The sequence below is a fragment of the Aptenodytes patagonicus genome, chromosome 3, assembly GCF_965638725.1.
Source record: "Aptenodytes patagonicus chromosome 3, bAptPat1.pri.cur, whole genome shotgun sequence".
NCBI classification, from domain to species: domain Eukaryota; kingdom Metazoa; phylum Chordata; class Aves; order Sphenisciformes; family Spheniscidae; genus Aptenodytes; species Aptenodytes patagonicus.
In genome coordinates this window covers 15,330,506-15,402,594 of record NC_134951.1, presented here as the reverse complement: position 1 = coordinate 15,402,594, position 72,089 = coordinate 15,330,506, and the positions used below count along the sequence as shown (strand labels likewise).

The 72,089-nt window shown below is 38.9% G+C and overlaps 1 protein-coding gene across 2 annotated transcripts; it reads left to right on the top strand.

Moving 5' to 3' along the window:
• The first annotated feature begins 55,046 nt into the window (after nt 1–55,046).
• Nucleotides 55,047–63,845, top strand: LRATD1 (LRAT domain containing 1). 2 transcript variants are annotated; one of them, XM_076332761.1, is made up of 3 exons: nt 55,047–55,166; nt 55,844–56,627; nt 63,471–63,845. In XM_076332761.1, the coding sequence occupies exons 2-3, from the start codon at nt 55,881–55,883 to the stop codon at nt 63,633–63,635; spliced, it is 912 nt and encodes a 303-aa protein (XP_076188876.1). In that variant the 5' UTR covers nt 55,047–55,166; nt 55,844–55,880; the 3' UTR covers nt 63,636–63,845. The 2 variants fall into 2 exon arrangements, with proteins under 2 accessions (XP_076188876.1, XP_076188877.1); XM_076332762.1 differs by lacking the exon at nt 63,471–63,845 and having other exon boundaries at nt 55,844–57,063.
• Nucleotides 63,846–72,089: the final 8,244 nt, after the last annotated feature.

Here is a 72,089-nt window from a genome sequence, read left to right as displayed (position 1 = left end):
TCAGGCTGGAAAATCATTTTATTTCTCCACCAGATTGAAAAAACTATCTGTTAGGAACAGCCCAAGCTATCTTTAAATTGGTGACTTACCAGTAAAACTGTAGTGAAAGGACATTGTGCAAATGGAAGAGCAGAAAATTTCAGCTACTGACTTTGAAAATGAAGAATTCTGTGTGGAAAAGGTGCAAATTCATGGATCGCTGATAACCTGAAACAAGGAATATCTGGCTTCTATAAGGCTGGCTGTTTACTTTCCAGGTGCCCTCAAAATGCACTTCACGTTGTTGAAATCAGCTACAAGTGGGTTCCACAGGGTAGAATAAGGACAGACATTACCGAAAATACACATTAACCTACACTGTTTGATCCCATCTGTTTAAGAGAAAATGTGCTGCTGGTTTTGCAACCTTCACAAGAAAATATTGGCTTTGATTCCCCATCTTCTCCTGTAAAAATAGTATGTTCATGTAATAGTTATAAATGTAACTTTTTATAATGATGACATGAATTAGGTAGAGAAATGTCAATGGCTCTTGCTTGTAACAAAAAAGAGTAAAATTGTGTATCAACTCACTGTGACAAGCAATATCAGAAAATGGCACCTCTGGAAAAAAGATGTACCGAAGTAACTTTTTAGGGCTGTGCATGGTAGATTAGACATGCAGTTCCCCTTAATGTTAACACAAATTACATGCTTAAACTACCACAAATGCTGCGGAGATTCCTTTCTATGTTGTAAAGCAAAAGCTGTTGATTTCCACCAGAAAATAAAGCTTCATTGTCAAAGGGGTAGATGCAGAATGTATTCGTGTGTTGTCAACAGTCACAGATTGTGAAGACCAAAACAGTCACAGCTTAATAGAAAGGAAAAACTAGCATTTTCAAGCATGGCTATAACAACTTTTTCTTACACTTTACTATCATTTACAATTTAGTTAATGATGTAACTAAATTTCCAGCCGTCAAATAACATCCGAGTCCTCATCACGCTTTTTCAGTTCTTTACCTATAGATATGGGACTAAATAGCAGAAACTGATAGTATAGCAGTGTATTGTGATTTAACTGGGCAGGCAGCTAAAAACCACACAGCCGTTCGCTCACTCCCCTCCCCAGTGGGATGGGGGAGAGAATCGGAAAAAAAAGGTAAAACTCGTGGGTTGAGATAAAGACAATTTAACAGGACAGAAAATAAAGGGAAAATAATAATAATGATAAAAGAATATACAAAAAGAGTGATGCACAGTGCAATGGCTCACCACGCGCTGACCGATGCCCAGCCAGTCCCCGAGCAGCAGACCCCCGGCCAGATTTTCCCCTAGTTTATACAATGAGCATGATGTCATATGGTATGGAATATCCCTTTGTCCAGTTTGGGTCAGCTGTCCCGGCTGTGTCCCCTCCCAAATTCTTGTGCACCCCCAGCCTACTCACTGGTGGGGTGGGGTGAGAAGCAGGAAAAGGCCTTGACTCTGTGCAAGCACTGCTTAGCAGTAACTAAACCATCCCTGTATTATCAACAGTATTCTCCAAAACACAGCACTATACCAGCTACTAGAAAGAAAATTAACTGTATCCTAGATGAAACCAGGACACAGTGCTAAATTATGAAGCCTTCTTTATTAATCACCAGCCTCTCAAATGAAGCTTTGTGCTTGAAAACAACCTGAAAAGTGCAGTACAATTAGAAATCACTTATCAAGGCAGTAGTGCATATGATGTATATCTTACATTTCTCTTTTCAAATGGATTTTGTAATGGATTTCATCATGCAGATGTCTGAGGATGTAACAAAATTCTGAAGTATACCTATCTGGTCATAGCTATCTTAAGTCTGCAGTGACTTGGGGGGGCACTTTTTGAGATGGACACAGGTGGGTTTTGTTTGGTTTATTTTTCTTTTCGTACTGGAGAGAAAACTCCATTAAAGACTTCATCTGTGACATTCCCCATCACTGTAATATCTATGCACTTAATAATCTGCTAAAATCTCCTGTCTTCAGCAACACTATTATCCCCATTTTTTATTGAAGGGAATCTGAACAAAAACTGATTTCTCTGGGCAACATAGGAAGTCTGGCAGAGATACCCATGAGCGTGGATCAAGGTGTCCCACTTTAGCCTGGTGGCATTTAGACTCACAGTCATTTTCCTTTCTCCCATGGCAGTTTCCCAGATTTGTGGACAGTTTGGTGATGCAGCTTTGGCTCCTGCAAATGAACTATGCTGTTGTGACTGACAGCTTCATTGATAACCTCGTAATCTAAAGGTAGAGAATGATAGGTGCTGCACACTGGCATGATATGCTCTGAGAAGCCTGTATTGATCCTTCCGCTTAAAAAGTATACAACTATATTTTCAGGTGCTCTTGCTATGTGGTGTCATTGTTTAGTTGTTAGCTGTTCTTTGGTCCTATAAACTAACTATATAAAGTACAGTATAGAAGGTGCAATCCAGCAACTCCCACCCCAGGTGAATAAGCACTGTGCACATTCAAGAAAAGAACAATTAGGAGACAAAAATTGCACGGCCACACAAAACACTGTTTCTTCTATACTTCAGCTGTGACTTTTCTTTATTCGATAATTAGTTTATACCAACTGTATGGTTACAACTCTGACACAACTGGAGTCAGAAACATTCTAGACTTGAGGATCTGTAGTTGCTTCTTATCACTATGTGTTTGCTTTTAAACTTAATCAGGTTCATACCATTAATAAAGGTGTTGTGAATTGTTCTGTTTCATTAGCTTCTGGATTTATAAGCAAAACAAGAGAAGAGTTAAGATTGTTCAGTGTATGCCTCTGAAATGAGCAAACCAAAGTTACAATCTCTCTGAATATGATCTTCCCATTGCATAGCATGACAACAACAACAAAAAAAAATCTGAAAAGGCAGATAATGTTATTTAACAGTAATTAATTAAAGATAATTTTTTCATTCCATACTTTTTGTGTTTTTCCAGTAATTCAGGTAGTAGTCTCTCCTCAGTCGGAAATGTATCTGCACAAAATACAGTCTGAAGGCACAGTAAGTATAATAAATTTACCACAAATGATAGATATCTCCTGGTTCAGTGATGATATATATTAACAACAACCACTTCTTAATTCAACACCTTCCATTCAGATGTGATATCACCCAGTCTTGCTGTTATAAGTTAATACCGTCACAACGTGACAGAGTAAACCTGAACAACAGAAATAAACCTGTCTTCCTAACTGTTCTTGCATCATTATGCAGCCCTGTCCCCTTTGTTCTGTGCAGATGTGGCAGGAGAGAAATCCATGGGCTGCTTAGGAAATGAGACGTTACATTTTATCTCCATTCCTGGTAAAGTTCCCATTACAAGTCTAAGCTGTTTGTTGGTTATGCCTTGTCTAGCTCGGTTCAATTAAATCATAATTTTGCACATTTTTCAAATCTGGGTTAAAGATCCTGTTACTCCAACATGATAAATTGCCATTGTTTAGACAGCACAACCTCAGCAACTCAGTTCCAGTCACACCATGTCTAACAACAAAGCCCTGGACTCCCCATGTAACCCAAAAAATTGCCAATTTCACACTTGATTTTCCACCTGCTCTACTCTGTAGATTTCATGCTTCTTGTCCATCTTTATACTTTTTGCAGTATTATTTTGGATCAAGCCATTAATAATCACTCTATTAAAAAATCCCTTCATGTAAACAGTATAATCCTTAAGTCAGATTCTAATGCTTTTGAGTTTGTCTTTCTCTAGATCGGTGGTTTCCAGCTTTTTCCATGTTATAGCTTAAAAAAGTTTGAAACCCTTCTTGTTTAGCTGTTGTCCTGGTTTCGGCAGGGATAGAGTTAATTTCCTTTCTAGGAAGGAAGGAACTTTGGTTCTGTACCCAGTAGGGGACATGCAACATGCCTGAAAATACATGATCTAGACTCTCTTTTTATGTTGAAAAGTTTAGAGACCTGTGCCAGGCATCCTTGTGCTTTCCCCTCTGCTTTCCTCTGCCAGTAATCCTGGCAGAGAAAATCTCAGATAACAAAGTGATAAGGAGTTCAGTTTTTAAGCTAAAAGTACATTTACACTGTCAAAGAATTTAGTTCCCTCTTCTCAGAAACCCATTCACTTAATTGCCTATTCAGTCTCAGACTCTCTTCTGGAGTGAACCAACCAGTCCTTCCTGAGATGAAACTCAGGTGCGCTTCAGAGGATAATTCACCCCAGGGCCATTCCAAATTGGCAATCTGATTACCTCTCTTACTATTTCAGTGACTTTTGCACCTTCAAATGATCATGTATGCCTTTGTGCCTCCCCAGAGCATGCATCAGTTGATCTTAGTTTCAAACTATAAAAACAGCCTTCACAGGATTTCAGACATTTTGAAATGAAGAAAATATATAAGCTAATAATTGTTCCGCACACACCAAGAGATACAACATATGGTCCAAAGGAGACCTTGGCCTTCTGTGTTAAGATGATTGCCTCCATCAATGAGGGAAGTCCAGTAGATGTTGTTTACTTTGACTTTAGCAGTGCTTTTGACACAGTCATAGCATCCATGAGCATACTTTTGACCATAGTATCCTTGTAGCCAAACTGAAGAGAGCTGGACTGGATGGGTGACCTACAAGGTGGGCTGAAAACTGGCTGATCACAGGGCTTAAAGGGTTGTGATCATCAGGAAAAAGTCTAACTTGCATCTGATTACCAGTGGGATTCCTTAAGGGCAATGCTAGGGCCAATACTGTTTAATAACTTCATGAATGACCCAGTTTGCAGAGGACACAAAACTGATGTGGAAAGTGGTCAACACACTGGTGGGCGGACTGCCATTCAGAGACCTTGACAGACTGCAAAAATGGACTGTCATAACCTCATGAAGCTCAGCATGGGCAAATGCAGAGTCCTGCATCTGTGATGAAATAAACCCATGGAACAGTAGGGGCTGCTGGTCAACAGGCCAAAAAGCTGGTTCAGCTTTGCAGAAAAGGACCTGGGAGTCTTGCTGAAGAAGATGAACTACAATCAACAGTGTTCCCTTGCAGAAAAGAAGGCAAACTGCATACAGGACCGTGTTAGCAGACATGCAACTGGCAGGTTGAGGTTGACTGTTCCCTTCTATTCACACTTGTGGGATGGCATTTGGATACTGTGTCCAGTTATATCCCAATACAATAAAGAAAAACATAGAAGCGGGCCCAGGGGAGGGCCACCAAGATTGTCAGGGGACTTGAGCACATAATGTTCAAGGAGAAGATAAGAGAGGTAGGTTTGCTCAGCCTTAAGAAGAGATAGCTGAGAGGAGATATTATAGGTGTTGGAAGCTACCTAATAGAAAGATATAGAGAAGGTGGAGCCAGAATCTTCTTGGAGGAGGACAGAGAAAGAATGACTGGCATCTGTCAAAAGTGTAACAAGAGAAATTCCAATCATGCATTAGGATTTATTTTTTACCACAAGGGTAGACAAACACTGCAACAGGTTGCCCAGGGAGGCTGTGAACTCTCCACCCTTGGGTACCATTGAAAGCTGAGTGGGCAAGGCCCTGTGTAATCTAATCTAGGTTGGCACTACTTTGAGGAGGGATAAGACCAAACGATCTCCAGAGGTGACTTCCAGTCTAAACTGTTCTATGAATCTAAATGCTACACAGTGATCGATACACAGCGATCCACTGTACCAGGCAATCAACTTTAGCAGTATACACGTAAACTACTCTGGAACAGATCTGGCACGCATGAATTAATCCTGAGGGTGAAAGCATCTTCCAGTAACAAAGTAGTCTAAAACCCTGTGTGGGATTACCAGGGAGACAAGACAGTCTGCAGGATTGGTGAGGGAAAAAGATCACACAACCAGAACTGAGTTGACAAGTGAAAAATGTGGGAACTGCTGAGCCTTTGCAGTCATCAGTGAAGGTGACATGAGGAGGAAACTAGAGGTTTTTAAAATCAGTATATTAGCTTGTATTTTCTTCCAGAGTAAATATGATAAACCGCTTTGCAAAATATCCCTATTAAAGTCATGATGCAAACTCAGACTATAAAGGCTTGTAGAGGAGAGAAAATAATGTTTGAGATAGAATTATGATAGTATTTATGTATGGGAATTAAGCTGTGTTTCTAATTCTTTGTGTTCTTATAGAGATGTTTGGAAGATTTAAATATTTATTTCAGAGAATAGAAACAAGACACAAATAGGCCCTTTAGGTGCTTCCAATATAGATTTCATGATGTCTAAAATTAGCCTCATGGGTGGTTCAATGAATACAGTCAGACATCTAGGCTCTCTAAAAGGTGCATGATGAAAGAGACGTTCTGCAAACAGCACAAAACAGTCCACTGGCACGCAGACTACATGAGTTAGGTGTTTATGCTAGATACACACAGGAGGTCCATAGCTAGAGTTCCCTTCTGATAGAAGATATCTCACATGGCATGACTCATTCATTGAAACATAGTAAAGGGAAGAACTTCTAAGGGTGATGTTGGCCACTTCTTATGACTTAAGTGTTGCAGAGGAATATAGTACTCTCTCAGGAAGAAGATGTCTTGGATTATTATATAGTTTTTATGTAATATTACCCCTAATGGGTTTTGCAGCTGCTCAAGCAGGAGTCTTCAGGACTGCTTTTTTTCAAAAGAAATGCCAGAATTCCATTAAAATTAAGTTAAATAAAATTAGAAATAAATTTTTTATTATGCCTTATTTTTAGTACCTTTCTTTAAGAAAAGTTTTAACTGGCAATAGAAGAAGAAATTGTTGTGATTGTTGTACCCTTCTTTATAATACAAGGCATAGAATTTCAGCTACTAAGTCTTATATCAATAATTTCTGGCTGAACTATGCAATTTCTTTAAAAAAGAAAAAGCAACACCTAAAATTTCTCACCACATCTCTAGTATTATGAAATGCTCCTATTGTAACATACAGATTTGATTTGCACAACTTGTGTTTTCAGATGTTAGACATTCTTGACCTTCAGTAGGGTTTGTTGGCTGGGAAAGTGGGTCTAAGATTATTCTTCATTACTAAAAATATTATTAATGCGCTTCATCTTTTAACACATATATTTGAAGTCACAGAGCTGTATTGGTAATGGTTATACTTTTGCATCCTTTCCCATCCTGTAGCCTTGGGTTTATGCTAGTGAACTCCAGGTCACTGTAACTTAGTTGTCTACTGTTAAAATGTTAGCATGTTCCCTGATAAGTTTTTGGCCTGGGCCATCTAGCACTCTCCCAAACAAGTCCTTCAAATAATTTGAAATTCATCTTGGTCAGGGACATTTTCCAATTGGTTTGACTACCAGCAAACACCCAGATTGAATGCAACCATCCTGTATTTTTGATATTAAGAGAGTTTAGTAGCATTGATTTAACAAGTATTGGTCTTTCAGCCAGAAAATGAATACCTACAAATTTAGCCCTGTGTGTAGTCAGTTGGTTGGGAAAAAACCCCAACAACAAACCAAAACTACACCACAAAAACAAACAAACAAACAAACAAACAACACCCCCAAGGTATTTATAGATAGACTACAGTATTTCTCTTCCTTGTCTAAATAATGATGATGGATAATTGTAGTTAAATATATGAGCTAAATTGCAGACCTACCCTCCCATAAATGCATGCTGGAAAGGTTTAACAGAGGTAGAATAGGATGAAGTCAGAATTACACCATCTGCACTGTCACAATTAGAAGGACTGACTATTTTGTCCCCATGAAAACCCTGGACTTACAGTAGTCCCTCATACATCAGTTTTATTATATTTTAAGCTGCTGAATTGCCATCCTTGCAAATAGGACATATTTCAAATAAATTCTCCCCATGGCCTTTCAGCACTGCATCCAGGAGTCCAAGGGGCCTTCAGACTCCTTTTAGGCTTCACCTAAATAGCACCAAGATCAGCCATCCCATGGCTGCACAGCACAATCTAGCTGTTGTGAATTTTGTGTATGAGTCATTCAATAAATACGTTGGATCTGCAATTAATCTGTGACTAGCTTCAGTCCATGAAGCAAAGCCTCCTGTAATATTCAAGGTCTTTGTATTACTATGACTTGGAATTGAAAGTTTGAGAAAGCAGAGAAATGCTTTTAATCAGTAAGCTTTCAGAAGGTTTTTGAATACATGAGAACAATGTCAGACCCCCAAATATACCGAAAGGGGTAGAGTTTGATAAATGTTAATGCTTTTTCTATATTCAAATACTTAATTCACAAATGAGCAATATTGATTGAGAGTGTTTCTTTAATGACAATGCCAGGCAGTGGGGTAGAGGTGACATGAAATTGTCTTTTCTTCACTTGATCTGAAAATGGATTTTGCTTTTATGAGGCATTGTTTCTATTCAGTAGGCAGTTCACAGCTGAATGCATTAAGAACTGACTTATCACAGAATAATGGTGACATCAACATGTTTCACCTTTGTAAGATTGTACATTTAAGCTTTTTTCTGAATAAATGATATTGATTTAACATATTTCACAAACGTTCTAAGTTTGAAAAATTTATATAATCAGTACTTTTAAGATGTAGATTAACTGAAAGCTTTTTGCTGTTAAAATTACAGAAATGACCTTTGCTTTCATAGACCTCAACTTTTGAGTACTTAGTATAAGTTATGACAGGTATCTAATAGGTAGAATTTAATTTGGCTATTTTACCCTTAAAAGTTCTACCAATTGATTGGTATTTTGCCCATTTTTCTGTTTATTTTTGTCTCATTTCATTTTCTGGAAGTTTTTTTGTTTTGGTTTGTTTTTTTTAATCTAAGATTGAGGACCATACAATATAATTCCTAGTACAGAGTTAATTTTCATGTCAGAAACAAAACTATGGATCAATTCACTTGCAATCATAAGCTCTAAGTGCAAGCAAATGCTGCCTCTAATAGGTAGAACAATACTTATTAACACGTTTCTCTCTCTGCCTATTTTTGCAATATTTTCTTAGTGAAAGACTTAACTTTCTGTAAGTATTGGCAGTCTGTCGGCAAAATGCTTTGCACCCCTGTTTAAGATGTGCTAAAAATACTGAAGTATATGTACTGCATATGCCACGTGAAAACTTAGACACATTTTTCTCTGGTGACTTTCCAGGGCTCAAATTTTCATTTGTAATACCTGATCTAAATCTTAAAACTAAGGCCATTTTTTGCATAAGTTAAGTAAAATTCAAAACAAAATAAAGGAAAAGAATGTTGCCTTATCAAATGTTGCCCCTTTCTGAAGACCTAAGACGTTTCAATAAAGAGAATTTTGAATAATCTTTCAGCTTCCCATATTTTATCTTCTCCTATAGTTACAGGCTTAGGCCACTGATAATTATATTATACTAACCTTAATATGTGTCAGTTTTACCATGTGTAAATTGAGTACAAATTGTCATATCTTTGCAGGGGGCAAGGTAAGTTTCTGGGAAACTTATCACAGCATGAATTTAGAAAATGTAATCAGTTTCACAATCTGTTACAATCCAATTCTCCTAAGTGATGAGCTAGTCCATGCAATGTTGAACAGTAGCTGGTATTAGCTTCCCAAATTACTTACATTTAGCTCTATGCAATCACTAAGATTTTGAGGTCAAATGAAATAAGAAAGCAACTGGACTTTTCTCACTTTGTTTCATAATGAGTTAAAAGATGAAACCTTACTTATATATCATACTCATCTTGTATAATTTATATCCAAAAGAAAAGGAAGAGACCCAGGTACCTGATGCCTTCTTTGCCTTGGTCTTTACTCGCAAAGTCTGCTCTCAGCCTTGACAGGTTGAAGTGGTCAAACACTGAAATAGGCTGCCCAGAAAGGCAGAAGAACATCCATCCTTGGAGATATTTAAAACAAGGCCCTAAGCAAACTATTCTAACTTTAAAGTCAGTCCTGATTGGAGCAAGGGTTTGGATCAGTCTTCCTTACATCTCAGGCTTCCAGAAGCAATTCCATTCTGATTTCTTTGGAGAAACCCACATCAGCAGCGTTAAGGGCTAAGCTAATGACACAGGAAGGCAGGGACCAAAAGTTCCTTTGGAAACGAAGCCTGTAGATATGAACAGCCAAAAATTCCTGATGAACTGTCCTTATTTTCAAAATAATTGTCCTCAGTTAGAGTCATATCCATAACGTACACCAAACTGACAAGCACCAACCAGAGGACTGAGAGAGTCAGTTTACAAGAAATGAAAGAAGGGGAATGATCCAGAAGAAAGGGGACAATATGATAAGAAATGAAGATGCAAGTTGAAGAGGTTAAAAAAAAAAAGGGGGGGGACACAGACAGAAAGGTAAAGGAACATAAAACTGCAAATAGATGATAAATAATAGTGCCCAGCTAGAAAAGAAGAATATAAAGCATTGAATGGAAACTGCTTACTGTTATCACCTTTGCATTCTAATCTTTGTAGCTGCAGAACTCAGAATTACAGTACATTTCCCTACTGTCTCTATTATCATCACTCTTTTTTAATCCACTCTCTGCCTGCCTATCTTATTACCCTTTCATTCAAAAACTTGGCCTTTGACTGGCTGATCTGTCTTTGTCGCACTTAATGTGACCCTCTACCTTCTTTTTCATCTTTTCCCCTGGATCAGATATGTCAGTATATATTGCTGTACATAAGAAAGTATATATAGTTACTGGGTTTTACCATTTCCTGCCTGTTCTAAAATTAGTATGCATATTTCAGAGTCTGAAATATCTGAGACACCATTATCAGTACTGTCTGGATCCTTAATGGTATTCACAGAATATACATGAGATGAGATTTAGGATGTTACTGTTCAAATAGCTGAAATATTACAAATTCTAGCATGCACTATGCTTATTTTCTTTACCTTGATCTCTTTTTGTTTTGGTAGTTGAAATGTACCAAACACATTCCCTGGATATATCTCCACTTAACTGAGAGTTCATTGTATTAGAGTGAGATTTACTTTCCTGATTAGCGTTTACTGCTATTCTCAGATTATCACACGCATAGAAATAAAAGAAAGAGAAATTAAGACATGTACCTACCTGAGTAATATCTGCTACACAGGAAGCCATATATCAGTCTTACTGATGTAAGATGACATCCTGACCTCATAGAAATTTACTTAGTATGCCTAACCATAAACATTTACTCGCAAGAACAGAGCTCATTAAAAATATGTTTAAAGACTCAAATCCTACTTAAGAAGAGAAAGATAGTATGACTTCTACTAGAAGACAGAGATAAATACTAACATTTGTTTATAACTCCAGAGATTTAGTACTGTGCATTAGTTATTGCCATGTTTCTATTTGGCACCAGCTAACAAAGTCCCTTTCAAGAGCAGAATGGATGCCTTTCACTTACTGGAATACAATTCATATAAACCACATGCACAGTTGAAAACTAAATAAAGTTGGACTTGCTGTCTTGCCCTTAGGCCAGGTCACGTGCTGACTCCCACTTTGTGCCAAGGGACTGCTTGGCTAAATGCCAGGTGGCCCCAGCCCTACCCCTGCTAGGGACTGTTCGAATAATTTAGCAGTCTGGACGTGGGTATTCTATTGCCCATGCAGATCACCAGTTTAATTTACTAATAGCTCTAATATACAGATTATATTAGAGTGTCTGTAGCTATCAATTTAACAACAAATTGGGACATTATGACCAAATGTGCATTTTTCTGCCTGAATTAGTTGCCTAGATTCCCCGAGTTTCTCATAGTGAACCAGGAAATAAGCATTTCTGGGTGTTGTCTATCTCATCTGGGAATAGGCATCCTAACGTGCTAGATAGATTGGGTTCTAAAATTGCTTTCATTGACTACGAAGGGAGATGAAGTTGATTGTCAGAGATGTCAATGTATACACAGCAGATTTCTAAACGTCAATAAAATTAATCCCATTCTGGCTACTTATTGGTGATATTACACACATTTCAGCTTATTCAGAGTTGGAAATAAATTGCATGAGATCATGAACATTTGTCGCTAATTCTGGGAAGTTTGAGGCAAAAGCTTTGCTTCTTTACATTGTTTAATGCCTTGCTGAATTTAGATAAACTGTCTGTTGGGAATAAATCAATGTGAAAGGTATCATTTTATTCTATCACGTATGATGGAATGAAAGAAAATGGCAACAACTTAGGAAAAAGCATTGCTGTATTTTAAGAGGTGCTTGTCAGTGATTTGTAAGGTGCATCCTTTCTATTCCTGTTGACTGAGGTATGCCACATTTGCAGTGGCATGTCTCTGTCAAAAGGGTAGTTTATGGTCTCACCTCTCATTTCCATGAGAACGGTTCTGCAGGCTATAACTGTTGTAACTATACCAACAAAATGTTTCTATAGAGATTTGTTGATTATATTCCCGAATGTTATATCAACAGCGCTTAAATAAACTTCAGAGTGAAAAACAGAATTATATTTGGTATGCATAGGTATGTTCACTAAGATGTCCATACTGTACATTGACAGTCACAGCGTCTTTTTCTTCAAATTCTGTTTTACTCTCGGGAAAGAGATGGATAGAAAGCCTGCACTGGATTTCACAAGCAAAATTAGGATCACAGGAAATAAAATCCCTCTCTCATGTTAAATAGATTATGAAAAAATGGGCATAGGACTTGATGAATCAGAAACAGATTTTGTCCACATTTTGCTCATATCACTGTTCCAAGTTAAAGAAAGCAGTCCAGAGACCAGATAAACATTACATAAGTAATTTCAAATGTTATTTTCCAGCTGCTTATGGAGAAATAAAATTCAGCCAAAAAGTCATAGCAGTTATTGTAGCCCAAGATATTTAACATAGAAAAAGAAACAGAAAGAGGAAGAGCACAGAGTGAAGCACTCAGAAGTGAGGGAATGTCAATACTACAGTTTTCAAAGCAAATATAGTGAGACACCTTTCTTGTATTCAGAATTTGATGCAGTCTTTAATTACAGGTTCACATGGTATTCTTTTCTATACTATTGCTGTCAGTGCAGAGAATGGCAACTGTCCATGTAATGAGCAACTATTCAATAGCTGTTTTCTCGCTTATGCTCAATGAGTGGTTCAATGCATTACTTACTGCACATTATTTAAACCCTGCTCTGAAAACAGATTTATTCATTTCCCGTGGCTTTTCTTCTGGTACTCATCAGTGTAGTATCTGAGTGCTCTACTTAGACTAATGACTTTACTTCCACAACCATCTGATGAAATTATCATCCCCATTTTACAGACTGAGAACTGAGGCACACAGATACAAACACCCAAAGCGCCCACTAATTTTCTCATTCAATCAGAGATACACAGAACCTGATTGTGTGGAGTACTAAGAATTACTCAGCAGACTAATGTTCAAAGCAGTGTCCCACAGACAGCAGTGGCATCTGTGAGTGTACACAATTTCTGCAAATCAGACCCTAGAGCCTCAATGCAGGCAGTTAGAAAGTAAGGATCACAAAATTATGTGTATCTACATGGTACGTTGCAGATCTGTGGGAGATATCTGGGCCAGGAATGAACGATTTGTATACAAGAAGCAGCATAGCTGTGCTAATACGACATTCTGTCTTAACTATTCAGCGCTGAAAAGCAGGATATTTCAAACCTGCTGCATCATTTTGCTGCTTTCCTCTCAAGACCTTCTCAAACTGTCTCACGGCCTCCTGCCTCACTCTCTGTACACCTGATGTCTTCTGCAGCAAATGACTCTGGAGGGCCTATGACAATGATAAGGAGGGCTTTTTGTAACTGCACAGTCCCGATCTATTCCCTGAGGTGTGCCCTTCCTCTACCCTGAATGAAGCAATGCTCAGTGGAAAAAAATACTATGTAATTATGTAACTATATCAAAAAGCCTAGGCACTAGGAAGGCAAATTAAGATAGCACTGTCGTTTCTTTGAGAGCTTTATGGGCAGCTGTCCTGAGCAAACTACTCTGGTTTAAAAAAAAGGGGGGGGGGGGGGGGGGAGAGAGAAAAGAAAAATTCCCTTTCTTTTCCTAGTGAAACAAAACCAGGCTGCTACAAACACCTGTGGGTGATTTTAGCCCAAATGATTCAAGCTTGGCAAAATTATCAGCAACTGAAATGGAGTCCCACATTTAGTAATCTTGAAATTCAATTTAATTTAATTTTTAAGTGTTAGAACTGCATTTGGTATTTTGGCATATTAGATGTAGCCATTTGGTATGGAGTGATACTTATTGAGATAAATGGAGCAATCATCCTTACAAACTAAGGATATGAACAACAGTTCCTTTGCATCTAGTTAAAACAAACACATCTAATTGCTTGGTTAGTCATGATCTAAATGATAAGTGTAATTAAATATTGTACCTTCTTAAGTATATTTGGATGAAAGTATTCTAAACAGTGCATATTTGCATAATGAAAGAAATGTTTTGGCGTTTTTTTAACCTAGAATTTGGATTACAAAATTACAGAAATCAGTAGAAAAGACATTCTTCTTTGCTTTATTTTTCATTCTCATTTATCTTAGAGTCTTATGACATATGAACATGAAGTTTTCAATCTTGCTTCTTTTTTTCCCCCGATCTTAAATCAGGAAGCTGGCAAATGTGCAAAGCAAATTCATGAATTTTAAACATGAGATAGACCAGGAGCTTAGCTAAGGTGTTGGCCTTTTCATTGTTTGAAATTCATCAGGTATCTGTTCCAGAGCAGTTTCAGGCAGGAGGATCATAGGGATTATCTAACTTGAGAGAACATTAATGTAACAGAGGAATTTTCAGCACTTAACAGCACTGTTGCCTTCAGAGTTTGGGACCGTTAAGGAGAAATATTTAAAATATATGTTAAAATACTGTTGATTGTCACAGCAAATTAAAACAACAGCAAACACACACATTTTTAAGGATGAAAGAAGTAAAAGGAAATACCACAGGTAATAGAAACCTATTTATATTAAAATCTACTGCACTAAAATGTAGACATGACTTTGGGTAGAATTCAGCCCAGGTAATTCAGACGCCTGATCTGACATGCAGTCTTACCAAACTCTTAAGTGCCTGTCTTGAAGGTGAGTTGTGTTTGATGATCCAGTCTCCCTACCATATACTTAATGGATGGAGAAAGAGACTGCTGAAAATGTTGAGGAGGGAGATCTCCCATCCCATTTTGTGTTCTTTCCTCTCTATATCAGACATCTCTGTAGATATTTAAATATACATCTACTCTTTGTGGAGAGTAATGGGAACAAAAAGGAAATACTAGGTGAAAAGGATTTTTAAGCTAAGTAAAAGCCACCCAATTAATGAAGGCGCTTACAGGGTTTAGCATTGATGTGTGGCAGGTAGACTATATTACTGTCTGGACCTTAAGCGGGTTTCGCCACTCTAACAATTTGGTCAACATTCAGAAGACACCACATTTATTTACAATTAGAAACACTTATTAATAGCCAAAATGGAATTTGATAAATAATGAGCAAGATTATGAAATATAGTCAAAATAAAAAATGACTGAACCAAAAAAAGGTCCAAACAACGTACATGAAGAGGTATTTTGATGATTACAACTCCTTAGTGCTTCCTGTTAGCCTTCTTGGTAATTCTGGTTTGACTTTGCCCCAGCTCAGGGGGATGTAGTGTAAAATAGTTAGTATTAAATGTCTTATTTCTTGCACCTGAAACAGCCAGAAACTCAGCTGCGGTTACGAACGAGCCTCATCTGGCTGCCAGGGTCAGGAGGGGTAACGGAGAACAGTCATGGGAGAAGTTTTATTAGCTGGAAAGGAAATTGGGAAATTGGAGGTATTCTGTAAGAAAAGTTGGAAAGGAGGCATTAAAGCATATTAGAAGAGCAGTTATAATCTGAATTTTAGAAAGGCTGGTGTACCTGGAGGAGCAGGGTAGGTGTCAGAGAAGAGAAGGTGCACTCTTTCCCTCCTTACACCCCTGTGCGTGCACTGTTGCCACGTCCCCTGTGGCAACAAAAAACCTTAAAAAGGGAAACTGCTAACTGCAAATACAGCCCCTGGGAGTGATTGCTCCGTAGAGCGGAGTTTCTTTATGAATTAAACCCTCCTGGCTCCATGCTGTAGAAAATGACTCTCAGATGTCGAGAATCTTCTGGAAACCTGCCTTCCACCCACTGTTTATGACACTGTGAAAATGCTGAGGAAGTGCTCATTTAAAACTGATATGTCTGCGAGCTCATATTTGGCATGCTGCGGTGCTGAAACAAATTCATTCATAGATATTAAATATACTGAGATAAGGAATATATCAGGTGCATTGTATGCCATATTAATCAGATGGAAGAGACAGGATTAAAAGAAGAGAGATGCTTAAAGAGGTGGTAGGAGGCTGGCCCAACACTGTAAGATGGAAGAAAACGTAAATTAAGGTTTCAGAAAACACCACACTTAGCACCACTAATCCGGGCAAAATTGTAAGTTATGTACTCCCGAGTTGTTCATGCACTTTTGGAAATTCTACTCCAGTGTGTCTGTGCACATGTTTACATTCAAATAAATAGAATTTTTATCACAGTGAAGGAAAAAAAAAATCAATAATTAGAATTGAGCTCTTTCCTATTCCTGAAGGATTTTTTGTGTTTTGTAGATACCAGCCACACACTTTATGTAATACAAATCAGTGTAAGTAAACATTCATTCTAAGTTCCTTGGGACATTTCAACTCCTTTGTGTAGTTCATATGCTAATGAAAAAAGGCCCTAGTCATCTGCAACTGACAAAAACAAGACCGCGTTGTAAGTTAAAACACAAAACGGAATTATATTAGAATAAATGCATTTCTACTCTGAAATTATTTAGATGTCGGGTAGTGGAATTCCAGCAGGATGGTCATTACAGGTGTCAACAGTGTCAGGGGATGAAGTTATGCTCCACCTTTCCTTTATTTCTTTAATCTGTAGGAGTTTTCCCTCACACAATCTGTGTGGGAAAAAAAGCAGTATGTTCTCGCGTGTGATAGTTTGAGTAGACAGTTGTTTATTGAGCTGGGCAGCTTTTCTACAGAAAGAGTCCAGGGCATGAACAGAAATTTTTCAAAACTTAAAAATCTCTACAAAAATATTTCCTTTTTTTTTCCCCTCCCCCCCCCCACCTCTACCTTTCTTACAGGCGCTACCTTTCTTATAGAACAGCTACCTTTCTTACAGACCATCCATCCTCTGTGCTGAGTTCAGCACTAGGAGCTTAGGAATGAAACGCAACATGTATCAAATTTTTGGTGTGTGTTTGGCCAACTACATAGGCCAACAACTCTTCTAGTGTCAGGATGGACACAGAAAACCATCCCTCTCTGAAATGGAAGAGAGAAATGAATTTTTAAAAGAATCGTTCACTTGCTGGCTCTGCTAAAGAATGAGCTCAGAAGCCCTCCTGATAACTTCTAGGTTAGAAGTTATCATTTTTTTGTTTATATTTTTGCTTCATTCAGCTGCAGATATTACTAAGTCCATAGAATCATAGAATCATAGAATCATTAAGGTTGGAAAAGACCTCTAAGATCATTGAGTCCAACTGTCAACCCAACACCACCATGCCCACTAAACCATGTCCCTAAGCACCGCATCTACACGTCTTTTAAATACTTCCAGGGATGGGGACTCCACCACTTCCCTGGGCAGCCTGGTCCAATGTTTAACCACTCTTTCAGTAAAGACATTTTTCCTCATGTCCAATCTAAACCTCCCCTGCCGCAACTTGAGGCCATTTCCTCTCGTCCTATCGCTAGTTCCTTGGGAGAAGAGACCCACACCCACCTCGCTACAACCTCCTTTCAGGTAGTTGTAGAGAGCGATGAGGTCTCCCCTCAGCCTCCTCTTCTCCAGGCTAAACAACCCCAGTTCCCTCAGCCACTCCTCAGAAGACTTGTTCTACAGACCCTTCACCAGCCTCGTTGCCCTTCTCTGGACACGCTCTGGCACCTCAACGTCCTTCTTGTAGTGAGGGGCCCAAAACTGAACACGGTATTCGAGGTGCGGCCTCACCAGTGCCGAGGACAGGGGCACGATCACTTCCCTCCTCCTGCTGGCCACACTATTGCTGATACAGGCCAGGATGCCATTGGCCTTCTTGGCCGCCTGGGCACACTGCCGGCTCATGTTCAGTCGGCTGTCGACCAGCACCCCCAGGTCCTTTTCCGACAGGCAGCTTTCCAGCCACCCTTCCCCAAGCCGGTAGCACTGCATGGGGTTGTTGTGGCCAAAGTGCAGGACCCGGCACTTGGCCTTTTTGAACATCATACAGTTGGCCTGGGCCCACTGATCCAGCCTGTCCAGGTCCCTTTGCAGAGCCTTCCTACCCTCGAGCAGATCAACACTCCCACCCAACTTGGTGTCGTCTGCAAACTTACTGAGGGAGCACTCGATCCCCTCATCCAGATCATCGATAAAGATATTGAACAAGACCGGCCCCAGTACTGAGCCCTGGGGAACACCGCTCATGACCGGCCGCCAACTGGATTGAACTCCATTCACCACAACTGTCTGGGCCCGGCCGTCCAGCCAGTTTTTTACCCAGCGCAAAGCATTTGCCAATGACTCTACCTCATAGATATATGGAGCTCTTAAAGATACTAAATTTTCTTCTTCTGAGGTCTGCTAGGAGATCCTGGCATCTGCTTTGGTATTGATGCCATCATTTGCCATCCTTTAGACACTGGCCGGATTAGGACAAATACCTTTCATTAGAAATGAAAAACACTCAGGTTTTTTTTCAACTAGTTTTCCACACATTGTTCTCCAAGTGTTGTTGGAAAATCTTGCTGTAGGAGGCCTATCTACCTAGATTGAACTGCGTCAGACATTGAGTCATGAAGTCAGTGGAAGGTCTGTTGATAAACTAAAAGAAACCACTTGAAAGAAAGGCCTATATAGTTGATATTGAATAGCAATTTGTCAAGCACATTATGTACTGATTTTAATATGTCAGACTGTATTCTCTTAAATGTGAAATGCTTAGTTTTGTTGACATGGGGGTCATAAGATTAAAGAATGGATTTCAGTGAAAATCCTTTTTCTGATTGTATAGCTATTAGTATTGTGAACGATTTTATACTTGTTCCAGTTTTCTAGCTTTATAAAGCACTGCTTTTGTATGCACTCCCACACATATACCCACATGCATAGCCAAGGCTGACCCTTGTAGCTATGAATATTTGGCATGGAGATGTTTTATGACTGCATGACTCACTTTTTATAGAAAGTTCATTTTAGATAAACCTCTAATTTACAAATTTAATATATTTTTTTCTTATTCTCCAGAGAATTAAAATTAATAACTTTAAAATTTGTCTTTCTTTTTTCTCCCATGGAAAAAATGAAATATAAAATGAATGCAAAAAATAAAATTTACAAAACCAACCATTGCAAACAGGAAGAGCTGAGACCAGGTCAGACTTACATCCTACTTACTGGGCTTTAACCAGCTGTAAAATCCCCTCAACAGAAAACTTATTGCAAATTGAGGACATTATAACATTCTTAAGTCAAAGATGTTCTCATGAACACAAAAGGAGGGGGGATGGCAAGAACAAGCTAATATATTGAAGTAAATTGGCCTGATGATCCACTATATGATATGTATTTTGCACAACAGAACAACTCCTGATATTTATTAAAGTAACATCAAATTTGTGAAAAAAGGGGAAAAATGTAAGTGGATCTATGCTAGACACATAGATGAGCAGACAGTAATATAAAACTGCCTGTATATGCATGTATTTATACCTACAGATATACATAATTTTTCATGTGCTTATGTATACATATATATGAATGTATATCTGTATACATCAGCGTTATGTGTGTTTCTGAATATTTCACTTTGCTATGGCCATAAAGTTGCAGTTTAGGGCTCAGAAAGTGGCTGAAGTACAGAATTCTGGAAGGCAAGAGGGTATTACAGGAAAGCTTTGCTGTGTGCTCACTCTATTCTTATAACCTTTTACTAAGCATGTGCTTCTGGCTGTTTTCAAAGACAGGATATTGGTAGATACCAAGTCCGACCCTACACTGCTGTTCTTACGTTCTCATGTAAATCATTTTTATTTTTAATACCTCAAAGTAAGATCCTATCTTATAGTAATAAATATGTATTACTCAGTGCCTGGACTTTCCAAGGGCTGTCTCAACATGGAACGAATGTTTCATAATGGTGCCTTACATTTCAGTTCTTGAAAACCAGACCCTTGCTTATGTAGGTCTTCAAACAAGAATGATCTCTCTTTCTTCGTGGCTTTAATTACCATATGATATTGATTCAGCCATGTATCAGGTGTAGTCAAAAGTTATTTCATGCAACTATGGGACTTGCCCTTTCTTTCCCACTGATGTCCTCGTCACAGGAACATATTCCCACATGATCATGACATGTTATTATTCTTTCTTACAAAATGGGCTTTCAGCAAGACTTCCTTCATTTTCCCTGGCTTCAGATGAATATTGCTTTGACAGTTTGTCCATAAAAGGCTCGTAATTTGTTTGTTATTTTGGCTGCTTATGAGATTGCTTGTTGGTCTTAGATTGACATTGTTCATTATTTAAAATAGTTAATGCTGTATCTCTGAGACAATGTAGTGTAACTGAGTGCCATCTTTCCAGACTGCCTTCTACTTTTCTTTTTTTTTTTTTTAAACTTCCTCCATTAATTAAAACTACTGTGGTGTTTTCTGAGTTCAATTCCTGCTTGTGTTAAGAATTTGCAAAAATTCTCTTTACTCAATCGTAATTTAACTGTTAAACTGATTAGTGAATATAACCTTATAAAGACAGTACTCCTCCAGCTGAGCCATTCTGAACTGGAGGATCTTTTATACACATACACAGAGATCTTTTCTATTTCAGCAAGATGATTAGTTAGAACTAAACATTTTCCAGTTTTCTATTTAGATTATCCATCAGTAAAAAGTTTACATATATGTATATATACATATTTATATATATATACAAATAAATGTATAATTTTTGTGTGCATGAAACTGTTATGAAGTTATAGACTCTGCAACAGTATTTTTTCCAATGATTTGTAAACATTCTGATTAACTAAGATTAATAAGATTTAGGGTAGAACTTAAAAAATTGTATACACATGACTTTTCATCTTCTGTGACTAAATTCAAGCTCTGTGTTAGAAACTGTATATACTTATTAGTATGCAATATACTATGTTCCTTTCTTTTTAAGCCTGAGTCAACACAGCCATGCTGTCTTCATTCAGTGCTGCAAACATTTCTTATTTCATAAAAAGACCTTTTAAATTTTAAGTAACTTGCATATTCTTAAAGTCTAGCAAAATGAGTGGTAATTACCATGTAGATTTACAGACGTTAGTAGGAGACTTTGGTCTCCTACTTCTGCTGATACACACTAACCAGAAAAAAGGAGAAGTGATATTGTTTGTAATAATCTTGGACTCTGTGGATACAAGCAATAATAACATGACATCACTGGGTCTTCTATGTTCAGCTTGAATAGCATGTTGCACCGGTACAGGTAGCAATGCATAGGTTAAAAAAAGGAGGAGATACTTTTATAAGAACCTTGCTGGGTTGGTCTCTCTGTCTTCAATACTTCAGAATGAGTAGACCAATACTCAGCTCCATGCTAGCTAGACATTCTTGTGTCCAAGATAAAGATTAAATTTTCCCTTTTACTACAGAATCACAAAATAACAAAGAACAGCTGAGGTTGGAAGAGAGCTCCGGAGATCGTCTAGTCCAGCTCAAAGCTGGAGTTGTTAATTAGCCAGATTTTAACATTATGAAAACCATATTAATTTTGTGTTAGAGTTCAGTACCTGACCAATGTGAATACCTCACAAAATTTTAAGAACATTATTTAAATCCTGTTGCTTTTATTAATCATGCTTGTCATCTCATCTTTCATAAGCCCATGTTGGCCTATCTTTCTTTCATTGTATTACATGTTCATTTTATTTTGTTTGGGAGTGAGGTCAAGCAAACCAACTTATATTTACATGCATACTCCATTTTAATGTTTTAAATATTGTTGTAGAATTTTTTTTTCACTTCTTAGTGATATGAAAGTAGTGAAATTCAAATTACCTTTTGGGATTAAGTTTTTAACTTGGCTGACTTAAAAATGCTGGTTTTTTAAGTTGCCATTTACATATGCAGATGCACATTTAGTGCAGGCAAGGGCTGTGGTCTCCTCACCAGTACCACCCAGAGCAGTGTGCACGTTTTAAATCCTGTGACACACTTCTATAGCTCTGGCTTGCCATGGAAAGTTCAGGCAGCATCATCACTAGGGAAACGGAGGAACTAGAAAAATAATATAGAACCACAGTATCTTATTTTTACCTCATCTTGTTTTCATGTCAGACAGTCATCGTGTTCCCCCTTCCTTAACAGTAATAACCATAAAATACTTTAAGAAAGAAAAATATCAGACCTTGTATCCAGCTGCAAACTTCCCAAGAGAAATGTTCGCCATTAAAAAAAAAAAAAGAGAGAATGTGGAAGTTTACCTGTTTTGTAATTTCTGCTGCTTTTGAGTTATACATTGTTACTTTTTCTTGTATTTGCCAGAACATGAAGAAATTAATTCTTTAAGAAGGTGTTCCTGCTTAGTTTCTCATATCAGATCGATATAGAATAAATTAAAATAGACAATCTCACTGACATCTGAAAATACATAGAGATGCTACTGACAGAAAGTCTAATCTTTGTTAGGCTGAAGGAATACAAAATCTCTCAGCTGTCGTCGCTGGGTCACATCTAGCTTAGTTCCACAGTGACCTTAAGTCGTTATCACGCGGCAGGTGTCTTCTGACCTATGGGAAATCAGTTTGTTTTCAAACTCCATCTCCTACAAGATGCTAGATTTCCTATGTATCTATAGTCCGGATGCAAGACTAAGCAGACAGGTTGAGAATTGAGTGATCATGGACACTGAACAACACCTTTGCCCTGTTAGAAATGGCTTCTTCACAGCAGAGATGAAACATGGTGATGGAAGCTACATATAAAAAGCTTACTGAAAACTTGGACAGTCCTTTTCCTTTGGATAGGCAGGAGAGGCAGGTTTCTAGTGCTGTCATTAAAAATCACCCTAAAAATGTCACTGTATGAAGGAATGCAAATTCAAGGCTTGAGGGGAGAAGGGAGAACTAATGGCCTTTCTATTTGTTTTATACCCATTTTGAAAATGTGAGGGAACTGCTTCAGAATTAAATTGCCCCATCCTAAAAAAGCTAATAATCACCAACTGCTATTGAAGCACTTAATTCTAATTAATTCCTCATTAACACTCAATTAGGATGCCACTCCACATATACCCAATAGGAATAAATAAATGAGATGAACAATTGAAATTCTGGGCTACTGTATAAGCTTTTTTCCATGAAGCTGTGTTCAGCATCAAGAGTGTCTCATCTGGACGTGTCAGAAATCACCTCAATGTCCTCTCTGTGTTGATCAGGATAGATTTTTCTAATATTTTTTAAGGAAATGTTGTCTCAAATCAGCATATTCTCACTTTATTAAAGAATCAGATATTTTTAAATTCATTTTAAACTCTGAAAAAATGTTATGAATTTAGGATGATAATTAATTGTTCTTTAAATTGGAGGGATACTGCACCAATTTCTGTTCATTGTGTTTTGTGTATGGATGGAAAACAAAGTGCTTTTTGACAATAAGCACTGAAGCTACACTGTTAATTTAATGAACCTTCACTTCTGATACATTTTGGCATTGTCTGTACGTGTCTCTACAGTATTGCTAGCTCCAGTGATTTTACTGTGAATCTCACAATGTGTGGTGTCTTAAATCAAGCCACAGCCACTGGAATCAAATCAGCTTTTACTTGTAAAGTAAGTTTCTGTCCCTCATGTTGGCAAACAAGAGCAAACAAAAAACCAGTGAAACAAAAAAACAGGGATTACCAATATGGGTGGGGGGTGGGGAGGCAGGGGAGGTATTATTTTTTTCATAATTTTTAAATCAATCCCATGTGGTTCTTTTTAGAAAAGGGGACACTTGTCATGGTACATTTGGGTTGGTAGTATTTGTCCAACAGCTGCACTGAAGTGATATTTGTAGATATTTGTTGGTTTTGTTTTATTCAACGTTAACCATGGTTTTGGAAATCTTCATGAATGTCACTTGATTGCATTTTACATTGGTTCAAAGAGAAAGACTTGTATTCTGAATTCAACTTCTCAAAAATCATGAAGCTTGAAGCCTTCATACTGCTTGAAGTCTTGTGGCTCCATCACTGTCTCATAAGAAACAGATTATATGGTGCTACATGAATCATATCTATGGATACACGATTGCACATATCCTTACACATGATACAGATATATCACTGCCAAATTATAGATTATAGGTTATATATATGTGAATAAATATGTGAAGGTTTATACATGTATAACCTACATCTATCTACCCTGACAGCTATGGAGACATATGCTCACATCTTATCAATGTCACGTCTTATCAAATGCATGGTAACTATTAGAACATGGGTAAAAAAAATCAATTTCATGCTCAGGAATATCAGTATTATTAAAAATGTTTGTTTGCTTAGTTTCTGAAACAGTTATTTAACTCAATGATTACTGAATACATTGGTTCCGTGAGCCAGAGTTAAACTCAGAATTTCTCACAATCTATCATACAACAGTATTATCAAGTCTCTTAATTTAATTAAATTAATCACATGTTTCTAGCTGTGGACATTTTGCAGAGCATACCATCAGACTACTGGAATCATCGAAAAACCGTGTAGGAACGTCTGGCACAGCGACTTTTTAAAATGTGATAATTCTGACAGAGAATTCAAACTTATTTCATTCAAAACTTTTATTCTGTGATATATACTGTACATGGAGTCTCAGAGATGTGGTGCATGCAAATAAAGTTGAAAGATCTCATTTTCTTCATGGTTTTCTTGTCATTCTCCACCACAACTCTATATACCCCCCTGTTTTACTCTTCTAGCATTTAATAAAAACAGATCTTCTCACAACAATTCCCATAATAAGGACAAATTTTCTAACCAGATGGACCTTTCCAACAGGCTGGAAGCACATTTTACAAGGACTATTAATCAATCGAGTCTGTTGTGATTAGACAATTAATACAAGGAAAAGTACTTGACAAAAAGGGTGGATTTTAACTTTTTAATGATGTATCACGAATTAGCTAGCAGAATTTAATGAGGAGCTCAGCTTCCTACTGTCCATATTTCCTGATGAAAAAATTAACAGTCCAAAGGTTTTCAGTGGCTGTTAGGAACATCTAAATGTACAATTTCCTGGTCTTAATTTGAAGCTTAATAGAACATTTTCATGGGGTGTCAAACATGGAAATGCATTAGTTCTCTCAGCAGATATGGGCTTATATTTTTAAAAAAATAAATCTATCAGACAGTACATTTTTCACAGCTGCAGAAATCTTTCAGTGATATAGATTTCTCCTTTTCCTCATAACCAGTTGAAACTCATTTACCTATGAATCACTCCATCTGAATTCCAGTGGTTTGAGTTTGCTACACTGGTGCAGACCTGGAGGATGGTGTGAATTGGGCTTCTGTCAGCTTTTCCACTAAGCAACTCCTCTGACAGCAGCCTGAATTTGATGGAGTAATTGCCCAACCCTACAGCTGTGACTGAAATACCTGCCCAAAGTCAAGGACAAATGGAAAGGCCTCTGAGACCTCTTAATTCTCAAAGAACCATGAATTTTGCACTTTCATGTATTAAGGTGTATACTTACTATTTTTTGCTCTGTCTGAACTATTTACCTCTTTAGACATTCTAAGATTTTTTTTTCATATATGAATATAAATTTTTGAAGCTACAAAAAATTGATTATTTATCTACCATTATACCTTGTAAGGTATATGCTTATGACAAAAAATAGTGTAATTTATATTAGCCCACAGTCTGATGCTGTCACTATTTCAGAATGGACCAATTGAGGCAACTACTTTATAATCCTAGCATAATATCATTTGGGGTTTGGGGTTTTCTTTGGTTGGTTGGTTGTTTTTTTTAACCAGTAAAATTTATAATCCAAAGTCTTGTCTGTGTAGCAGAAAAAAACCATGACCTGGTACAGGCTGAAAGCTCATGGTAGATGGTGAAGTGAAGTGACTATATACTTTTTCTGAGGTCTTACATGATGTGCAGACTAGACTGTAGGGGCATTTCAGAGTGTCAGGTGTGCTCAGGAAGCACAGCATGCCCATTTTTTATGCATCCTTCCTAAACTACAATGTTGTCTCTATGCTTGTACAGGTTATTCCTGAATGTTACAGCTCAGCTTCCAGTCCAAGTTATTGACCTGTGTGAATTAATGAGTAAGCAGGCACAGAAGACATGCACACACGTGGATGAAAAGACTCTTTAGCTCATTTCAGGAACAAATTACCTTTCTGATTTTGTTCTCTGTGGTACAATGGAACTTGCAGAGTCTTAATTAAAAGTACACAACTTTATTGACATGATAGTATGGCAATAATATTGCATTTCTATATGTAAATTATGACACAAATTGACCATGTGATCAAACTCGTGTCAGACTGCCCTTCTGTTCCCAAACAGACAGTAAAAACATATTCAAATGCAATATGAGACTGTCACTGATGTCAGCATAAGATGATCAGATAGAGTCTGTGTTGCCAAACACAAAGAAAAACAGGGAAAAAAAGGCCTCTGGGAACTGCCATCTACTTAGAGCTGCTCAAGGAGAAGCATATGTATGACTTAGGGCATCTGTTCTCCCTTCTCCTCCAAACACTGTTTCTGACAGCATAAAGGTGCCCTTAAAGTTCATTTGCACAGGAGGAGTGATAGGAAATACCTGAGACCCAACAAAGTAAAAAAACAATTGAACCGGTTGTACTCGCCTCCCTCTCACCAGCAACCCTGTAGTGGGCTCCGGGCAGCTGCTTTCCAGTGGTCCATCAGTGGACAAAGTACTTTTGGGAACCAGCTTGTGGACTTCATGAACAAAAGTAGGTCCACTTCTAGTTATCACCTTTCTGAAGTCCCTCTTCTTTGCACATCATGCTCATTTTGTAGGCACTGCATAGCTGATCCGATCTTGCAGGGGAACAAAAAGGCCTCTTTCCCCACTAAACATAGGGAATGCCGCTTACACAGCTGGAAAGTCTGTGTATCACTGATCTTTATCACTCAGAGGTTTTATGCTTTAGACCCACTAATTACATGTGGTACAAGATCATAATTTACTCTTCCCTGAAACCCAGCTTGGAGAGTTTGGGGGGACCTGACAGATCCCTTCTGGGGCTTCCACAGCCAGTGGAGCTTCCAGGGATTCATGGTTCTTTGCCTGTGAACCATGTTTATCCGTTAAGGTGCATTGTCTCCACAGTGCTCCAAACTTTGCAGTGAACATGTTGCCTTTCCTCTGAGTCAGAAGCACATTCCTGTTGGGGCTTGCACTACAGAAACGTTGTCTGTGCCAATGTATTTACTCAAATGTTTGGGCATCTGTAATTGCTGCAACCGTATAATTTTGACCTATCATCCTCATTCAACAGTCAAGTGAAGTTTCCACATTGCAAGGAACATACGAAAACTTAGAAGGCTCCATTCTAAAATATACTCTGTCAAAACAAATGCCAGTGAAAAACCATAAAAGCGAAAAGTTGATTTAAAGCCTTTGGTTAACATGCCAGAGTCAGGTAAATTTTCTATGCTAATTTGGTCTTCAGCCAAGACAGGTAGTTATCATAGCATCTACTACTTTTCTCATTAATGCTATTGTGCATCTAATACTCAAAACATCTTCAGTTCTCATTAACCTCAGGAGAAATCTGTGATTTAAGTGAGCTTACTTTGAGATTCATTTGGCAGGATAAAATCCTAGTGTGGGGGTTTTGGGGGTGGTAGTGTTTTTTTCTAAATCCCCTGTGTGTTTTTAAAATAAGATTTCAAATTAACAAAAATGGGAAGACAATCATTTTAGAGACAGTAAGAATGTCTCAGGTCACTTAGGTGTAGGGAAAATCTGGAGTAGTTTTCATCTGCAGTTTTATTTTGTTACTTCAAATGACTAGAAATACAGTAAAAACAAGTTTGTAGGGAACTTGGACTCCATTCAATTTCAGTGAAAACAATAAAAATCAAACCTACTGATTGAAGTGGGTTTTTGAATAATATATTTTTTTCATTGAAAATTGTTGATCAATGGTAACCTATGCTACCACTACCAAATATGTCCATATATTTTCAAAATGAAAGCTGAGCTACATGTCTTAACAGGAATCTTGACAAATAACATACAGGTAGCTGTTGCTTAACATAGAGTAACCATGCCCTTGTCCTTCACTAATCTGCCTTTGCAACGTTGCATAACTGCGCCTGGGAAAACACGAGAGCACAAGCACGCCCAGGCAAGAAATGAAAACCCTATGAGCAAGTTAGGTTCTGCTAATCATTGCATAAGAACAAATTTAGAAAGCATAATGATTTGAACTCATCAGAGTCCTCATCAGAGGAAATCTCTGAAACTCTGTTCTCTTGGTGGGGAGAGGGAGATGGAGGAAAAACATTATGTGAAAACAAAGCAAAACAAAAAACTTGGAAGCCTACCTGTATGTAATTCTTCACTTTGTGGTAAAAATAACACCGGGGAACACATACATACTATAGACCACTGTGTCCAAATGTGACTGACCCAGAAGGAGCTTGATGCATTTCAGAGAAGGGGAACTGTGCAGATACCTTGAACTTCCTAAGCTGGAAGGACTAAACTGGTGGCAGGCTTGTACAGATCAGCTGAGGAGCGGCTTTGTCTCCTTGCTACCTATTGCCTCAGGCCCTCTGCAGTTAGAAACTGCAGGGTTAGGAACATCCTGGGCATTCCCTTCACACTGAAAGCTGAGAAGGAGATGCTGTTGGAGCTGACTTTTTGGTGGTCAGCTCAACTTCTGCCTGCAAGGCTGTGTACAGTAGGCTCAGGATTAGGAAAATTTTAAAACAAGGTGTATATCTTACTGAGGCAATAAGAAAATACACACCTTTCATACTTCTCAGCAAACTTCTTGATTTGAGGGTAGGAAATATAGCTAATATAATACACAATGACCAATACACAGCTCCTGATCTAACTTAGCTTCTAACCTTAAATGAGCCTCCATAAAGCTTGGAAGCTACTTTAATATACTCTGGTTCAGATCCTTATAACTTAAGACAGCCGCAGAAAGTTATCCAGGAAAATAAAAATCCCATCTAGAAGTGAATCTAAGTCAAATACATCTGAGTAACCACAGGCATTAACAGAGTAGGAGTTGACATCTGAAATAGTGGTCTAGACTCCCCTGATAGTGAAGAGAAATAGGTATTTCTAGGTGCCATTCATTATTTCCTAATGTAGATTTATAAAACAGATATGAGAAACTGTACTTTCAGTGTTTGTTTCTCCCCATAGACTACACCATGAGGCTAAGGCTACTTCCTGAAATTTAGGTGTTTCTGTAAACATCTCACATTAGGTGATAATGAGATCAATCTCCAGTGAACAAGGCTTAGTTTGCTGACCTTGCTGTCCATTTTCTTTGTTATGTAGTCCTTGTGCATTACTTGGGGATTGTTCACTTCAATTTTTTTGATGGCATGTTAAAATATAAAATGTTTCAGAACTCCATGTCTTATTCCGGAAAAACAGTGAAACAGAAGAGCCATTACACTCATTTTAGCCATCTTGCATTACTTCAGGTAGAGATTACACTTTCATGACTACTTGGTGTTCACAGTGCAAGGCATGGCTATTATACTCAGTTTTGAGCTGTGCAACCCTCCTGTTTGATTTACACACATATTAAAAAGTGAAAAATTATGACCTTTAAAATGCATCAATAGTTGCATTATTACTGAAAGAAAATAGGAAAAAAAACCCCTCCACTTCTCTATGTATCTAAGAGAATCATACAAAACTCAAAAAGTCAATATTGTTCAAATCTTTGTGGCTGTAAAAAGAAATGTTGATCTCAATAGTGTGGGGTTTTTTTCTGAAAATTTATCCAGCAACAAGCAATATCTTTCCCAATTAAGCTCTTCAAAACCAAACATACGGCTCCAGTGAAATTACACAACCAAGTAAAAACCATGAAAGAAAGGTTTAAAAAGGAAACTTGACATGCACTGTCTGTCACTGCTATTACAAATTTTGTAGTATATTTTCAAAGTTGTTGGAAATTACTTCGTTATTTCATTTTTTTCCTTTTTATATCTTTGAGCTGAGTTTGTGACAGATATATTAACATTTCCTTTGTTCATATTTGAGCACTGAATTATCTTTAATTGTCATAAACATTCTGCCTGTATGAAAGAATTAATAAACCACTACTGTCAACTTTTGCATGCATATGTTCTGCTTACACATGAGGTATCAAAGACTGAGAAGAGGAAAAATTTACTGTAAGTAAATTAATATAAATGGACCCGGAGCCTTTTAGAATATAGAATGGAAAGCAAGTTAAGAAAAAATATTCATTTTCCCCTTGGGCTTTTCAGAATTTTCAACTTCTTTTATCACATATCTAAGAAAAAGAAACAAATTTAAACTTTCCACTTATTGGACAAAATCATACATTATACTTTCTCTGGGATGGTTTTTCAAGCTGCATACTGGGGGGTAAAAATCATCTTACAAATCTCCTTCTGTTATCATAAACAAAATATTTTAAATAAAATTTCTCTTGATCTACCAGGAAGCACTTTTTTATTGTTTATAAAAATAACTAATATTCATATTATTAAAATGCTAGTTACATATTATTCAAATAATAGTTACAGGTTATTATACAAATACTAGTTACATGTTACAGATCTAACCATGTCATATGAGGAGGTCCTCACATGAAAGTTGCATGAAAATATAAAATACAAAATTGATTACAGGGTAGTCTGGCTGTGTTGACCTGTTTGGATTGCCTACCAGGAATAATACACCACTTTCACAAGTTGCTTGAAAGAACAAATTTTAGCCCTTGTATGCCCGAGCTCAAACTTATTCCTTACTTCAAGACACAGCACAAGTAAAACTGCAAGCAGCCACTTTTCTGCATCTGCATGTAGAAGGGTTCAGTAGCCACACACTACACAGGGTAGGAAGTGGAATGATATTTGAAATCTGTACAACAGTCTATTTTTAACGTACCAGAATCAAATTAACTTTGGTAATAGCTTTCACATTATATCTATTACTTTGAGTGCCTACAGGTCATGTAACTGTTAATTTTCGCTGGCATGTCAAAATCTTCCTTAAGTCCAAATGCATGATTTTTGTTCTTACAGAATTTGTCAGAAATTGTAATTTTAAGAGAAAGGAAAGTATTTCTCAATTTAGTTAAATTACAGCAAATAATTTCACCTGAGAAATTTAAAACTTCAGAATGAAAAGTTACTCTTGAAAGAGTTTTGCTAAAAAGCTTGTTATGCTGAATATTTTATTTTTTCATTTTAAAATCATGTTGAGTCTGACACATTTAATGAATATCAAAAGCCATCTTAATAACCCTTAAATGACAGGTCAACACTAAACTCTTTCTCTGACCAATTTTTCAGTTCAACTACTAAGTAAAAAAAAAAATCTATTCACAGATATAAGCAGAATGTACAGTAGCAGTGTACAGCAAAGCTAAATATTTTTTCCTGCTGGAATTACATCTGTGCCTCCCAAAGTGTCTGATTACCACCTCTCCCTTCTTCCTCCCTTCCTCCTCCTCTTCACGTCATCATAAGGGCATACGTAGCCCCCACAGCCTGCACAAGCTGTGGTACCGGTGCTGCAGAGGACAGGCTGTACCCATAGCTGCCATTACCTTTCACTTGGTGAAAGTCTAGCTGGCATATGTGATAGCGTGCTGGTTCATGGCCTTCCAGAACATCTTTGAGGCATTCCTGTAAATTACTCTAAGATACACTTCACCGCCCCCTGATAAGCCACCAGACAGAAAGCTGACTGAGGGATGTCTTGAACATTGTCTCTCAGATCTTCCTCTGCTGTTTAGTCCCCTTTTCCGAGGCAGTTACTGCCTTTTCTCCACACTGTAGTCTTCCAGCGGGCTGGTTAGCAACTGGGAAAGTCCCTCTGACTCACCACTTTCCTGCACAGCAGAAAGGTGGCCTCAAGGACTATGCTTACATGACTGGATAAAAGAGAGGGAGGACATAGATGGGTACTGGATTCTCATAACCCATATTAATTGTCAGCACTCTCGCGAGTACAGCTTTGATCCCTGCCATGTAGCATACCCCTAGGCAACCCAGGACACGTTTAGGAGGGACAGTAGCACAGGCAAGGGACTTTTCCCAGCAGGCAAGAGCCATCCTGCTTGGACAGGGAGATGGTATCATCACAGATATATATATATGCACACTCATATATACATAAGCATATACACATACACATAGGTATATATCTATATACTGCAGAGGGACCTGGACAGGCTGGATCAAGGGACTGAGGCCAGCTGTATGAGGTTCAACAAGGCCAAGTGCCGGGTCCTGCACTTCGGCCACAACAACCCCATGCAACGCCACAGGCTTGGGGAAGAGTGGCTGGAAAGCTGCCTGTTGGAAAAGGACCTGGGGGTGCTGGTTGACAGACGGCTGAACATGAGCCGGCAGTGTGCCCAGGTGGCCAAGAAGGCCAATGGCATCCTGGCCTGTATCAGCAATAGTGTGGCCAGCAGGAGTAGGGAAGTGATCGTGCCCCTGTACTCGGCCCTGGTGAGGCCGCACCTCGAATACTGTGTTCAGTTTTGGGCCCCTCACTACAAGAAGGACATTGAGGTGCTGGAGCGTGTCCAGAGAAGGGCAACGAGGCTGGTGAGGGGTCTGGAGAACAAGTCTTCTGAGGAGTGACTGAGGGAACTGGGACTGTTTAGCCTGGAGAAGAGGAGGCTGAGGGGAGACCTTCTCGCTCTCTACAACTACCTGAAAGGAGGTTGTAGCAAGGTGGGTGTGGGTCTCTTCTCCCAAGGAACTAGCGATAGGACGAGAGGAAACGGCCTCAAGTTGCGCCAGGGGAGGTTTAGATTGGACATGAGGAAAAATGTCTTTACTGAAAGAGTGGTTAAACATTGGACCAGGCTGCCCAGGGAAGTGGTGGAGTCACCATCCCTGGAGGTATTTAAAAGACGTGTAGATGAGGCACTTGGGGACATGGTTTAGTGGGCATGGTGGTGTTGGGTTGACGGTTGGACTTGATGATCTTAGAGGTCTTTTCCAACCTTAATGATTCTGTGATTCTATGATTCTATGATCTATACACATATACATACATAAGTATATATACACACATATGCATACACACCTGTGTTATGCTACTTGCCCTCTGAGCCCAGCACAGGCTCTAGCCTGTTTAATAACACAGCCTGAGAGGTTAAGTACTTTCTATCCCACAAAAACAAATGTGTTTTTAGACTCATCTGCAGTCAAAGCCAATGTAAGTTCCAGTCTTTGGAGTGTTTTTAAGAAGGAAGGGGAAAAAGTTTCATAAGAAACACAAGATAATTTTTTTTTTGTTTTGGTTCATTTTGTTTCTCCTCTTACACTGAAGCCTTTCTCCCCTTTCCCATTATAGATGAATAAGTGCTAAAAATATTAACTCTTGAATCATATTCATTTTACCTTTATTTAGTACTCTTTTTCCAAGTCCCAATCCCATACCAAGATTAGCTATTTGAGAATTTTATCCATGATTGCAATAGGAGCAGAAGAGGGCCCTAGGCAGCAAAAGAATGGATACATCCATTCAATTCAAAATGAAACCTGGCAGTTTTACATATTTTAAATAATTAGAACAGAAACTTGCATTAAATATAGTCACTTCTGAGAGTGGAAGACAAGGAAATACAAAATATTACCACTGCAGTCTGGAAAATGGGGTATTCTGTACTTAGGTTTTGCTTGTCTGCATGTGTTTTCATGTTTCGCTTTATTTTGCGTTATTACTTAGATTTGCATTTCCCTGCATCCCTCGTCTTCACTGACTTTTCATTTATTTCCATTTCTCTTCTGAACATGTACATTGTCTCCCTTGCCAGAATCTCTCAATTTCTTTGAATCACTGTTATATTAAACACTGTAATTGATTAGTTCTCCAAAGCATTTTGTCATGTGGCATGGATGAAAAATACCAGCAAGATCAAAAAAAAAAAAACCAAAAAGTAGCAAACCCATAGCCAATCATTACTTTGGAGTAGTTACAATACTCTACACAATAGCTCAATAACTTCAAGACATTAGCAAGGATACAATTTTTGATCCCAGTTTTGAACTGTTATTAAGCTCAAAGGGAATAATCAATCAGGGTTAGGAAAATGGGGTCTTTGAAACACACTATTTTCTTCCTGAGGCATATAGTGCTGTGCACTAATTAACTTTTTACTGTATTATCTGTCAGGTTATCAGTTATTTATGACAATATCAGCATTGATAATCTTCTGGAGTATAGGTCACCATTAGTTAATTATGTATTATCAAAGCTAGGATTAATTTCTACACAATGAAACAAAGCCTTCACAGCAGATGCACAGACGTCTTTGAGCTTAAAGTAAATATAGCAGATTGGGCAGATTAGGTATGGTGATTTTCGAATATATCCACCCGGGGCTAGGGACACACCTAATTCACATCAGACACCTCCGTCATAGTTCTGTGTTTTTAATGAAGTTATTCTATTTATGATTTACTCTATTTAGGTTCTTCAACCATCTTCCATATTACAGCATAACTGATCTTGCAGCTAATTTTATTAATGCTGTTATTATCAATAAGTTCCAGCAAAGCTCAGCTTGTAAATTCTTCTTCTGGAGGTATTCCAAGCTAAAATGTGTCCTAAATTGGTGGCAATTCCACTGGGTTCTTAACACACATGCACATGAACACACACACTCACGCATGCAACATACACACTATCAGTCATCCAAAATGACCCCTTATAAATTAAAAAATATATACTCTTGCATGCCAGTTTTGTTTCTTTCATGCCAAGAGTTTATTCCATTTGGATTTTTCTGTATTCTTCAGTTCTTGTGAACTCAGAAACTTAAATTTGTTTATATTTCTGGGTTGCCTGACAAAAGAGGTCAGCATATTAAGTGTGCCTTTCTGTAAAAACACCTAACACCTAACAGCCAGGTGAGTCATCAGCAGAGCTCTGCAGCTCTGCAGCTCAGATATACTCAGACCTGATGTGGTATAACACTGCTGGTCTACTGAGTATTGCACCTCCAAATGAATAGGAAAAAAGAACCTTCTTTCTTTCACAAACTGAAGCTAAAGACCAAAGAAGAAGATAATGATAAAATAAAAAGCTTCAGTCTAAGCACTGTAAAGAGACAGAAAAGAGAATGAATGTCGAGAGAGAGGAAGTACTCTAAACATCAAACGAACATTTATGTTATTTTTGGCTCTGCTAACACAAACCAATCCCGGAGGTAGACACCAACTCCAGTGCAGCCTGTAATACCAGTTATACAATCCTGGATTACCACCGATTCTGCACAGAGCACATGGAGCTTACTATAGCATCTTGCTGTGTCTTTGTGTGCTGTGCTCCAACTGCTCTAGTAGCATCATTATCATTATTAGTTCTAACATTCCCTAAACACTTTCACTGCCTCATCTATTTTATGACTCTTGCAGTGAATATTTTCCATTATGATTAGTAAAACAGAGGTATTTAGAGAAGTATTTATGGATTAAATTCTATTAAAATTTTAGGAAGAGGATATTTCTAACAGTGCTTGTTTATTGTATGAGAAATACCAGCCACACAACAAAACCAAGAACAGCAGAATACACCAGCTCCAGCTGCCTCATATTTCTTATTAAAACTCTCATAATAACTCTGCTGAATTCCAGCCTAAACACACATAAACAAGGCTGAAGGCATGTAGACACATTGAAAACAATGGAGCTACAGACATTTACACCATTTCGGGATTTGTCTCACGTTATGTTAACACATCTCCTAGCATTTTTCAGTCCCAACTTGGAACAGCAGGTGTTGTTCCATGAATCATGAATTATACCCAATTACATTTGTTTTCTGTTGTGAAATATTTTTCACTGAGGATTACAATGAGAGTAAGTCTAAATTAAACCTTAATAGACAATAATCTCATCTCAGGTAGAACGGCTTGAGTCAGAAGTAGCTTCACTGAAACCAACAGCACTGATCTCCATTGCCTTGTAATGCAAGTTATATCTTTCCAAAGCAGAACGTGGACATTTTATACTTGTTTAGTACTGTTCCATGAAACAAGTTCATAACAAGGCAGGTCTGCCACAGTCCTTCTGTACTGCCTGTTGTGGGTTAACCCTGGTGGGCAGCTAAGCACCGCACAGCTGCTTGCTCGCTTCTCCAACTCCCAGTGGGATGGGGAATGAGGAAAGGAAAAATAAAATCAAGAAAACTTGGGGGACAAGACAAAAAAATAAAAATAAAAAAAAGTTTAATAAGTGAAGGATAAGTGGAAGAAGAGAGAAGAAAACAAACAAACAAAAAAAATCCCAAGTGTCGCAAAGGCAATCGCTCACCACCTCCCACAGGTAGACTAATGTCCAGCTGGTTCCTGAGCAAAAGGTGGCTAACCTACCTAAAACCCCCTCTTTTCCCTTTTATTGCTGAGCATGATGTTATATGGTAAGGAATATGTCTTTGGTTAGTTGGGGTCATCTGCCCGGTTGTGTCCCCTTCCAACCCATTGTGCATCCCCCAGTCTATTCTCTGGGGTGGGGCAGAGTGAGAACCAGAGAAGGCCTTGATGCTGTGCAAACACTGTTCAGCAAAAGCTAGAAGATTAGTGTGTTATCAGTACTGTTTTGGCCACAAATCTAAAACATAGCACCATATGAGCTCTTATGAAGAAGGTTAACTCTATCCTAGCCAGACCCAGTACAACTGCCTTATTATAAATTGGAATAATTCTTCTGATTTCATTGAATTTAAGCTGGAATTATAATAACTGGTGACTGAAATAAGAATCTAGTTTACACACTTCAATGCTTACCTCTGTGTTGTTTGAAACTGTGTTGCTTAAACTATGTTACTTAAAAATAACAATCTTTTATTCTCTCTTCTCAGTTTAAACTACTATTAGCCAGTTTCTAATCAAACTGTGGAAGAATTACCACTTTCATGAGTGTTCCAAATCATCCTGGCACTTTTTTCTCGAATAAAAACAGTCAAATATCTGTGGTGATATATTACATGTACACAGCAAATGAAACATATTGCACACTTTAATTTCTGTATGCCTTAGCATTGCTAAAGATAACCCAGCAATTCTTGTGGCTTTAGATGAACCCACATGTTCACTAGAAGTATAATTCAAGTTAGATTTCATGGTATTTTTGGAACATGGAACACACTTTAGAGTTCTGTGCAATGCTCTGAAGCACCAGTGACTGGTCTTCTCTGGAGGGCAATCTGGGCACATGGGCCCACTTCAGTTGACTTCACAGGACATGAGTGAAGCTCATGAGCTCATAGGACATGAGCCACGCTGAGAAGAGAGGGACTACGCTGCTAACATAGGCCTTTATCGTTTCTAGCTATAAACACAGATAGGAGAGAGATCTGGACTGAATGTTGGTAACCAGAAAAATGGACGCAGAACCTTAGAGGGGCTGTTATTGTTGGTGTGAGCAGAGTGCTTTGAAGATGTGGCAATTCTGCTTCCAGGTCCTAACTGGGTTGTGTGGAAAGGGGTTGTTCACAGGGGCTCCACCATACCTCCCAGTACTTCCAGCTTCGGGGCTGACTCACACAGGAGCAACTGTATTGCCTTTACACCTAGAACAGCATCACACCTCTGTCTCTGTGGAAGGCCAGCGGGAGAAGTCCTGCAGCACTGTTGCAAATGAGATTTAGATTTCAAATTGCTTACAGATTCTAGGAAACATTAACCCTTCCAATGATCATTGTTTCTAATAGAAGAAAAGAGGCCAGCTACAAAGGCGCTATACTACCTTACCTAGAAGCACACTACCTTTTGCCAGCTGATGGTTGGGGCCCAAAATACTCCTTCAGTATTAATTTTCTGTTTGTCCTGGTTTAAACGACACTGTTTAAGTGGATTATTGTTGTTGCTCCCTGGCTTGAATGGAAGCCTGATGTCCATCAGATGATTTTGCTAACTGTGATCAACACTATAGAAGCCCTACGAGTTCCCTTTTTATTGTAGTTATGTAGAAATACTATGGCCAGACTTTCACTAGTACATGTTGCTCCTTTTTCTTTGACCAGTTTGTGCAGCTGTGATACTGTCTACAGAATAAGTAAACCAATCAAAAGAATATGATACACATTTTAATTCAAAGTGGAACAGTATTTGTAATCAGCTTCCCCTTTACCCAACAACCAAATCCCAGCTCCCAAACTAGCAGTCTTTCCACTAGCCATTCACAATCCCTTATTCCCCTTCCTCCTGCCTCTCTCTCTCAGAGTTATGCAGGCACCATAACTGTACCAGTCACATTTCAAAACACATTCTCTAATTGGTCCCATTAACCATCATCAGTGAGACATTTAATTGCCTCTTCTGCAGTTCATCAACATGTTGGAATTGTGTTTCATTTAATCTATGTCAAACCCCTATGGAAAGTCCAGTTGCTATACTTCACTTTTCTGTTTATTTTCCAGTACAGTATGTGTTATAATGTGCTGCATGCTGAGAATTCTCAGGTTATAAAGTACACAATAAAAATCATTGCTTAAAAGCTTTTGGTGATTGCTCATGCCTCTCAGTCCTAATGCATCAATGAAATCTTTAGAAGAAAATTACGATGCATGGAGATTGTAGAAAATCCACATTGTTTATTTGTTTATTTGCATATTAAGTGTAGAAAATAATCTCATATTATTATTTCTATTGAAGACAGAAATCTCTCATACTGTGCAGAAAAAGGGAAGGCAGTGTTACAGGGATTAATAATGCATCTAATATGAATCTCTTAGTAAAATTAAGGATGAAAGAAACAACTTAAAAATAGCATGAAAGCTGAGACATCAAAACACAAAAGCATGGGCATTCTGAATTCAGACTGACATTTCACTTTTATTACAGATCTTTTGTGCCTAGGTGTTGTAACAAAGAACTACACAAATCTGAAGTGCTTTTGAACCAAATTCGTGTACCCATTTATGAAAAAAAAAAAAAATATATATAGCTTAAGAAGTTTATTAAATACCCGATCACATACTAGTAACTTACTGGTGCAGGAAGGTAGTAGCATAATGTACTACTGAGGCTCCCTGATACTTCATATTACAAATCTATGTTTTCATAGCTTATAATTTTGCAAAATATTAATGGTTTGGGCTGAAATTTTCTATGACAGATGACTGCCTGAGGCTGTTTCTTTGGTGAGCAACATTCAATCAAACAACTCAACCATTTGGGGGAATTGAATTAGGGAAAAATTAACATAAAAAAGTGTTAGCTACCTCATTTTATAAAGCCGAACCATGCTTTGAAGCCCAGACATCACAATTGCTGTCAGGGTGCTTTTTGCCACCTTTTAAAAAATATATAGAAATTTGACCAGTTCTAAACACTTGAAAAGAAAATTATAAACTCATGTCTGCATACTCTGTAAAAAAGCTTGCTAGAATTTGTTTTAACCTAACACAGTTCTCAGTGCTGTGCACAGAATTGCAAATGTTCTAGGCCTCAGAGTGACTGAGGACACTGCACATCACTCGACCATGTATGTGTCATCCCAACTGAATGAATGAGCACACTTTATTCCTCGTGGTTCCTGCACATCACAGGTCTGCACGTTTGCTATAGCTTGCCCATGGCTAAGGGGGAAAGGCTGGGCCAGGATGATGTTAACCAAACGCCAGACTAGAAGGCAAGGAACCAGAATCTCCTGTGTGGTTAATGAATATCCTACTGGCAAAAAGAGGCTCAGAGAGATCAGTATCCACTAAACTTAGTCACCCAATCTGAAATACCAACCCCCTTCTTTATTTCTGGAATGCTGAGTATCATGAAGCTTACTGATATTAGGTGTCTCCCACAGAACAACACAATAGCAGGGTCATTTTTAGGGGACAGTGAGACCACTGCTGGTAAGGAGATGCCACATTATTATTAAGGTAAGTAGTAGTGCAGCTTTCAACATGCTTGATGACCTAGGTATCTATTTTGGTGAAAGAGTAATGGAGAAAAATTAAGTTAGCAATGAAATGAATGAATGCTGATGGATGGGGATGATAACCTGGCAATGAATGACAAGGAAAACTGAAATACTTACTTTGTTTTTGCCTCACCCTTACTGGGCTAGCCTGCTCCCAGCCCTCAGCTCATACCAGCATGGTTTGGAAAAAAGAATGATTGGGTAGCAAGAGGCAAGGGATTACTTAGAAAAACTGGATTATTCAATCTGTAGAGCCTGAAAAGATACCCGAGGCTGTAGAAGAGTTGGCTGATGTAATTATAAAGCTGCTTACTAAATATTAAAAATCGTGGCAATGACAGATCAGGCCCATATTTAAGAAAGGTAAGAAGGACAACTCAGGGAACTATCAGGTGGACACACTAAGTGCAGTCCCTGGTGGGATGGAGGATGTATATCCTCCTAGCATCCATTTATGAGCATGCAAAGGACAAGAAGACAATCAAGAACAGTCAGCACAGATTTACAAAGCCAAGTCATACCTGACCAACCTGATTGCCTTCTCTGACAAAATGACTGGGAAGATAAGGGGTAACAGTTCCTGTAACATTCACTCCACTAAGGAATTTGGCAATGCCTTCTACCACATTCTTGCTTGGAGGCTGAGAAAGTGTGGTGGGATAAAGAGCATTTTAACTGGATTGAAAACTGGCTGCACCACTGGGCTCCAAGGCACTATTCAATGGCTTGAGGTCTAAAGGTTGGTAATGAAACAAGTACTCTAGGGTTTGAAAGCAGTGACAGTGCAGTTCAATATCTTCTCTGGATGATGAGGCAGAATGCTCCCTCAGAAAATTTTCTAAAGAAGTGTTTTATACACCAGATGATACAGATTCAGCTTTAGGGGCCTTGAGAAAACTGAAGACTGGGCCAACAGAAGCTTTGTGAAGCTCAAGAGCGAGAAGTGCTAAGTTCTGCATGTGGGGTGGAATAACCTCATGCAGAAGTACTGGCTGAGTGGCACCTCCCTAAAAGGACCTGGGGGTTACAGTGGGTATCAAGCTGAATATGAGCAGAAGTCCACTGCCAACATGAATAAGATAAAGTGCATATTGGGCTACAGTAGTAGAAGTGAGGCCAGCACTTAGCACGTCATTCTACACAGCATTGACAAGGCTGCAACTGGAGTACCATGTCCAGTTTTGAGCTTCACAGCTCAAAATGAGTGTTGGGAAACTGGAAAGGGTCCATCAGAAAGCAAACAAGCTGTTCAGGAGCCTAGAGCATATGGCCTACAAGAAATGGAGGGACATGTAAGTGTTTAGTCTGGCAAAGAGGAGGCTAAGGGACAATCCAAAAGCAGCCTACTACCAGAAGAAGGGCAGTTACAAAGATGACATGGCCAAACTCTTCTTTGTAGTGGCAGACAATTTAACAAAAAGCAGCTGCGACAAGTTGCAGCTTGAGAAATTCAAATTGGACATTACGAAAAACTTTCTCACTATACAGATAGCACAGCACTGGAACAGTCTGCAAAGTGGTGAAATTGCTATCCTTTCTAAGACACGATTAGAAAAAGCCACAGCTGATGTAGATCTAGGACTGATATTAGCCTCACTTTGAGCAGGAGGTACATTAGATGGACTACCAGGTATCCCTCCCAACTACTACTTCTATGAGTCTAGGACAGAAAAAAACCCCTGCTGCTAAACCTTAGTCCTTCCAAATAGTGTACTTCAGGAAATCTGAATTGCCTAGGAATAAGAATACAGCTGGGCAAGCATTACTAATAATTTCAATCAATACATATTCCATTCTTAAAAGCTTTTACACTAATTATGTTCACAACTCCTTTTTCACTCCATCTCCACAAATGAATTTTACCTGGAGAAAGATTCAATGAATACTAACTACTGGACATCAGCTATGGCAAGTATTTTTTTCCTCTGTAGAGGACCATCTACTACTGAAATCTTATTCAAACTCTCTCTGCGGAGTTTGACTTCTCTTCAGGGTCTTTCAGTTTATACAGTTGGACTGCTCTATCCACAAGAGATTTATGGATACAGAGTTCTGCTAAGATGAAAGAATTTGTGAATATAGTCACCAGAGCAGTAAGTAAGTTATAGCGATTTACAAGACTTGCAGATTCCAAAATTTTAAGGTCAGAAACAGGAATGTGGGAAATAACCTGACAACGTATCAGTTTCACAGAAAAAGGTGTAATTGATGACAATCTAAATGTGAATCAGCAAGGCCACTCTGTTGCAAAAATGCATAGACCATACCGAAAGGTATAAATAGACAGACAGCCTGTAAACAATTCTTCTGTTCTACTCTGCTCTGTTAAAGCCTCAGCTGGGTTTCTTTTTCCAATTTTGGGCACCGCAGTTTGTAAAAGATGTAAAATTGAAGAGAGCTCAGCAGAATAATAAAAACAACTGGGATTCTAGAAAACATAACTGGAGAGAAAAACCCTGAATGAATTATGATTCTTTAACCTTAAAAAAGAGAAGACTAAAAAGGGAATTTCTTCAAGTATATAAAAGGCTGCAAGTAGGAGAGAAGGAATAAATTATTCTCTATGACCTAAGAGATAGAACAAGAAATGATGGGTTTAAACTGCAACAAAGTTTGAAATTAGGGTTAGAATATTAGAAAATAGTAATACAATGGTAAGAATAGTGAAGTGCTGAAATAGATCTTCTGGAAGATTATGGACTCTCAAACTGTAGAGACCTTCAAAACAATGTATGTGAGCTACCAGTGCTCAGAGAGATATTGCTGAGGAAGGGGGCAGATTAGATAACGAATCTATGAAAGTGTTTCTTTTTATTTTTCCTTTGACTACATGGAAACCAATGACTTTATGTGACTGTTCCATAAAATACACTCAGTTGTGAACATTAGATATTACAAGCATTGCATTACTCTCTGTATTTTTTCTAAGGGTTAACAATTATTTTTTTTTTAAATACAGTGTTTTGTTTCTCCTTTGGATTTGTTTGGGTTTATCTTTCTTCCAGCTATCTTGTACTGATGGGACTTTATCCTGGAACCATGGAAATTCCCACTATTTCATTTACACAGAGGACTTAAGAGAGGAGTTTGAATTGTGTGCCCCAAACATTTTCATACTGTAAGTATTTTTTACTTATTATTACTTTCTGCTCATAAGCAAAAGTAATAACCAAATTTAATATGAAAACAATAAGCAATTTCTTTTCATGGAAATTATTCAACAAAATAATTTTGCCCAATCAATACATTTGATGAAACAGTTATTTTTTCATATGCTATTTGTAAAAAGAAGGAAAAAAAAAAAAAAAAAGGGAAAAGAAGAAGAAACAATGTGTCAAATAAATGATTTGTTAAGAATCATGAGCCCAGTTAAAGCTGAGATGAACATGTGTGACTGACTTATAACATTTTCAGTTTAATTTACTACAGTTGGTTCTTTGCAGACTCTTTCCTCTTTATTAGCTTCCTTTATTTCTGTAATCCTCAACTAGCCACATAATAAGGCTTAATCATATTTGGTGAGGGGAGGTTATCAAAGCCCAGTTCTCCTATACAGGTGTCTCTGGGGTTGCAAGGAATTATCTGTTTCTGGTCTTGGAAAAGCATTTCATGTGTCCATACCACATATGACTGTAGTCATAAACCCAGCTCACATGCTGCTGTCAGGATGGTTTACTAGAACAACCACGTTTTTTTTTTCTTTTGGCAAATACTTTGTGTACCAAGAACTATATTACTCAGTCATCAAAAATATTTTTCAAGTCCAAGTTAAATTCAGCAAAACCTTTCAGGCCAAAAATATTTAGCATTTTTGAAGATTCTGAATATTTGTTTTGACATTAGCATTTAGTCTTTCTAATTAAGGGAAAGAAGACCCTCATCTTTCAAAAGAAAATTTCACTTTCCACCTACTTATGCTTCATATTTAATTATCTATCTCTCTTTTTCAAGTAAAAAAGTACATGTTTAAAAAATCCCACTCTTCAGGTCAAAAATGTTTGACATAATAGAAATTTACTTTTTTTCATAGGTTAAATTTTTGTTTGGGGTATTTTTTTCAATGTCTGGTAAAGTTTTGAATGCAGCACAACTCATAAGCAGCTTCTTTTAACTGAGCTAAAAGAATCACTGGCCATGTCAGGGCTCTATAATTGTGAATTTCATCATATTCTGGATATGGGGTTACCATCTCAGCCTCAGGTGAATATCTCCCTATGAAATGGTCACAGAACAACAATCTCTACAAGCTTATCCCAGGGATCAGTCTTCAAAGGCCTTTTATCACTAGCAGTTCTCTCATACTCTGCCAACACAACACAGGGGCTGCATGGGCCATGCTTTCATACCCAGAATTTCATCCATATTGTGGATTATTACCCCACAAACTTGATGATATCCAAAATAATATAATTCTTACAGCACTGTATGCAAAACATCAGTGATAGTCTGGGGAACAGGTAAGTGAAATGAAATGAGCATGCAGTTATATTATTTAAATTATTTTCTGTTTGACAGCACCTCCATATCCCATGTTTATTGCATTTCACTTAACATGTCCCCTGCAGAGATGTATTAACATCATGTTTCATTAACCACATTACATTGTCTCCCCAGACCAGAACTGACATTGTAGCACTATTGTCTTTCATGTCCTAAATTACCATCTCACATTGCCACCGATTTTTTTTTTTTTCCTAGTAAGGAACAGCTATGTTCACTATATTTTTTAGCACCTTGTATCTAACTCTTCTAGTACAAATTTGTATCCCAGTAAAGGTCTGAACAGTCCCCAAAAGAAACAGACTTGTGAGAATTACTGTGAACAAATAGACAGCCCTTGTCTTATATAACTGCTATCAGGCAACACAGAAGGTAAAGCGAGGTGAAAGAAGTATGAATATTCCCATTTACATAGGGGAAGGTAAGCAGTACAGAGATTAAGGGATAGAGCTAATAATGGATTTAAACATCCTGCACTGGTTTTGGCTGGGATAGAGTTAATTTTCTTCATAGTAGCTAGTATAGGACTATGTTTTGGATTTGTGCTGGAAATGGTCTTGATAACACAGGGATGTTTTCGTTACTGCTGAGCAGTGCTGACACAGAGTCAAGGCCTTTTCTGCTCCTCACCCCACCCCACCAGCGAGTAGGCTGGGGGGGCACAAGCAGTTGGGAGGGGACACAGCCGGGACAGCTGACCCCAACTGACCAGAGGGATATTCCATACCATGTGACGTCATGCTCAGCCTATAAAGCTGGGGGAAGAAGAAGGAAGGGGGGGACGTTTGGAGTGATGGCGTTTGTCTTCCCAAGTAACCGTTACGCGTGATGGAGCCCTGCTTTCCTGGGGATGGCTGAACACCTGCCTGCCGATGGGAAGTGGTGAATGAATTCCTTGTTTTGCTTTGCTTGTGCATGCGGCTTTTGCTTTACCTATTAAACTGTCTTTATCTCAACACATGAGTTTTCTCCCTTTTACCCTTCTGATTCTCTCCCCCATCCCACTAGAGGGGAGCGAGCGAGCGGCTGTGTGGGGCTTAGTTGCCAGCTGGGGTTAAACCATGACACATCTAAAGCAGGATTTGGAGAAAATGGAGATGTTTAGGTAGAAAACTGTAATCTGAAAAGCAAAGCAACAGCTGCTGCCTAAACTTGGAAGCACTTAAACCCAAGAGAGACTGTAGATTTGAGTTTAAAAGAGGTTAACATTTCTCATTATAGGCATGCCTGAAGTTTCCTGAGTGTTAGCAACACAGCACCTATCAACAGTGGCCTGCTGTGAACTTGTGCTAAATCCCTGGGGGTCCTCCCTGGGGCTCTGTGCTGTGCTCTGCAACACCAACCATCCACCGCAGGCCTGAGCACAACATAAAATCATGTGTTTTTTAAGATATTGCAGCCACAAATGGTGATGTACTTGACCACCTATTTTGTAACCAGCAGTCAAATCAGAAAACAGTTATCAGGAAAGTAGGATCCAGTTATTTTTTCTGCTTTGTAGGAAAGAACGAAGCACTTATTTTTGCAGGAACATTCTCATCTCAAGACAATTTCCATTTTTACATTAAATAGTCTTTGAATCACAGGAACAGAAATAGGAACTCAGGTTTCTTTGTCTTTAGGTGAGTACTCTAATCACTTAGTTAAAAGTTTTGTTCGTGTTTCCTTGAATTATTTTCTTAACAAGGGCAAGGTTACAACATGATGACTGGAGAATAGACAGATAGCCTGTAGTGTGTGTAACTAGTAGATACACTTAAACTGAATGACAGAGATTTAAACCACTGTGGCTACATACGGAACTGATCCCAGATTTTTCACACCTAAGATGAGTACATGCCTATGTTTTAAAACAGAAAAGTGCTTCTAGTTCTTTCACTTTAAATAATAATTGATGGCACCAGCCTAGCTCTCAGTGACATGACCAGGGTCACTATGAGACTTTCTAGCATAGCTGGGAATAAAACGAACAGGTACAAAACCAGTCTTGTCTCAAATCAGATTTTTTTTTCTTTCCTGTTCAGTAATTCTTTTTCTCTACCAAAATCACATTAATTTCTGCTTTTTTTTAGGGGGGAGGAGGAAGTTAAGGTAAAGTACTGTCATACCTTATGCAACTTATCCTGAGTATATTCAAGTCATGCTGCATCTTCTAAACTTAGGGACAAACATAAATTTTGCATGTCTTTTTACTTCTGTTATTATTGAAGGAACAACACAGCTAAGTAAAATGAGCTGTAGTCTACACTCATTTATGCATTGTACATAAAGTAGCAGTTAAAGTTTAGTACGCTACATCTTTAAAAGAAACTTCTCTAAAAAATAGGTTTGTATGAACATGATCACAAGAAAAAAGTATGAAGGTAACAGGGTTAACCTGTGAGTCTAATTAAGTCAGCCAGACTTTTAGCTGGAAGAATGATATACAGGAATAGACACTACCTGCATTTGAGACCCAGGGTTGAGTTTAGAGGCTGGGAAAATATTGTTTAGAAATTTTTACTGGAAATAGTATTGAATTTACAAATTTGGACTACTCAAGTTAATTTTTGTTGAGCAGAAACTTATTTTTAAAAGCATCACAGTGCAGTCTCAATGATTTTATTCAATACTTACTTACACACCTTAGCAAACTCAATGAATTCTAATTGTATATATTTGTCATTTCTAAACATCTAAGGCTGTATTCTTTCTTTGAATGCATGCAGAGATCTCATTGGCTTCAAAGGAAATTGTGTGCATGTATCTGGTGACAGCCTTTCCTGTATTATAGGAAGGATGATGCTGGCAGTAAAATTGATATGAATTTTGAATGACTTAGATCTCCAGGATCGGGCTCTGTATTTGAAAAAGGGAAATAGAGGCTAACTCCAAAAGGTATTTATATATAGCAGGGTATGATTCCCCTACTGAATCTAGTACTGTAACTCAGTCAAAAGGGTTCAGCTAACATCATAAACCATGAGAGTGAAGCTCGAACAGTTTATGAATAGCAACTGTCACATAGATTGAATTTCTTCTTTGCTATTCAGTCAAGGGGTATTTGTTATTGCTTATAATATTTAGAAAGTCATTTTGGAGTTGAGGTATTGAAAGCCTCACAGATAAAAATATTTTATAAAATATTAACTAGCCTAATAGAAAGAAGCATTGGGTGCTCATTTTATTTAAACATTTAATTTTCATGGGAGTCCTTCAGGGCAGCAGAAATATCATACATATTATTAAAAATGAGCAGAAATAATAGAATGCAGTTACAGAACAATGACTTAGTAAAGGATCCCAAAGCACATATGAAAAAGGAAAGGGCCAAGCAAATAACCCTGTTATAATACATGCAGGTAACTTTTAGGTTGCCAACAGCTTTTCAGTAAAAAAAAATATGTATAATGGACAATCTCTCTAGTTTTAAAAGGGAAATGCAAGAGAACTTCATGTCTTATACTGGAGAAACCATTTTCCCTTTTCTCTTTCAGGAGCTTGGAAAACAGCTTAATAAGATAATAATAATAATAATAAAGTAACCAATGTGCACTTAGATACATATTTATTCTGTATTTCTCATTAGGACATTTAGGGGCAGAGTTAACACATCATTAGTGGAGAGTCATACACTGAAAATGACATTTTTGTGAAGAAGCACTACTTTACTCCTTATGGCCAGATATTTCTAAAAAGGTTTCCAGTCTACAAAACTGATTAGGAAAGCATTGCCTGCAGTTGTAAAATGTTAGTTGAAGAAAGACATCAAAAAGTTGATTTGCCATGTGACAGTAGTCCACCTAATAAAATAGCATTAGAAGACAGTTACAGATACTTTTCTTTCTTTTTTTTTCTTTTTTTTTTTTTTCCTTTTTTCTGTCAGCTTTTTTTCTGAAGCTGCACTAGTTTCTGGAGATATTTTTTTCCTGTACAAACATTATGATGTCATTTTAATTCTAGATTTATTTGTAGCTGGAGCTAGAGGAGACTATGAGAATTTTCCTACTAGGCTGCCATTATCATCCTCCTTTTACAGAAGGAACAATGTAACCACCTTTATTAAAGCCAAGTCAAACCCATATATTCAGAAGGGACCAATACTCGTGACTGTTTCAGTTTCAGAGTACCAGCTACCTAGTGCCAACACCTTTAAAATAGATGTTTTTCATCTGGCACATATGCAACATCTTGTTACAGCAGTGTTGTAAATTTAAACTCACCCTGCAACTACATGATCACAAGATCAGCTGTAAAATAAGTTGAAGGAGTAGGTAGTTGGGGTTAAAGTTCGCTATCAATTGGGACCTTCTTATTCATGATTAAACATAATATGAAAATGCATCTTTACTGAAAAAAAAAAAAAAAAAAAAAAAAACCACCACAACCAAACCCTGAATAAAAATTCTTCTATTATATTGAACCTACTTGGACCAATATATGATTGAATTCACAAATTTAAGATCAGGGTTACTTTACCAAAAGCTTTCAAACACATAGCCACTGAAAAACAGATTCTGTGGTTATAATCATTTGGTTAGGCTCACCACAAGGCTAGGCTATATTTTATTTTATTTCCTAACAGAGATAAAAAGTAAAACGAAATGTATGTCAATAGTATGAACTTTTAGACTATGTTCCTGACCCAAACAACAGCCTGCATAATTGTAAATATTCTGCTATGAATAAGTAAATTATCCCTACTTGGCTGTGGTGATGCCTGCTTAGAGGGGGGTGTTGTTGTTGTTGTTGTTGTTGTTTTGTTTCTTCTGTCTCTATACAAAAATGGTGGCATGGCAGAGCATTTTGGAATGTTCAAAATAACATTGAGAAAGAGATAATCCTGGAAATACAAGGATCAAGAAATAAGATTCACTGTTAATTGATCTAACTTCATGCTCATCAACATCCAATTCTTCAAAAGTTCATAAAGCATATTGTTGTAATCCTGGGAAAGGCTCCGTTGCATATCATAGCAGGTAATTTAAGATTAACCTCCCCCCCTCCCCCCAAAAAAAAAGCCTATGTATTCAGTTTCCATTTAGTGTAGAGAGACAGACATCTAAATGAAAATCTAGTCCCTCAGCTATTTTTCTTTCATACTCCAGTGAATGAATGTGATGCTACTGTCAGGGCCCTGAGTGCACTAGCAAGACCTACAAGCTCTTCCCTTGCTTCCTCAGGGTTTGCTGCCTGTGTTCAAGATCAGCTCTGATAAGATGAACCTCAGATCAGATGTCTGGGAGACAAGCAAATTTAATGATGAAGAGCTTTGAGGACACTTGGATGGGGCTTCAGCCCGACTTGGGAGCTGCATTGAAGCCCTGGCCCATGCCTAGGCTAGGCTGCTGGTTTGCCTGCGTTGGGATGGCCTTGCAAGGCTGCCATGACCTCCTGGATGGGCCTCAGCTGGCCCTGGTCCCCCACCCCTGCTCTGCTCCCTTGTCCAGGGCACTGGGAGGCTGCACTTGGGGGTGAGGGCACCCCCGGCTCCCCATATCCTGCCCCTGCCCAGCACCCTGCCCTGCTGCTTCCTGACAGCTGAAAAGTGATGAAGCTTCCCTGTTTGGGATCCTGTCCACCTAACAGTCTTTCAAAGATAAATATGTTTAAAAGGAAGGTAGTTTCTTCCCATCCCTCCTCAAAATCTTTTCTACTACAGTATCTTTTTGGTTGTATCCTTTGACCAGGAAGCAGAAATTAAGTTTGGAATCTTTACAAGTGTTATCTGACAAAAAATACACTTGGTCATGCTTCACGTCTCCTTCAGGAGCTGTGTTAAGTCTAAATAGTTGGCTACACAGGGCCAGGTCACAGGTCCAAGGACTGGCACAGTATTATTCACAGTATTAAATTGGTAGCATGGCCTTTTGAGAAGTTTTGGCACAGGCTGGCTACTATTCTTCCATACAGGCTAGGGATTAAAATGGGTTAGGAATAATTCCTAATAGGCAGCTTGGATACAGCTGCCCAGTTTTGTATTTTAGAGAGTTCAGCTGGACAACTATATCATTATACCATACCTCAGGGCCAGAGAACAGCCCCTGGCCAATTTTACTTACAAGTGACTCTATGAATGCAAGAATCATGAAGCCACCAGAAGCCAGGAGAAGAGCAGGAAAGAGGCAAAGGGCAAAACTGTGGCCACAATTATCTTCTTGAGTGAGTTTTCACATTTTATATTTTACCACCACTGGATAAAAATGACAGAAGATGTCCAAAGCTCAAGGATCAAAATCTCAGGACTCTCCCAGACTAGTTAGACGTAGAAACTGTACTTAGCTATGCAGTGTGCCTGCTGCTATAGGGCTGGCAGGGTACACGCTTACCCAGAATATCCCAGATCTGGGCATTATGGCCTTGCTTTGGTATGTGGACAATATGTATGCAAAGCTGTTTGCAAAAAGTGAGCAACTCTACCATCTACGTCAGTTGTGGTCCAGACCACAGATTTCTCAAAGGATTAACGTCTTATGTCTCTGAGGCCTTAGGTACACTGAGACTGTAATGAAGATATAGGCACAGAAGAAGTACACATGGAGTATGCCACTTTAGAGAATTTCAGATGAAGAAGATCCTTCCTGGTACCCTTTATGTCTAGCTGCCTCTGGGCAGACCAGATCGCAATCTGAAATAGAGGTGAATTTCTGGGCATCTGAGATTCAATGTTAACAGAATTGTAATGGACAGATTTCTACAATCTAGAGAAAGTTTTTAATACATAGGAAAGTTCCCACCCTTATCATCACTTTTTTTATCTCTGGTTGTTTATTGAAACATGCGTTCCTAAATTTTTCTGCACAAATGTTCTCCACTCATTCAAATCAACGGAAGTTTCAGCTCCACTTTTAGCAACAGGAGTCCAAGGCTCCAAAGCTCAGCTCAAGGCAAGATGATAAGAACATTTAAAAAATAAGGTTTAAAAAATAAGCTACCGGGTATCTATTTTGTTACATATTTCAAGAGTTTTCACTGTATTAAATTAAACATAAATGCAACAGTGACAAAATGCCGAGGATGGAAAAAGGCACGAAAGGAAAAAATAGCAATGGAAAAATGTAAGTTCACTCCCTCAGAATAGACCAGGACAGAACCAGAGATGATGCTGTTACCAGGTTTCTTTCCTATGCTCGGAATGAGGAAAAAATTGTTAGGGTTAGTAATAATGGACTAAGGTTAGTAACATAGCAAATTCCCATGTCCTGGTACAAGGAGAGATTATGACCCTGGTTAACGAGGCTGAAGCTGGTCAATGGGAGTGCGAGCAGAGTGACACTGCACTGCCAGTGCTGTGGTCTGGGAGCAGCCAAGCCTGCACTCATTGCCTTGCTAAATAAGCCTCCGTGAGCTCCCAGAAGTGAAACATCTAAAGGAGATGATAAACGTATTAATCAAAATAGCTCAGACAAAACGAGCATCTCCAGTAGTCCGCAGCAATACACCTCTGTGGGCACTGTGTACTGCTTTTGTAACATCCTCTAACATCAACAGAAGCCTTCAAACTGAGAGGTTTATTTCAAGCAGTTGGTTTACATAATTTCTATGATTTTTCTATAGCATCCTTTAATCACAGTTTTATATAACTATGCTTAGACGTTTGGAGGTTTTTTTGGTTTGTTTGTTTGTTGGGTTTTTTTAAGGCAACTTCTTGACATTTTTCATAAATTAAAATTGGGATTGAAGAGAAACTGAGGGAAAAAGTCCTTCTTGAGGGATGGAGGCAGAGCATGAAGCACTGATGAGGCAGACTGTGCAACCAAGAGAACTGAAATGAAATGAGAAAATGGGTGTTAGAGGTGTGTTGAATAGAGATCATGGAGAGATGTGGATTGTAAGGGATTGTAAGTGCTTCAGCAAGAGACGGAATACCCTTATTGAGCAGACTTGCAAAAGCATGGAAGAAAGAAAATGGTTAAAATTTGGCAGGAGATATTCCACCTAGTTAGAAGTGCAGAGCTTTCCTTAGACCCAAACTCTTTCCTTCTGCACCTGCAGTCTACTGAAGCAGTCTGTGCTCCGCTCTTTTGCATGGAAAAGATGAAATAATGTTTTATTTGTTTAGAACTATCTAAAAATTATTCCACATAGCCTTGATGATTGGCAAATGTGGGAAGTGTGAACTGTGAGAGTGCAACCTAAAAAGATGCAGACTTTAAATGGGAAAAATGTAAAGTGTTTAGAAAACAGAAACTGTTGATGAAGGCCTACGGAAAATGGCCTTCAACTTGGACTAGCTTTAACAATGAAGCACATTAACAGTTATTAAAAAAATCAAAATATTTAAACACTCTTTTACAGCCTTAACTCTAAACCTACTAGAGTGTTTTCATAATTTAATTTAAAATGTTGCAGTTGGTGAAGGTCATGCCATAAAAGAACATATAATTTCTGACAATCATTGGAAAAGCATTTACACAATTCCAGAGATTAATAACATCCATCTGTTATGCTTAGTCCTGTGAAACTTTTAAATGCATATATTAGAGTAGAATCCTTTTTTTATACAATTTTTTTTTTTCAAATTCACTTTCTAGTTCTACAGACCCTGAATGCTACATCCTTAACTGCTGTAAATCAGCTTAATTCCTGTGAGTCTCAGGCTGTAGCCCCTGGGTTTATGAGACATGTTGTAACCATCAACAGATTAGTATAATTGCCACAGTGAAAAATAACTGATGTCAGTCTTCGAATGTCATATCACTAAACACACCCTTTTTTCTCTTCCATTTATGATGTGATGCCTTTGCATATGTTAAAAAAAATAATGAGAACAAAAAAATGCTGTTCTAGAAAGACAGCCATATAAATATTTGAATGGAAAAAGGGACATTCAAAGTAAACACGTCTAGCTAAGAAACTCAGTATTCGACCCATATGAACTTAGATATACAACTTGTACCCCAAGAAACTGAAATTCACTGTATTTATTTAAGGATGTATGTCTCTATCATGAGAATAAAGTGATGGCATTATTGTTCTCAGTTAATTAAACCTGAAGACTGGAAAAAGGCCATCAGTGAAGAGAGATATTATCCACAAACACTGAAAGCAGAAATCATAGAATCATAGAATCATAGAATCATAGAATCATTGAGGTTGGAAAAGACCTCTAAGATCATCGAGTCCAACCATCAACCCAACACCACCATGACCACTAAACCATGTCCCTAAGCGCCTCATCTACACGTCTTTTAAATACCTCCAGGGATGGGGACTCCACCACTTCCCTGGGCAGCCTCTTCCAATGTTTCACCACTCTTTCAGTAAAGAAATTTTTCCTTACATCTTGTGTCTAGATGACAAAGCTATTTCCACTGTGAAGAAAGTAGTAAATTTACTTCTAGATAAAAATGATACTTTAATATGATTCACATATGAACCAAAGAATGTCATTAGATTTTTTCATGAAGTGTCTTAAAATATTTAAATTCTCACTTCTCAGAAGTTCGCATGATTAGAGCACAAGACTAGGAACTCGGAAGAACTAGGTTACAATCCCATCATTGACACTGCCTCACAGGGAAATGGTGGTCAAATGAACTCATCATTTCTGAGTATCATTTCCATAATGTGCAAAATCAGGTGTAAAAGTGTGTATTGGTATTAACTACTATAGATGACAGATTTTAGATTTCATACGTTTTAGGAAGGAATGGACTGCTACTGTCAGGCAGTCTCATTTTTTTCCCCAAGTCAAGTCATAGCACGTTTTCTAGTCACATCTGAGAACAGCCCACAACCGCTGCTTCAGCCGGATGTGGAAAGACAAACACAGGGAGTCATCTCACCTGGCGTCAACCATCTAACATTTCAATGTCCCATCGAGGCGATGGCAAGAGACAGGCACCTCCTTAGGGCAGTTCACCCCTTCCTAAAATAGGTCGTGCAACAGGCGAGAGGAAGAGCCCTCTGGAAATGCCCGTCTTTCCTGACTATAGGGAAACCCGGAGGATCAGTTTAGACTGCACAGGCACAACCTGAGGTTACTAAAGTTTGGTGAGGGGCATCCCACCTCCAGCCTCGAGGGACGGAGCAACTCTTGGGCACGTGCAACCCTCCAGCTGAAGCCTGGGCGGGTATTTTCGATGGAAATTACTTTCCCCCCCCCCCTTCCTTTTTCTTTCTTTTCGGTGCAGGGGTCGCTTGGCAGCGGCACTCGGTGGTGGGCACGCTCTTTAATCCCCCTTCCCCCTGGGAAGCCCCGCCTCCCCACACCGAGCCGCCGGCGTACCGCAGCCCCGGGGCCGGCCGGGGGGCGCACGGGGCCGGGGGGCCCCTGCGCGGCGGAGGCGGCGGCGGCGGAGCCCGGCCGGGCAGTGGCGCCGCGGAGCGCCGCTGCTGCCGCCGCCGCCGCCGGGCGCAGCGCGGCGCGGCCAATGAGCGGGGCCGGGGCGGGCTCGGGAGCGGCGCCGCCGGTACTTAGGCTCGCCGGAGGGGCCGGGCAGCCCACAGCGGAGCGGGGCGGCGCGGGCGGAAGAGCCGGGCGCGCAGCGGGGAGGACGGAGCTCACCTCCTCTGCAGCGCCCATGGGGACAGGACGACTTTAAAGGAGTTTGGGGGGGGTTCTGGCGCTGGGCGACCACGGGTACGGAGGGGGGCGAGAGGGACCCCTTGGGTGGGGGGATGCTGATCGCCTGCTCTTCGCCTGTTCCTTGCGGGGTCCCGGCCGGGCTGCGGGGATCGGGCGGGCAAACAGGGGTGCCAGCTCCGAGGCCGTGTGCTCCTCCAGCCGCCTTCCCGCATGCAGAGCTGCCCAGCGCGGCGCGGCTCGGCTCGGCTGCGCGCAGGCGGAGGGAAGGGCTCGGGACCCTCCGGGCCAGCCCCTCCCCGCGCCTCGGGAGCCCTCTCCCCTTGGAGAGCGGGGAGCGGAGGCTCCCGGGGCAACTCCGTCCCCCCGCGCAGAGCTGGCAGGCGGCGGGGAGCAGCCTTCTCCCGCGGCGGTGGGAGCCGGGCGCTTCGGGACCGTGGGACTCGGGCAGCCCCGCACGGCGCGGTCAGGCGAGCGCCGGGGAGACGGGGCTCTGTTCTGCCGTGCCCCGTACACCGAGGGCAGGGGGAAGGATCCGCACTGGGAATTTCTCCTTTGCACGGAGGCGGGGGGGAAGGAGTGGGGGAGGGATGGGGGCTTAGGGCGGAATCGCTGAAATCTTTTGTATGTGCCTTGATTTTTTTTTTTTTTGTTTCTTTCTTTCTTTCCTTCTCTCCGTTTGCACTCCCCTTCTCTTGTTCTCTCTGTCCCTGCCCACCCCACCCTTCCTTCAGATCCGGCGATTTCTGCCCCCGCCTCGCCCTGTCATTGATGGGAAATCAACTGGATCGCATCACCCACCTGAATTACAGCGAGCTGCCGACCGGGGACCCCTCGGGGATCGAGAAAGACGAGCTGCGCGTCGGGGTGGCTTACTTCTTTTCGGATGAGGAGGAGGACCTGGACGAGCGAGGCCAGCCAGACAAGTACAGCGTGAAGGGCTCCGGCAGCCCTGGCCAGGAGACGCCCACCCACCACCTCCACCACCAGCTGGTGCTGAACGAGACCCAGTTCTCCGCTTTCCGCGGCCAGGAATGCATCTTCTCCAAGGTCAGCAGCGGCCCCCAGGCTGGGGACCTCAGCGTCTACTCGGTGTCAGCCCTGCCTGCCCTCTGCAAGCCGGGGGACCTGCTGGAGCTGCTCTACCTGGGGCCGTCGGAGCACCCGCCGCCGCACTGGGCGGTGTACGTGGGCAGCGGGCAGATCATCCACCTGCACCAGGGGCAGATCCGGCAGGACAGCTTGTACGAGGCGGCCGCGGGCAACGTGGGCCGGGTGGTGAATAGCTGGTACCGCTTTCGCCCGCTGGTGGCTGAGCTGGTGGTGCAAAACGCCTGCGGGCACCTGGGCTTAAAAAGCGACGAGATCTGCTGGACTAACTCCGAGAGCTTCGCCGCCTGGTGCCGCTTCGGGAAAAGGGAGTTCAAAGCCGGGGGGGAGCTGCAGGCTGCCGCCGGCACCCAGCACCAGCAGCAATACTATCTCAAGATCCACTTGGCGGAGAACAAGGTGCACACGGTGAGGTTCCACAGCCTGGAGGATCTAATACGCGAGAAGCGCAGGATCGATGCCAGTGGCAAACTGAGGGTGATCAAAGACCTGGCTATAGTGGATGGGAAAGAATAGGGAGTAGCAGGGGTACATGGCTATCTTCCTTCTGCCCTGCTCGGGGAGATCAGCCTGCCACAGAGACAGGAGGCTGCACCCTCTTTCCATGGGATGTGACTGGAAGCAGGATCCATGGCAACATTCCAAAAAACCAGCATTCTTTACACCCATAGCCAGTATTTTGTTTGGCTTTCAATAGCGTTAATGCTGAAAGAGCGAGAGGGAGGAAGAAAAGAGGGGGGGAGGTGCAGGAAGGCTGTTCTTAGAGTATGTGGACAAAGTCTCTCCTGTCGATTGATGTTGACCATTCTAGCAACACGCCAATAAAATTTCAAATTGAAATTTTTTTTAATTTTTTTAATTTCATGGCTTTAATCCATGATAAGTTTTAAACATCTGGGGCCATGGATGTGGATCTAGCTAAATGAGTTTCTAGCTAATATTTGCCTTGCAGCCAACCAAAAGCATCAGTCATACTTTGCTAACTGGGAGGGGAACGGGGGTGGGGTGGGGTGGGGCAAATGCCTGTTTGTTTTGTTTCTCAACACTATTGCTTCAGCCTGTAGCTGCAACCCAAATTTTGTCCCAGCCAACTCTGGCAAGATATTAACAGGGGAAAATGCTTTCACGTTTCTGGTTGAAATCTATCACATTTAAAATATATCTTTGCTTTCTATTTGCAACGCTCTGCTAAATGTCATCATAATGCATAAGCTCTTTCACCTCTTCCCTCCTCCCACCCTCCCTACCTTTTTTCTTTTGGAAAAAAGTTGGTGAGCAGCTGTTTTCCTGAAACTGTATTCACTGGTTAAATGAAGTGGTGTATTTTGGAGAACAGTATACTCAGTGTTGCTCCTCAGAGATCCAGCCTCTAGGATCTCATGCTTGAGCTGTGGATTTGTATCGCTGTAGTGATTCTCACTGCACCACTGCTTCAATACCTCTTCCTGCACAGATCAACAGAATCCTGCAAGAAACAAATAGGTTTGAATTCTGCATGTTGCCTTTTTGAAACAGCAATTTATTACATATTTACAATTCCACTTAAAGAAAAAAGTTGTAATCTGGCCAAGTTCATCTTGCCTTTCAAATTCCAAGCAACTAAAAATCTTGTTCAGTCTAAGTTTAGAAATCCACAGCTGCATTTAAAAGATGCCTTTTAATGTGATGTGAGCAATGCCTTGTCTTTATTTCAGATCCTATTCACTCATTGCTTAATTCTAAGTTTTGAAGTGAAAGATCAGAGTATTAAATATATATTTAAAAAAAAATCTAAACAAATTAAGTATACTGGGGCATTTCTAGAGCTGTCTATTCTTTTTTTATTATTATTCTGAGCTGCAACCAACTTGTAATAAGCATTTTGTCTTTGCATGTTTCAGTACTGGAAAGCAAATGCATTTGTTTTTGTCCCCTCTTCCCACATCAGTGTCAGATGGCAGAACAGAAGTAATACCCCTCTTCTGTATATACAATACACTCCACCCCCTATCAATGTACTGTGTCCTGGCTCCTTTTTGTATTAAACAATGTCATAAGCAACCTTGTTGCAACAGTAATTTCATTTCTACAAAGAGTTTGCCTCCCATAGCTGAAGCTGTGAGGGTGGAGTGTACTTCACTATAATAAAAGCATCAGCATAAATCTCTTTTTAAAAAAAAAAAAAAAAAAAAAAAAAAAAAAAACCAAAACTGCACCCCTTCAGTGAAGGTCATCTAACTGGCTTTGTGTTTGCTGATACACTTGGCAAAGTTATGTGGTAATAGGCAATGTTACTTTTATACCCTCCCCCAAAGTACCTTCATTAGTACAATATAGGGTAAAGATGTGAAAACTGTGAATTGTTGTTACTGTCAAATTACTGCTGAAATAGCCTCAAATCACAACATACCTTTTAATAAATGTGTAATATTTTAGCTTTGTATTGGCAATAGCTGCTGTCTGATAATGATAGCTTTTTCCATAATGTGAACAGAGTCCTCTACATAGTATTTGTGTATCTTAATTATTATACTGCATTAGGTCTCTCATATTGTCTGTTAGAACTGATTTCCCTATATCACTTGGTGGGAGCACTGTGGGATTGCAGAAAGGCACTGGCTTTACAACCAAGTCAATTCTAAAAAATTAAAACCTAAGTGGTAGGAGAAGGAAAGGTGGGCAAAAGTAATTTATTTTAATTTCCCCTTAAAAAAATATGCATTAGAGAACCGAGGCAGGGAGAATTACATGAAGAGGGAATAAATAACAGAATGTTTATGAAGACAAGAAGAATGAAGTGGAGTCACATTGTTATTTTTGATTTCTGGAATGCTTTTTCTTCAAATTGCTCTTAGTTGAATAATACAGGATTAGAGAGAGGATCCTTGCAAGAACAGCATTACACGTCCTCACTAGTGAGAATTTAAGACATATTGGCTTTAAACTTTTCACTGTGCTTTCCAAATACTCCATCACTCTAGCTAAACAGCCATTTTAACTCGGGGGTTTTTTGTAACGATTTATTAACCTGGTTCATAAACACAACAATTTTCCTTGTTCTACCTAGCTAGCTGTAGAATGGTATTTCGTAGTATATAAAGGAAGTGATAGGAGCTAGTCTATGCTTATTTATTCAAGCTCTGTCAGAAGTCTTTGGCATCACTCCAAATTTGTACAGATAAAGGTAACAACAAAATTAAGGCCTTAGTCCTTTGCGTAAGGTCTGGAGAAAATGTGTTGGAAGTATTCACAGATGGTATTAGTCTAAGATATAGTATTGCTATGACTATGTTCAAGTAGCAGTCTGTTATTAACAACAAAGATACCCATACAGATCCTTTTGCGCTAGATTTCAGTCCGGAGTTACTGACAGCAATCTGGTCCTGATTCATAGTCCATTGAAGTTAATGGAAAGGCTCTCACAGACTTCAGTGAGCTTTGGATCAGATTTTATTGTTTAGGAGGTGGTTAAAATTTGTGGACCTTGAGAAGAAGTGAGATTTAAGATGGCATTTCAGAGACCAGAAGGGCCACCTTTCTGAGATGGGAGACAGTGGAAACAGGCAATACTGTGAAAATAAGGGAAGAAAACACACTAGTTCTGAAACAAGCAGTGTTAATCTGAGATGGCAGTAGGGAAACAGTGAAAAAAGACCAAGTGAAAAGTGGATATAAAAAGTTGTTCAGTGCCTTGAAACAAGAAATGGAAGGCAGGGGAGCAGTCAGCTGCAAGAAAGGCAATGATGTGAATGACTGACAGATAAAAAATGTAACTGATTATACTCATCTTTCAGGATCAGTGACCTGTCTGAGTTAACATTTCCATTTCCAGCAGTAAAGATATTGACAAATTATATTATATCTGTGGAATCTGTTTACATTCTTCAGTTTAGCTACCTAGGGTAAATATTTGTATCTCATTCATTGCTCTTGAAGTACTGACTTGCAATATGACTGCAATGTTAGGATCTTTGCACATCTTTCTTTTGTGTCACATTTCAAGCTTTCTGTTAGCTATTTGGGTAGCAGTTTTATAGAATCTCTTTTGCTTGGATACGATTTTCTTTGTCTTTTCAAAATGCAATCTTTTGAATTGCTTTGAGGCTAACATTTTATTAAAAATTCAATTCATGTCCTCTTGAAAAATAGCCTTTGTAAAATGTTTTACTGTCATGACCAAAATGTTCACTGGTTATTGGCTGTGCATATAGGTAGAAGACTGTAAGGATGGGTAGCAAAATAGGTTTTGTCGCTGTCAAATTTTGTCTCCATCTTATGTTTCCAGGTTACTTTGTTTTCATTTGTTAGGATTTTTCCCCCTCTCAAGTCATTATGGCTGTATAAAATGAAAAAAAATAAAAACCCTCATAGCATATTTTTTAGGGCAATATGGTATTGTGGATTTCAGATTAAAAGCAGGGTGTAGCAAGATATGGCCTTCAGGGTGTGACAAAAAATGGCCTTCAGACTGTGCTGGAGTGTGCACAGTCTTAATTATCCTGCCTCATTTCATTTTAGTGTCTTTCATATTCAGGTAAGTGATGTGCAAAAATCTGTCACAGTTTATAGACCTGTTTATGCAATGTGTTGAACATCTGTAACTCCAACCAACGTTGGCTGGAGTTGAGAGAATGCTGGATCTCACTCGAGACGTGCAGCATCTTGTGGGATCAGGTACCTCAGCCCGCCCGGTTCCCAACCCTCTGTCTGCAGCTAAAGAGGAAGTAGTGGGCTGAGATAGCTACTGCTAGTTTTAAGATTTAGTTATTTTCTGTGAAAGATTTCTACTAGAGTAGCTAACGGTATCCTGTCCATAATAATACTTGGCTGTGACTAAAAAGTTGTATGTGTTGCTGCTTATGCTGTGTAAACAGTGTGTTTTATGCTTTATAACCCAGGAGAAAGATGAAAGTCCTGGTCCCAAAGAATTAATCCAGAAATATGTAAGGAGGTATGATGCCCATGCTGAGGGCAGTTTCACTGCAGAATTAGGGTCTAAAGGATAATAATACATGACTAGAGTGTGATCAAGTGCCGCTGTTAGTTCATGAGTGTCAGTGTTTCCATGGCAAGTCTGGAATTTATTTGCTTACTTTGTTATTATGAAATATTTAACTTCTCTGTACTTTGAGTTCAAATTTGACATGTAAAACTGCCCTACGCTCGTGGATCCTCTGACACAATGTTAGTTTAATCTGTCAGATTTTTTACAGTTTTATTGTAAAGAAAATTAATGAATACTGGGATCAGATACTTTACTGAACTGCTTGTAAATCAAAAAGAGGGTAGCGTAGATGTTAGGTTGGAAAAAGGCAATGAACTAAGAATCCTCTGTTACTTGGCATATCAGTGGGTTTACTCCAGATTATATAGATATAACCTATACAGGTATAAACTACCAGTGCTGTATTTTTTTTTTTTAAAGTGGTTGTGGCATTCTGCATTATCTCTTTTGCAAAACAGTATTATCTTGCCTAAATAATACAAATCCCCTGTGAAGTTCTATTTTTTTTGCATATTGAAATGCCACCATGCCATTGAAATTAACAGTTACTTTAACCATATTTACATTTGAGAAATAAACTAGAATTTGTCTTATAGGACTTATAGTTGAGCAGCTAGTAATATGCACTTTCATTTCTTAATTTTAAATATTTTGCATCAAGCACAAATGTAAACATATTCAGGTGGATGTGTCTAGAGGAATCATAGAACTTCCATTAGCAGAAGCCATTTAGATTGAGATTATGCTTTTATATGATGACACTTTTTCTCTTTTTTTTCATATTTTTATTTTGGGGCTTTGGAGCATTTCTGATTCTGCAGATGATCCATGTATGTAAAACTGTCTGCCTCTTCAAGTGTTTGCAGGATCAGGATTTTTAAAATAAAAGATCTATCCCCTTCATGTGGTATTTACTTTGGGCTAAAATCAAGGAGTAGGACTAGCCAGGATCAAGACCTCTGCATCAACCTCCTATAGAATTCAATGGAAGTCTCGTGTGTGATGTCTACCAGAAGGGCCTTAATTGCATATTCTTACTTGTACATACAGTAATCATCTATGCAAATTGGCATTTTCCTAGGTAAAGTGGGTTAATGCTTTTCAAACATCCCTTTGACTTTCTCTTGTGTGGCTGTGTGTGGGTACATGTGTTGGGCACAAATAGAAAATTGGAGTTTAGTTTATGGGCTTGAGCCTCTGAAGTGCTGTAGAGCCAGTATCTCCAGCTATTTTGACAGGAACTCAGGTGGAATTTGGAACCAATGTGGGTACAACAGAAAAGGGTGGAGAGTTTGCAGTTAAACTTCAGGCTGTTCAAGGAAGATGTTTAGAGCTAAGCTTGAAATTCTATTCTTTCTCTTCTCCAAGGTGCATGAGGGTGAGTAACCGTGCACCCCTCATACATAAAACCATTCACACTTTGGAGATCCATGCTACTGCCTAGGCAAAATAGGGTGAGTAAAATATGCAGTCTCATCAGCCTTAAGTAGCAAATAATTTTTCACTGTTTAAACACTATTTGGATACAGAGTGGCCTTGGCAATCTATTTTGAAAAGTCATATTTTTAAGCTCATAAACTAAGCAGCATAATGCTTATAAATGGGAGACCTCAATAATCTTTCTTGGTAATTCCTATAGAGTAGAGGTAAGAGCTTGTTCCCAGTTTGTGTAAATAAAAGAGTAACCCCGATTCAAGAAAATTATCATGGGGTAGAATTTGCAAATAAATGAAACAATCAAATCCAAAATTTAGTTCTGACACGACACTATCACTGCTGCAGGTAAATAAACGGCAAATACATAACAGTGTGAGTAAATACAAAGTGCTGCATTGTGACACTTCTTCACAGCAGAGTACTTTATGACACAGAAAGAATATTCCTTGTATGTTATTCAACATGAGTAAACATATCACGATCTGGTCTTAAAACAGATCTTTTTTCCCTTATGTTCCTATTGTTTCCATATGCCCTTTCAGCTGAAAGCAATATCAAAACTGAGTCTGAAAAATATACTAATTGTTTGTAAATATTTAAGCAGAAATTTATATGCATATTGACATATAACTAATAGATGTATATAATATACATATGCATACTGTGTGTGTATATATATTATGCATACGCACACACAAGAAGTCTTGACTATTTTGTTAGCATTGGTAATAAATGGCAGTCATTTTAGTATGTATATTATCTGTGCAACAGATGGATACCCAAGACTTCACTGACAGGATTTTAACACTATTCAAATATTTGTTCTTTAGGGTATGCCATGGTCTTCTGACATCAAGAGAAGTGAGTTAAATATGTGGGGTTTGACATATTGCTACTTACTGGAGGAAAAATACCAAGGAGCACTACACTTTGCAATAATGAAGTACCCTTTTAGAATGAACTATGCTGCTACTGACTTGTGTATTTATAAATAAAAGAATGCTCCAGTGAAGTATCCATCCATCTTTTTCTTTAGCATATTTTAATAGATAGTGCCACAAAGGTTTTTTCATAATTTGAATGTTTTTCCCCTCACTGTAATATTTTGGAAGCATAACACTGAAACTAGCTGTGTTCTGTTGTTCAGACATGCTCAACTATTGTTGTATAGTTGTTCCTAAGTAAAGAGGCGGCTGGCATTGATATTTCTTGACTTTTCTCATCTTATCTTTCTTTGAACTGATACGTTTATTTCAAAAGCTAAATGGTGGGACTTTGAAAAGTACTTACTATTGACTTGACTCTTTTCCCATTGAACTCATTGGTGAACTGTCACCAAAGTTATTTGGGCCATAGTTAGGCTAGCGCTGACTGCTTTTAGAAATCTTGCCTTGTGGATACAGAGTGAAAATCAGCTCTGTCAAGACCTGTGAGTGCTTCGTGTGGACTGGATTGCTGAGAGTTATACTTCTGAGTCCTTGACAGATGAAATTTCATTTCAAGAACTAGAATAGCCCAGTTATTCCACATCCTCACCCATGAAGTTTTTATTTCACCTGATAAAAGATTACGGATCCTTTTACCTATCCAAAAATCTTCCTCCTCATCAAACCACCTGTGGATGATATAAGGCCCTTTTCCACGAACAAGCCCATCACTAGAAATCACTGTTACAGAGACTGTCAGAACTGAATCCTTGCCCAGAGAATATTGTCATTTCCAGAGGTTGCGGAAGAAAAAGAATTCACTCACCTATCCCACTAAAGTCCTTTAATAAAACAATTTTATTGAAATAAATAAATAAATGTATTGCTACTGAAAGTAGATCCAGTATAACAAATCATGGACCACCGTAACATTGCTGGTAATTAAAGCATCTGACTGAGCATCAGTAACAGTTACTTTTAAGAAACTTAAATTGTGTGTTAAGCTACAGCTTCACTGAACAGAGGTACCTTAGATGAATGCAAGGACCTGTTAATGTTTATCATAGAACTATATGATACAACTCTGTTTATTTGCTAATATGACACAGCCCTACTTTAGCTTTAAATTCAAACCTCGTTACATGGTATGTCTGCCCACCTGACAGGCTTTCTGGATTAGTATTTCCAGCCTGTGCTGATTTTATACCATTGATTCTTCCGTTAGGTGTAATCAAAGGTCATTAATATTGAAAAGTTCACTTTAATTGACCCATTGACTCATTTTAATTGTGGCAATATAAAAAAGTGTCAAGTGCTAGACCCCTACAGAAAGGGTCAGTTAATATGCAGATTCATCCTGGCAATAACATTGCCTGAGTCCCATTAGCTCTAGCTGAGGACTGTAAAAGAGTTTTCTACTTCTTTATCTCTCCTTCAGGTTGAAGGAATAAGGGAAAAAAGATTGGCAGAAGAAAAAGGTTCTAAAAAAGAGTCATGCTCAGCAGAAATCTTGGGCTGTTCTTTAATATTTATGGTTTGTATACAGATAAACTCAGAAACGTGCAGATAAAACTTTCACTGTGTTAGGAGCACCAATTATAGAAAAGATACCCTTTAAATTTCGGCATGCTAGAAGCTTGCATACGTATGCTAAATAAAAAAGATAATCTTTTGCTTTTCCATTTCACAGCATGCTAGCAACTTTTCTTAATCCATAGGAACCCAAAGTTGTGTTCACTGTCTGCTGATAATGTACCCCAAGAGCAATAGAAATGTCAAATGTTTGCATACTGCAAGTGATATCAGTACTGAAAACCTATCTTCAATTTCATTCTCCTGAAATCCTTAATCTCATACATAACTTTGAGCTTTTAATGACTTTCCTAAGAATGATGTCCAAGATAACGTGAATGGAAATAAAGCAGGAACATAAAATGTCAGGGGAATAATTTGTTTCATGTTCAGCTATGGACTGTCATATGTTTCTTATTTCCTTGAAACAGGAATAAGATTTGTATTGATATTTAGGGAGCAGTTTGGTTTGCAAGATCCATAGAACTTTTTTCAAAATTCAGGTGTGCTTTACTGAAACAAACAATGCTAAGGAAAAGGAAAATGTGCCATTTTGAGTTTCACAGAGTTGTCATATTGACAGGAAAACTCAAGTCATATTCTTTAACCGTTCCAAATCTTATATGAACTAGTTTCAGACTGAATAGCTCAAAAACATGAAATGCTTAGTTTTGTATTAGTTTTGTTCATAATGGTCAGTGTTTTACAAATACAACTAGTCATTTGTGGTGTCTCATCTTCTCTGTACTTCACTGAAGACCTCCCAAACTGGTTATTTCTCCAAACAATGTGTCGTGGTTTAACCACAGCCCCACACAGCCACTTACTCACTCCCCCCTGGTGGGATGGGGAGAGAATTGGAAGAGAAAAAGTGAGAAAACTCGTGGGTTGAGATAAAGACAGTTTAATAGGTAAAGCAAAAGCCGCATGCACAAGCAAAGCAAAACAAGGAATTCATTCACCACTTCCCATCGGCAGGCAGGTGTTCAGCCATCCCCAGGAAAGCAGGGCTCCATCACGCGTAACGGTTACTTGGGAAGACAAATGCCATCACTCTGAACATCCCTCCTTCCTTCTTCCCCCAGCTTTATATGCTGAGCATGACATCACATGGTATGGAATATCCCTCTGGTCAGTTGGGGTCAGCTGTCCCGGCTGTGTCCCCTCCCAGCTTCTTGTGCACCCCCAGCCTACTCGCTGGTGGGGTGGTGTGAGAAGCAGAAAAGGCCTTGACTCTGTGTCAGCACTGCTCAGCAGTAACGAAAACATCCCTGTGTTATCAACACTGTTTCCAGCACAAATCCAAAACATAGTCCCATACTAGCTACTATGAAGGAAATTAACTCTATCACAGCCAAAACCAGCACACAGTGTCAAACTTCTGCCACCCGAAAATGAAGCCCCCAAACAGACTCTAGTCAGAAACTGAACATTGAAGACAGCTTAAGTGGATCTTGGAAAAATATTACTCACATATTTTAAAAAGCTTTCATAGCTGTAACATAAATCTTACAAAACATAGAATTCAATATCATATCCTACTAAACATTAAATATATTAGGATTTTTAAACATACAGGTTAGCACTAGCGTATTACATGTCAAAAAGGTATCTGCTAAGCAGTTTGTCTTAAAAATGAACCCACTATATCTTGAATGCAAGATGTAGAGTTTGAAAAGATACTTCTTAAATCTGATTTATGAGCTAATCTACCCCTTCTTGGTGAGGTTTCCATTATCATTCAAATAAATGTGTCAATGTACATGAATGCTTGTGGGATCCCTGTTATTACTTTTGTTTGTAGTGAGGCACTGGAACAGGTTGCCCAGAGAAGTTGTGGATGTTCCACCCCTGGAAGTGTTCAAGGCCAGGTTGGATGGGGCTTTGAGCAACCTGATCTAGGGGAAGGTGTCCCTGCCCATGGCAGGGGGGTTAGAACTAGATGATCTTTAAGGTCCCTTCCAACCCAAACCATTCTACGATTCTATGATTCTATGATTCTGTGATTCTATTTGTGTGTGACAATGGCTCTGTGTGATCACAGCTAACCACTACAAGGATGCTGGCATCTCTATTATCTGTACATTGAGTGTGATCATTAACTGTTAGCCAGGAAGAAGGCAGTAGAAAAATCAATGCAACTTTGGTCAGAGGAAAAATAAAGCAGGGTGATAGTAGTGGGAATGATCCTTCTGCAAATGACATTTTATCCAACGTATGAGTGGGGGGAATGCATAACTGAATGATGCAAATGCAACAGGGAATAGAGATTTAAAAAATCAATTCTAGGACTTACTAGACTTACAAAACAGTGTATTGGAGATGGCACAGTGGAGCACATAACGGTCCTCCCACTAGGGCCTGTAGTATCATATGGGCCTGACAAACGGTCGCCAATGAAATGATGTTTAGAAATGTCCTTGCAATTCCCATGATGTCAGTGTCATCAGGGAATGTAAGTATAAAATGTGCAATAAAGCCAATCAGCCCAGCTTCTTATCTTTTTTGGTTAGCTAAGAAGCATCACATTTACTCTGAGACCTTGATGAAATGCAGCCTTTTCTTACATAAAGATCTGATTCATCTGATTTCAATTATCAATATAGACTTAGGCTTTTTCAGTACTTAATAGGAATGGGGTGTCCAAGCTACATCATTCTCTGAAGGTGCCTGTGTCTCCATTGGCTATAGGAGTTGTCTAGAGTAGCAATGCTCTTAATTTACATACCGTAGTTAAGTGGGACAAAAACAGTCTGAAAGGCTCTGATTCCCACCCCCCTGTATTTTTTTCACCTAAGTTGTACATATAGTCTAAGTTACTCCTCTAAGCAGTAGAAAGAGAGCCATGCTTTCAGAGGACAACTCATCCTATCTCAACACACATGTAATAAAACCACACACTTCAAATACCTTTCTCTCTCTGTTTAGTGCTTACACAACTAGGATTAACCTGCTGCTGGAGTAGCTACAAAGATGAGATTAACAGAAAAAAATGTCCTGAAATTACATGCTTTCTTCTCTCCCAAGAAGAGCTCCACTGCTTTGTCAAACCTCAGACTAATAAAGCTTGGTTTACTGAGTTAGAGAATGCAGTGTGATCCCAAAACAATGACAGTCTTAGATGGACTGTAGATAATTGATAAACCCTATTATTTAACAAATAAGCAATTACATAGAAATTATGTCATAACTGTAAAGAATGTATTAATCAAAAAAAAGGTTAAAAAAAAATTTTTGAAAAAGTCTCCTGAATCATTTGCCCAGTTCTAATCACACACAGAGGAAAACCTGCTGCCCTCTAGTAAGTTTACAGAACTCAGTCAATTATTTTAAGGATTTCCCAGGAACTGATTGCCAGAGCATCTGGACATTTTACAATAAATTAAGAACAAATATTAATTACACAACTATCTATTCAGATGGCTCAATGCACTTTAGCTGCCTTTTATTTGTCTCACAAAGGACCAACATACTGACATGTTAGTTAATTGAATGCTTGACTGAACAAGTAAACCTTACACTACACTACAGCTTGCCAAATTTAAAATCTGGTGGCCTGCCAGAGGAATAGATTTCCAGTGTGAGAACCCACCACTGATATCTTAGGAAATGTTAATCTGATGGCTCATTTTAGGAGATTTGCAACTGATTTTAACTTTCATGAGGGGAAATAGTGTGAGAGGTGTTCTAATGTAAAGCTGATTTCCATACTACTCAGTTTTAAATATTGTTAATGACATTTTCAAGTTTGTCTGAACAAAAATAAATTATCAGCACATATTTATGAATTCATGTTTTATGACAGTTATAGCAGATTCTGTTAAAAAAAGAACAGATACATTCCATATTTGCTGAAAATTCTCAGGTAATTGTTAATGCTAGTCCTACCATAGTCTTAGGTAACATACCTGCAGACAGGCAGAAAAGACGTGGATAACTAATATAGATTACATTTAAAAGGATGCCTTGTGTTAGTGAGAAAAATAAGCATTATTAAATTATTAATCCTTATACAGTAATGGATCCTCTAGGATATCAGCTGGATAACCATACGAGTAAAGGCTTTAACACTTATTATGCTCTGCATTTCGATGGATGACAGGATGTCTTGTCAGCCAGAGATATATTCACTTGTCTTCATCAAAACTCATTTAGTTAGTGTTAGTGATGGTCAGTACAGCAGCAAGACAGCAGACTGCGTTTCAGGAGAATGAAGTTTAAGAAGTGAATGTAACAATTTGTGATTGAGTTAACATATTTTAAGATTAACAGCTCAGCTTAGCTTTTATTCAAAACAATGAAAAAAAGAGTTGAAAGTGATTCAAGAGATTGTAACAGAGCTCTGACAAATCTCAAAATAAATTCTAAATTTGAGGCCCTGATGTTAAGCTAATGTAGGCTGAAGAAAGCTGAAGTTGAGACAGAGCTAAAGGCAGGCAGAAGACCCAAGTTTGATACCCTTAATAGCACTGTAATTTCTCAAGTGCTTAATTATTTTATTCTGTTTATATGTTCAAGGACTTCTCCATTAACCAGATTCGTGTTTAGTCTTTTGCAAGCAAAGGAGGGAGTTTGCTCTTCCGTAGCATATAGTGTAGTCCACTTTCTAACATCATCTGCAAAGTTTTATTTAACAGAATTCGTGCAATTCCCACAATCTCCTCTGCTTTATTCCTGTGACATGTGGATTATTGGAACATACTCTGTGGCTCATGAGGGTATGGTGGCAAATGGAGTAGATGTCCTGTGAAATGTATTTATGTATAGCAGAAAGAGTTGCTTTTTTTGAGGATTGGACATGGTTATTCAAGTGATTCCATTCTTATGGTCTAAAATCAGTTCACTAGCTGGGCAATTGTCGTTGGAAAGTGTTATAAGAAGCCCATCTTTCAGGGTTTGAAACTGCCAGTTTCTATTAGTGGCAACATTGAATGCATTTCCCTATTTGTGTCTAGTATATTTAAACTAATTGCCTTTCTGTCTTCAAACTTCAAAGTTAGTGTAGCTGTTGCTTTTCTTCAAAGGGAAGATAATCTCATATGTTTTGATGGTAATGCCATTTCATATCCCATCAATGCAAATCTCTTTGACAAGACTGGTGACCTGCGGGTGAGTGCTCAATTTAGGCAGCAGGTGGTAGACTATTTGTCCCCCTTGTCATGTTCTTCAATCAGCACAGTCCACTCACAGAAATGGAGATAAAGGCCACAAACTTTCAAAGACTTAGTCTCACTTTCTAAAATCACAGAAACACTTAGTCACATCTCTTTGGTTTTTCTAAAGCAGAAAAGTTGTTATTTCCCAGGTACCTTTCTGTCAGTCTGACAGTTCCTTATAATGCTTGCAGTCCTGCCTTTTCCCACAGTCAAGCAGCTTTGGAATCCAGTGAAATGCAATGAAAACTGCTTTCTGCTATAACTTGATACGTGCAATTTTGACCCAGGCCTGAATGGTTATAGAAGTAATTTTGATGTGGACAGTAATTCCTTTCCTCTTTTGTCCATGAGCATTCCATCTTACTTCACCTGTCCAGTGAGGTAATTAGGCCACCTGGCCTAATTCTGGAGTGGCAGAAGATATCCCTAATGCAAAATTTGTGTCACTGTGCAGGAAATCACAGAAAATCCAGAGGCATTGAAAAAAAAAAAAAAAAGAATTATTTTCTTGCATTCACTGTTAAAACGTCACTGTTAAAACATCATCCTGGAAGTCCTGTATTCCTGGACCTATTCCAAGTGCTGTTCAATACATAGAAATAAGCAGCAATTGAATAAAATACATGAACATCATCTGGAGCCATGTTCAGAACCCAAGACTGCCTGTAGAAGCTGGAATAGTTCAAGCCAAAGTCCATCAAAGTCAATAGAGACCCTTTCATCCATTTCAAAGGGTTTTGAACGAGGGCCAGGCTTGCTTCTGAAGCTCTCTCTAGACTCAATTTGTTCATGGCTATAGTCTGCCTGTAGCTGCCATGGCACAGAATATGAAAGAAACTACTTAAAATGAGGAAGACATTGAAGTGCTAATGTTGCACAATTCTCTAGTGTCAAAGGTGAATATACGTAATAAAAAATTCTAGCTACCTTTCTGCAGGTTCTCTTCTTGACCTCTTGATTTCCCAGTATTGAATTTTAGGTCCTAGCTGACAAATTTTACAATGCAAGACACTGACAGGAAGCACTCCTATATCCTTATTTCACTGCTCATCTATACTTTTTCAAGTTTGCTGTGATGGTATAAGCTCTGATTGATCAGACTCCATAAATCACTTTATTAAATGCCATCAAATAATGACATTTCCTATCTAGAAAGACAGATGAATAAAGGATACCCAGATTAAAAAGTGAGATGCAGAAATCTTAAATGCTCCCTTGGTGAATTTCACACTTGACTGAAAATTATCTAATGAAAATGGCTGCCTGAGAAATTCCAACGCCACTCTGTGGTCCCTGCTTAAGTCGTTCCTCATGCAGCATAAAAAGTAGATCAGAGATAAAGCAGGGAATGAAACTGAAATATCATTTACAGTAATATAATTGGCACCAGGTCTTTATTCTAAGGCTTGACCTTTACTCATTTTTTTTCGTTACTGAAAGAATTTACAAATACATTTAATCTTGAAATAAAAAGTGATAATATCTATCCTTGGAAAGATGTAATAGTTAACATTTGTTTTATTAAATTGAACTAGTGATTCATTCATTCACTCATTATGAGTGCATTTTAGAATAAGTTTTGAAAATGCATGTGAGAATTCAAATACTTCTGAAATCCTCATCACTTTGATGAAAACACTTTTTTAGTTGTAAGGAGTAGATATAATTAGTTTTATTTCCTGCTTGCATTTGAGGATTAGAACATTTTAATAGAGAACCAAAATAAGTCTTTTTTCTCCTACTTTCAGATATCACACTAAACTTCTGCTGATCAAACAATTCTCTTTTCATAATG

Bases quoted from the DNA above. Each gene is read 5' to 3' on its own strand.
- LRATD1 (XM_076332761.1), top strand. From the start codon at position 55,881: ATGGGAAATCAACTGGATCGCATCACCCACCTGAATTACAGCGAGCTG. The intron at 56,628-63,470 runs GTGAGGTTCCAC...TTTGTTCTTTAG, and splicing joins CGGAGAACAAGGTGCACACG to GGTATGCCATGGTCTTCTGA.